This window comes from Panthera onca, chromosome A1, assembly GCF_046562875.1.
Source record: "Panthera onca isolate mPanOnc1 chromosome A1, mPanOnc1 haplotype 2, whole genome shotgun sequence".
NCBI classification, from domain to species: domain Eukaryota; kingdom Metazoa; phylum Chordata; class Mammalia; order Carnivora; family Felidae; genus Panthera; species Panthera onca.
In genome coordinates, this window is record NC_138339.1 from 142,284,337 (window position 1) to 142,356,425 (window position 72,089).

General features: G+C 39.9%; 2 long non-coding RNA genes across 4 annotated transcripts; both read left to right on the forward strand.

Moving 5' to 3' along the window:
• The first annotated feature begins 11,379 nt into the window (after positions 1-11,379).
• On the forward strand, positions 11,380-30,615 carry LOC144617222 (uncharacterized). The gene is made up of 4 exons (XR_013557488.2): positions 11,380-11,576; positions 13,860-13,908; positions 17,399-17,483; positions 29,844-30,615. It is a non-coding gene; the product is annotated as an uncharacterized LOC144617222 (long non-coding RNA).
• A 4,325-nt stretch (positions 30,616-34,940) lies between these two features.
• LOC132681648 (uncharacterized) lies at positions 34,941-47,365 on the forward strand. 3 transcript variants are annotated; one of them, XR_009611166.3, is made up of 4 exons: positions 34,941-35,757; positions 35,982-36,071; positions 38,232-38,398; positions 46,454-47,365. It is a non-coding gene; the product is annotated as an uncharacterized LOC132681648 (long non-coding RNA). The 3 variants fall into 3 exon arrangements; XR_009611164.3 differs by having other exon boundaries at positions 34,944-36,071; XR_009611165.3 differs by having other exon boundaries at positions 34,947-36,071; positions 38,264-38,398.
• The last annotated feature ends 24,724 nt before the right edge of the window (positions 47,366-72,089 follow it).

Below are 72,089 nucleotides of genomic sequence, written 5' to 3' on the forward strand. Positions count from 1 at the left end.
TTTCAGGATATGTAGCCTCTTAACTCATGACCTACTGGTTCTTCTGTATCAACCATTCTGTCATGACAGTTCAGTTCATAGCGCTGACAATCAGATAGTAACAAATTTGTGATTGAGAATCTGTGGGTTCAGTCAGAATAGTAAAGCTTTCTGTACAGTGGACTTAGTAAATATTTGTTTTGAGCACACATACGTGTGATCATTCGTGTGCGTCATGGGTTTTTCATTAATCTCTACCTCTGCTTGGAGCACACTTTGTTCACTGTACACCTAAAAGTGAAAAAGCATTAGATTCTCTAAGTAGATTGGATTTACCATGTATACGTTTTATTTTTTTCTCTCAGATGTTCATAGACATAGCAGTAGAGATGGCTTATCTATAATATCAGGCAAGTGCAGATCCTGACTAAATATTATACAGTAGAGTATTCCTTGTTGAACATAAAAGATGGTGTGAAGTGTATTTATGTAATGGTGATTAAGATTCTTATTTTTTCCAAATCCTACTGGGCAATCAATTTTTCTAGAATAAATACCATCACCCCTCACCCCCACTGTTTTTGGATCAGTGTATTTGCATAACGGGATTTCAAGTTAACAAAGAAAATATACTGACTCGGTTTAATCACATGGGAATATGGTCTTCTGGATTTAATGAAGATGCTTTCAGAAGTTAAAAATAATCTGAAAATAAAGATGGGAGTCATGATATATTTCAGAACTAAGGAGATCTCTTCATGAAGGCTGGCCAGTGACAGTTCAATTTCTGTCAAGTCTAACCACATGCTATCATGCTATTAAATCAAAAACAATAAACACAGTTCAGTGACACAGATAATGGAGAGAAAATGGCAGGGTCCAGATGCACTTTTGCTTATGTGTTGTGTTATCTGTATAATTTCCAAATTTTTCCAGACATCAGGAGAGTTAAAGAGTCTGCGGCTTTAAGTATCCTGTTGAGTAGCTCTAAGGGCAGTTGGAAGACATGGAATCTTTGAGTTCCTGGTGGGCATTTTCCACCACAGACTTCACAATTTCATTACAGGCTGAATGATATGAATGAGTAGTAGCTCAACCAGCCGCAGAAATAAAAGCATACATACCCTGAATCCTCCCTTTCTCCCCTGTCATCAGAAATAGTCATTCGAAGTGACATGATGTTGTTTTTGAGCATCTCGTGGTGTCGAGGAATTGCGTGGAAACCAAGCATATCAGCTTCTTCCAGTTTGAGTGAAATTAATTTTAGTAGGCTCCGGAGTTTGGCAAATTTAATTCTAACCCCTGTAAGGCTTTAACTTCTATCCTATAGTGGTATACACAGTAGTCATCCTGTATTAAGATAACAACTACCCAGAAGAGATCATTCATCTGATCTACATTTCTGTTTCCTTATCTGGAAAACAGGGATGATAGTATCACTTAGTTTACAGGGTTGTTGAGAGGATTTTAAAAGCTAAATTTAATCAAGTGCTCAGCAGAATTTAATTTGGTTGGTCTCATTTCTGTGGCCTCCGCCATCTCTTTGGTAAAGCTCTTTCTATTATTTTCAGGCACTTAGGTGACTGTTTTATTGACCTCCTACTGAAGAGTGCATTAGAAGAGATCTCAGAGCAGTTTAGATATGTTATCTTATTTAGTCCCAGATCCTGTTACTGAGATCACAGGCAATATTTACACTGGGTCATGAATTTATTTGGTTGGGGTAAAGTATCAAAGAAACATGGTTAAAAATTTCATTTTTCTTTGGAATGATCACCCATGAGGGCACATTTCAAACTTACCAATCAATCATCTATTATGTGCCAGTCATTGCCTAAGGTGTTTTAATTTTGTACTTGATCTCAGGTGAGACTCATGACTTTTTTTGCAAGATAAGGAGCTGAAGTTCAAAAGGTGAAGCTCTGTTAAGTGAAACAGTTAATAAGCAATAAAGCCTAAATTCAAACCCGGATCTTACTCATTTCAGAAGCCCTTATTCTGGGCAGTATACTCCCCAAAGTATACCCTAACAAACTGGAATTAGCAGTCTCATATGCTGGGTGCCTGGGTGGTTCTGTTGGTTGAGCGTCTGACTCTTGGTTTGGCTCAGGTTATGATCTCGTGGTTCCTTGGTTCGAGCCCCACGTGGGGATCTGTGCTGTCTGTACAGGGCCTGCTGGGGACTCTCTCTCTCTCTCTCTCTCTGCCTCTCCCCCACTCACTCTCTCTCTAAAAATAAATAAAAAAAATCTTGTATGCTCTCTTACAATTGCAAGTTATTTAGCACAAAGGAAACTATGTAACAATGTGGAAGGGCCTGGATGGATGTTTAGATGTTTGAATCTAAAATAGAGCCTATTGCAAATCCTATACAAGAAAGTTCCATCAATTCATTTTCTGATGCTCTTCCCTTCTCTGTCAGAGAATTCATTGATCTGTTTGCTGGTAAGAGTCCATATTACAAGTCTCAGAAGAAATCTGAAATAACTTTAAAATGAATCATTAAACAATCCATTTAAATTTTGAAATTATTAAGTTTGAAACATTTTGTTCAAAGTGAGGATAATTCTTCCTATATTACAAGTGTACAAATTAGATATAAAAGAATTACCTTTAGTGAAAATGATATAAAAAATCTAAAGAATTGGGGCGCCTGGGTGGCTCAGTCGTTAAGCGTCTGACTTCGGCTCAGGTCATGATCTCATGGTTCGTGGGTTCAAATCCCACTTTGGGCTCTGTGCTGATTGTGCAGAGCCTGCTTGGGATTATCTCTGTCATCCTTTCTCTCTGCCCCTCCTGGACTCATGCATTCTCTCTCTCAAAATAAATAAATAAACTTTAAAAAATCTAAAGAACTATACTATGTATATATGTATACATATATATGTATGTATGTTACATGTGTCTACATACATATATATGTATGTTACAAACTTAATTTTTTTCCTTACTTTTGTTTCTCGTTTGAAAGTTAAAGAGCATGTGTACTAATCAGTGAGCTCCCAAATTTTATAGCCTGAATTGCCCTCTGTCTTTAGAGTCTCTGTCTCCTACTAGGGGTCATAAGCCATAGGCAAGGGTCTCCACCCATCATTGTGCAGTTTAAAAAGGATTCAACCCAGATTCAGGGCTTTGTGGCAGTACTGGTTCCTCATGATTTGCCTTTACTGCGGTTGTATTCTGAAATGCTGTCTAATTGCACCTGACAAATACATGCAGCCTCTCTTAGCTTGGTGGATTCCACGTGAAGTGTGTGAAATACTTGTCTTGTGCTTATACTGTTCTTTTTGTCCTGTGGTCCCCCATCTGACTTTCTTACTCAGCCTTATTTCTTATGTAGAAATCTCTCTAAGTTTTATGAGAGCCTTGCATCGTTGATGGCATATGTAGGTGGGGGTAAGTATGTGAGCAACCACTCAAAAGCCAAGTGATGCAGCAGTAGGGGGCCTATTCCTAGGCTAAGCTTGAAATCTTGAAAGAAATAAAAAATGAAAATTGTATTCAAATGAGGTTTCCCAGTTTCTTCTTTGATATTAAACTGATGAGGTAAATTGCTTTCAGAAGTTAAAATAGAGATCTAAAGGTTATAATAATATCAATGCAAAAATAGCCCAGAGAAATGAAGAGACGGAGAGTTCATTTAAATATGTGAATGACTTGTGGAGATGTAATGGCCCTATTAATATTAATTAAGCCATTATCATTCACTGCTCTCCAAATGGAAAATTGCCAGTCCATGTATCACTGGCAGAGACCTGAAATGTAAATACAAGTTGACAACTTTGCTTCTGTGCATACAGGTCACCCATGTTCCTAGTTGAAAACATCATAACTAATCTAATCTCGAAGCAGTCTAAGTTGGGCAGAAAAACTCAGGAAGTGAAGGTTTTGCAACTTCTAAATGTTGATTGTCATGGTACCTTGGGCTTGGTCTTCCACCAGTTGAAGTCCTGACGTCTGGCCAGTACCAAAGTGCTGGTTTCAGGTTCTGGTTTATCTCTCCTGGGTCTGCATACCCCCCTTAGGAAGGTGGTGGGGAAGAACCCCTATGGAGGTGTTCTTCATAGTGAGGAGATGGCCAAGGGATGGTCTGTTTTTGATGACCTGGGATACAGGGGATGGCTTGTTTCAAAAACCATTATTTACACCCAAAGTTTTTCTTTATTTGGGGATGAATAAGGGTGAAGATGTTATGCCTGAAAAACTATCTCATCAGAGAGAGAGAGAGAGGTTAGCCTTTTAACTCTGCACACTGGTGCTTTTTTATTGAAGCAATTGGCATTTAATGAGGAAGATAACACCATTTTGAAGGTTGTATTTATTTATTTTTAAACACTGTGACTGTCCTAGTGTTTAGAAGATAATGTTTTTATGTGTGGTTGAAAATGGTTGGTATCAAGTTGAGTCCTGCACAGATACATTTCATTAAATTCCCAAGACTTCGGTTTTCACCCCATTAAGCTCCATTATCAAAATTGCCAGGCAATCCCTTAAAAGCTTAAAAGTTACATTTCTAATAATTGCCCAGGCCTCTTCCCTCTTGTTCAAGTGTAACATGCTATTTTAAATGAGTCAGAGTATGTGTTTAGCTGCCAGTTTGAATCCCCACATCTGGGAATCGTCCCAGGATCACACACTTCCTGTCTGGAGGAAGGAGCATCCTCAGTATGAACAATCACCAGCAGTGATTTGAGGCAGCCGTAAAAGGAGACATCCCGGGTGAGTCCATGTGATAAAATATGGAAAAGGGAGCTGTGGATGTCTTGGGTCCTTGACATGTGAAGGTAATTAAACCTCTAGATTCGAATTCTTCCTCTCCTCTTTATAACCATGCCTGGCCTAAGGAAAAAAAAAAAAAAAGATTTGAAATATGGGCAGAGGGGTGTGGTGCCATATGGCAGCCTGAAACAAAATTACCCAAACACTTCAAAAACAAGCAGGGTGCGTTTCTCCCTCTGTTCAGTCACCATATGTGAGCTCAACACGTGAGAAGCTCCCTTCAAGTCGATTCAAACAGACTCTTTGTATTTTGGCCTCCAAGTGTGTTTCCTTGAAACAAAAACCAGAGGAGCTTGGAGAGACGTTCCAGTGAGGTCCCCGCAGGGTCTGAATCCAACACTGCAAAGCTTGTAGAACTATTTTTGAAGTGAAAAAATTTTAGGAAGAAGGAAGATGATGGGGGGAAAAAAGAATCCTTGCCTTCAAGAGGCAAGCTCGCTTTTGACATTAGACTCCTCTGGGAGTTGTTGATAGAAAATGAGAGGGATATGTTCCTGCCCTGATCATCGGAGAAGGGCTTTTGGTTGTTACAAACAATGAGCACAGAGATATCTTTACAAAATCACGAGAATGAATTGATTGAATGAAGAAGCAGTGAACTAAACTGGAAATATTAGTAAAATGTGATTTAGGTTGTTGGTGAGTCCTTGACTGCCTACTTCTTGAATCCAACCTTTCCTTTTCTTGTACAGCCACTAACTGTACATGTTTGCTTGTTAACTTTTATCACAACACCTCTTTCCACCTTCTACTTTGAAGTTACCACTTGGCTTATTTAAAACATGCATACTGCCTTGGGACTAGGAAACCTCGTGATGTCTTTGGGATTGAGTATATTGTACGATATATAAACAAAGTGCTCAAAATGTAATTGCGAATACAATGAAATCATAGGAAAGAAAATCCTGAGCAGAATTTACCAGAAGAAATCAGCATCAGACAAATCTAAAGGTCTAGAAATGCATCTGATGAGTCTGAGAGGGAGACATTTAGACATTTCAAAGGATCTTATGTTAGATCTAGATTCCAATTCAAGTACTTAATACAGCACCACTGATGTTTTTTTATGTGTATTTTGAGAGAGAGTGTGAATGGGGGAGGGGCAGAGAGAGAGAGAGAGAGAGAGAGATTGAGAGAGAATCCCAAGCAGGTTCTGGCCTGTCAGCACAGAGCCCGATGCGGGGCTCGAGCTCACGAACTGTGAGATCATGACCTGAGCCAAAATCAGGAGTCAGAAGCATCAGTCACCCGACTGAGCCATACAGACGGACGCTCCCACCACTGATTTTCAGTTAAAGTCACTGTGTTGAATTGAGTAGTTGGTAAAAGCTTTTGGTGAAGGCCAAATTGATGAATGGCTGGGTGATTCAGTAAACATTTTTGAATACCTGGTACGTATTACCAACCAGTCTGGTCAACATTTTTACTGGCCTGGCTATAGGGCACTTTGAACACAATAAGAGTGCTATTACCTTTATTTTTGTTATCTGCACAGTATGCCAGGTATTTAATCCTTTTTGGAGTTTTCATTATACACATTTTAATGTTCCGAAGTTTTTGAGCTTTTGACACCACTAATTAATCTCCAGTTCTTTATTTAGTGTGTAACATTATACTAGTTATCAAAATAATAATTGGGTTGCTGGAACACATTATTATCAAAAGGTCAGACTCTTGGAGATCTCAGTTCTATTTAGATTTATAATAGTGTTTAGATTTGGGTTTCAAAGTATATCCACACACTCGCACAGTGTCACACATATCCGTTCACATGTTCAAATCTTGTCTTATTAACTGCATGGAGAGGACATTATCTAAACATCAAGAGCAAAAGGAACTTTGGAATGCCTGCTGGTCCATAATATAAATCACTAAATGCCTATTTCCTTTTCCACATTTCTTGCATCATCCCTGAGAAGGTAGCGAATGTTCTGGCATCTGTCGCATACCATAACCGTAAGCTTGCTGGAACACAGTGTTAGGTCCTTGTGGTGTCAAAGAAGCACGTGTGACTTTTGGACGCCGCAGGGTAGCTGGATCCCAGAAACACACCTTTCTTCCCTTGCCTGGTTGTTTTTTAAAAATTTCTTTGTAGAAATCAAAATTTGCCACTGCCCAAGTGGTTCAGTAGCTCGCTAATCTATAGTTCATTTCAATTGATCTTAAAGCTCAGGAGATAACATTTTTCTCAGTGGCTGGCCCCCATTTATATGTCGACACAGATCAGTGTTGATCACACAAGTGACCCAGAGCTCTGAAGGGAAGAGTCGTGCTGGTCATCTAAAAAGTTATTGGAACAGACTTGCCCTTTGGTAGAAATGCATTGGGATGGAATAATGTCTCTTTTGCCAGAAGACAAGCACTCAAGTGATGTCAGTCGTGCTTGAAGAGGGCATTTAAGCATCTTCTATTTAAACAAATGGAGACACAGATTCTAATAGCAAAACAAAGTTACTTTCTAGGGCTCCAGTACACTTTCTTGACGGATGTTCTGTAGTTTGCTTCACTTAAGATTATTTACTGATAGGACTTTCAGTATGACTTGAAAATGTTCTATATGTGTTAATTGATTTTTTAAATTAGGCATTTTTGATATTAATTTCACTTTGGGAAAAGCAAGATAGAACATTATACAACTCATTACATTGTCCAACTATGAAAGGCCTGCAGCAATGAATTAATTTGCTAAATACTGTTTCTAAGTCATAGACTTAATGGACAAGACCCTGGGGAATTAAAATGATGATGGGTTCTAGGGATTGCCTGAATTGATAAAATAGTGCAATCCAGGTCACTTGCAGCTCTTTTTTTTTTTTTTTAAGTTTATTTATTTATTTTGAGAAAGAGAGCATGAGCAGGGAAGGAGCAGGGAGGGAGAGAGAGAATCATAAGCAGGCTCTATGCTGTCAGCGCAGAGCCCCACATGGAGCTCATACTCATGAATCTGAGCTCATGACCTGAGCCAAAATCAAGAGTTGGACACTTAACCGACTGAGCCACCCAAGCATCCCCAGGTCATTTGCAGCTTTAACTACAACTTCAGGGTATGACAACTTCATCTGTATCACTTGATCTCAAAATAGCTTATTTGAAAATAAGTTGTATTTACTAAGGTAGTCGAAAGAAGTTTCTCTGGTTTGGGGGCGTTAGAAGGGTGCTGAGGACTTTGATGGTAGACCACTAATTAAATAGCAGAGGCCTCTCCTTTTAAAGTTAAGCTTCATTTTGCTAACCTTACTATAGGCTGTTGCCCTCTTGGTTAGAATTTAAGGAAAATACATTTTACTGTGCTTTGATTACTCCACAAATGCATAAAAGTTAAAAAGGTTCATAAAAAAAAAAAAAGGATAAAAAGAAAGGCGTTAGAAATGAGAGAGGGCTTAAAACGTCGTCGAGGCCCCTTAATTTATTATCTGCCGTTGTTCCTTTATGACTTACTGTTCTTTGAAACAGCTTCCTTGAAAGCAGTTTATTATGTACTTAATTGGCCTGACCCTCAGAGTTGTGCTTGTGTGTTTATACAGATGGCAGACTGCAATCCATAAGTCTCTCTACATCAAGAATCTCTGACTTCTTGGGGCGCCTGGGTGGCGCAGTCGGTTAAGCGTCCGACTTCAGCCAGGTCACGATCTCGCGGTCCGTGAGTTCGAGCCCCGCGTCAGGCTCTGGGCTGATGGCTCGGAGCCTGGAGCCTGTTTCCGATTCTGTGTCTCCCTCTCTCTCTGCCCCTCCCCCGTTCATGCTCTGTCTCTCTCTGTCCCAAAAATAAATACAAAACGTTGAAAAAAAAAAAAAATTAAAAAAAAAAAAAAAAAAGAATCTCTGACTTCTTGTGAATTTACATTGAATTTCTAAAATAAATGAGTTTTCTGCTTTCATTTTTGTTTCCCCAAATCGTCCACCTTTCTCAGGGGCAAGGAGGCTAGTTTTCCCCTATGGCCATAGTTATACAATATCATTCTTTTTTTTTTTTTTTTTTTTTTTTTTTTTTAAAGAGAGAGAGAGTGAGTTAGGACAGAGACTGAGCAGGGGAGAGGGGCAGAGGGACAGAGAGAAAATAGAAAATCTTAAGCAGGCTCCAGCTGAGCATGGAGCTTCATCCCACAACCCTGGGATCGTGACCTGAGCCCAAATCAAGAGTCGGACACTCAACCAACTGAGCCACCCAGGTGCCCCTTCATCTTGCTCTTAATTCCTTCAAAATCGTTTGCTATGAAGCCGCCAGAATAATTTTTTTTTTTTTTGGAAACAATAAAAAAGCTTAAAATGCTCCCAATGATTTTCCATTGTATACGAGATAAACAGATACAGTAAAAATAAAATAAACAGATACAGATAAAGTAGAATATTCCTTTATGTTTAAATGCGTAATTATTTTTAGAGTGAGAGACAGAGGGCATGAGCAGGAAGGCACAGAGAGAGAGAGAGGGAGACAGAGAATCCCAAGCAGCCTCTGCACTGTCAACACAGAGCCTGATGCAGGGCTTGAGCTCATGAACTGTGAGATCATGACCTGAGCTGAAATCAAGAGTCTGATGCCTAACTGACTGAGCCACCCAGGCACCCCTAAGGTAGAATATTCTTAACCCAGCTTTTTAGGCTCTGTGCGGTCTGATCCCTTTCTACTTTTCTGTGTTTACCTTTAGCCATTTTCCCCTTTGACTAATTGCCTTCTTTTAAATATACTGGTTTTAATTTAGTTCCCCCAAAGAGACAAAGCTCATTCCCATCTAAGAACCTTTCTAGCTGGTGCCCCCTCTGGTAGAAACACATTTTCCCCTACTTTTTTCGTCCCTAGCCTTCACTCTCAGATTAAGTGCTATTTTCACCTTAAGGGGATCTTGGAAGGAAGTTTCAAATAGAGGATTTTGGTGTGACTAATGGGAACTACATGAGAAGCAAAACAATGCACACAGAATTGTTTAGGTTGGCTTAAGAAACCAAAATGACAGTGTTGTGTATTAGATATCCAGAATTTATTCACCTTGCATAATGGAAACTTTATACCCTTTGACCAATATCTCCTTATTTCATTCTCCCCCCAACACCTCCCTCCTGCCTCTGGAAACCACTATTATCCTTTCCGCTTCTATAGGTCTGACTATTTTAGATTCCATATGTAAGTGAGATCATGCAGGATTCATCTTTCTCTGCCTGGCTTATTTCACTTAGCCTAATATTGTCCTTGTTTATCTATGTGGTTGCCTTAGTAGGGCTTCTTTTTTAAGGCTGAATACTATTTCATTCTATATCTCTTTTTCTATCTATATATATGTCTGCCATCTTTCTATCTCATGTTTTCTTGTCCATTTACCCATCCCTGAAATTTAGTTATTTCCTTACCGTGGCTATTGTGAGTAGGGCTGCAGTGACCATGGAGTCTTATCTCTTTGAAATCCTGATTTCAATACTTTTAGATAAATTCCTAGAAGTGGGATTGCTAGATGATATGGTTATATATTTTTTAATTTGGGGGGAGAATCTTCATACTATTTCCCATAGTTCTATATCAGCTAAATACCCATCAACAGTGTTCAAGGGTTCCCTTTTCTCCACATCCTCACCAACACTTGTTATCCTTTGTCCTTTTGGTAAAAGCCGTTCTAAGAGACATGAGGTGATAGCTCATTGTGGTTTTGCTTTGAATTTCCCTGGTGATTAGTTATGTTAAACTTATCTTTTCGGATACTGATTGGACATTTGCAGATCTTCTTTTGAGATATGTTTATTTAGGTCCCTTGCCTATTTTTCACTATTTTTTTGGAAATTAATCACTTGTCAGGTAAATGGTTTGCAAATATTTTCTCCCATTCTTTAGGGTTGCCTTTTCATGCTGATGATTGTTTCCTTTGCTGTGCAAAAGCTTTTTAGTTTGGTGGCATCCCACTTTCCTATTTTTGCTTTTGTTTCCTGTGCTTTGGTGTCATATCCAAATAAATCATTTGCCTACACCGACATCAAGAAACTTTTCCCCTATGTTTTCTACTTGTAGTTTTACAGATTCAGCTGTTATGTTTAAGTGTTTAACCCATTTTGAGTTGACTTTTTACAGACGACATATGCTTAATTTCATTCTTCTAAATAAGGATATTCAGTTTTCCTAGCACCATTTACTGAAGAGACTGTCCTGTCTCCATTGTGTGTTATTGGCATATTTGTCAAAGATCATTTGAGTGTAGATATGTGGATTATTTATGGGTTATTGATTCTGTTCTATTGGTCTCTATGTCTGTTTTTATGCCCATGCCATACTCTTTTGATTATTATAACTTTGTAATATATTTTGAAATCAGGTGGTGTGATACTTCCAGCTTTGTTCTTGTTGCTGAAGATTTGTTTAAGTATTTGGGGTCTTTTATAGTTGCATATGAATTTAAAAAATTGTTTTCCTATTTTTCTAAAACACACCATTGGAATTTTGACAGAGATTGCATTGAAGATGAATACATTCTGGGGATATACTCTACAGCATTGTGACTCTAGTTAATAATGCTATATTGCATACTTGAAATTTGCTTAAGAGGGTAGTTATCAAGTGTTGTCACCTTAACAATGTTTTTTTTTTTTTAAATTTTTTTTTTTATTTTTGGGACAGAGAGAGACAGAGCATGAACGGGGGGAGGGGCAGAGAGAGAGGGAGACACAGAATCGGAAACAGGCTCCAGGCCCGAGCCATCAGCCCAGAGCCTGACGCGGGGCTCGAACTCACGGACCGCGAGATCGTGACCTGGCTGAAGTCGGACGCTTAACCCACTGCGCCACCCAGGCGCCCCAATTGTTGTCACCTTAACAAACAAAGAAGACGACAACTATGTGAGGTGATGGATATGTTAATTGGCTTGATTGTGGTGATTATTTTGTAATGTATAGGTATGTTAAATCATTGAGTTGTACACCTTCAATAAATGCAATTTAATTGTCAATTATATCTCAGTAAAGCTGGGGGAAAAATAAAATGAGGCAGTAAGTGATGAGCTGTCACTGCAAGGAGAATTTGAAAGCTGTGAAGAGCATAATTAATTAAAGGACTTTGCAACTTGCTCTTGACCCACATTTTAAATTGCAGAGAGTTAGTAAACCAGGACTAGAAATCTCCAAGGAATCAAGAGGACTAGACAAAACCTTGACTTATAAATAGAAAGAACAGCAGTAATGAAAAATTGGTTTAAGAGTTTAAGAGGTACCTTTGTAGTGACTGATCAGAAGTAGTCCACTATCCTACATGTCCTTACATTATCTCTGTGTTCTTCCCTTGTTTTGTAACACTTCTGTCATGGCTGGAAGGTGATGTGGGAGGAAGTAGATGATAGGAATCAGGGGCCTCTCAGAAACCAGTCATGATATGAATCTGATAACTGAAAGTGAGTACTCATTGCATAGATTCTATGCATGACTGCTTGGGATGCGTCCTGTAATGTTAATATCATTCATTTTCCTAAACCTGACACAGTTTGTTGCATGAGTTGCAATGTTAATTTTCTGTCTGTGAAGCACAGGGGATTGAAGTGGCCCTGTGTGCTTTTTGTCTGCCTGGTACACACCCTCTTCTCATAAAGCAACCTGGTTTCTGATTGAGCATCTATCCTCCCCTGGCCATGGCCTGGGCGTGTGACATTTGCTGGTCCAATCTGACTGACACCTGGAAATTTAAATCTGGAGTAGAAATAACAGCCAGGAGCTGGTTTTCCCAGCTGCTAAACCATAAGACACTCATGACATTTTCCTATCTGTATTCTCAGAAATGCCCTAATTCTTCGACTTGTCTGAGGGAAAATAATTTCTTTGAATCACTGAGATACCAAGTACAGATGGAGCTAGAGCCTCAAGGTTGCAGAATGTTAATCTCTTACTGCTAGGAAGATCCACCTAATGAATGAAGTGAGGCCTGGCTTGGGAAATGGTCGTGGGCTGATAGAAATGTGTTCATGCAGATTTATTATCATGGCCTTGTAATGTCCCTTATGGCAATAGTGCTTTTACTCTAATTAATACATGATCTATCACTGAAGCAAATGCTTCCCAGTATAATTTTCACTAAAAAATGGAATCTGGTTGCTCTTCTTCCACAGCAGAGTGAATTCAGTGAAATGAACTTCTGGGTTTTGGCTACTAAACCATGCTTTCCTTCCATTCATTCATTGTCATTCAATAAGCATTTTCAGATACTATAAACATTTCTATACTACATCGAGTACACTGAGCTGTGGGCTAATAGGGTTTCTTTCCAGAACATTTTTATGTGACCAAGGTGATCAGTTTTGCTAGAGAAAAATTTAAGAGACTTCAGGAACAAAGTGTCATTTCAGACAGACAGAGATCCATGAAGTTTGTAAAGACTTTGAAGAGATTGTGGGTCTATAAAACAACTATCCTTGTCAATGGCTACAGGATATAGTCTAGTATTTAACCTCAGAAGATTTCAAAAAATTCTCTTATGAACTAACTAGAATTCTTCTCCTAAGATCCATTTATGCCTTCCACCCCATCTTTGCATCTATGGAATAGCCCATTCCTTATGATAACCCTTCACTTCATTAATAGAGTTCATGAAATCCTTTCTGTAGTTAAGACAGTTACTAAGTCACTTTTTAGCCTTTTTTCTTCTTCGGGCTGTCATCTAATTATGTCAACCTTTATACCATAATTAAACTAAAGAGTGCTGCAGAAGAATTGAATTTAATACTTCCTAATCAAACCAGGGGCCTGGAGAAGAGAACTGTGGTTAGTGGCCTAGTAAAGCTAAAGATGTTTCATGGTCTGTGCTGTTCTGTGCTTTAAGCCTCCATCTGGCAGAGGCTTAGAGGAAGCAAACAAAAAAGTCATTACAACCATTGTCTTTCAGTGGGCCTTGACCCATGCGTGAACTTGAAGTACCTGAAACAGGTATGAATCATGCCACCTTGATTAAAAAAAAAAAAATCCCAAATACAGGAATACTCAGTGTGTTTACAGTAACATCCTAGAAGATCAGCCTCCGGATCTAGCAAGTTTGAATCTTAGATCTCCCAGTGGAAAGTACAGAACAACCTTAGAATTACCAGCTGTAAGTGATCTCATATGTACCTCACTATCACGTGTCTTCTGTCCTCTCCTGCGTTTAGGGGAGAGTGATGGCCCAGTGGTTCTATTGAGTCCACATATGTGCTTGCCGTGAGTATCTCTTTAGCCATAAATGTTCCTTTATTACCTTTAAAATGGCTGATAGATTTTAATATATTCTCTACATATTTTAGATAAAATATATGTTCCAAATAACTTCATGTCCATATGCCCTCTTTGACTTTTTTTTTTTTTTTTTTTTTTACTTTCTCTTCTGACTGCTATCTATACCTTAACATGAGGAGCAAGGAAGTTGGGAAATTACTCTGGTGGTCCCCCACTTTCCTTCCTCCTAACCTGAACATAAAGCTGACCTGCAATTTGAATCAGAAGCTATGTGATTTCTCAGTCTTAGCTCCTTCCAGGGCTGCTGTCTCTAACTGGATGTCCTCGGGCCAAAACTAGAGTGCACCAAGGGAGATGCCCAGGGTGCAACATTCAGAGAAGCACTTACTCTGAGTTCTCCAAGTGCTGGCTCTGAGTGCCTCCTGGCCTGGCCCTCCTAAGTCATTCCCAGTGAGATATGCAGTAGGTGTATAGACATAGTAGGATGTGGTTGGAGGACAGTTGCACTCTTTAGGTGTAATCCTAGAATAGTTTGACCCACATAGACATGGAATAAGAATTCTGTGGTGGGGGGGTGGATCTTGAGTATTAACTTTCTGTGGCTAAATCAAGATCTCTATTCTGGTCCCTCTGAAACTTTTCTTCACCTCTCTTGACTTTGTGCTGATGTTATAGGCTGAATTGCATTCCCCCAAAATTGATAAGTTGAAGTACTAATCCAAGTACATCAGAATGTAACTGTATTTGGATGTAGGGACTTTAAAGTGTTAATTAAGAGTAAATGAGGTCATCTGGTGGGCCCTAATGCAATAAATTGGGTGTGCTTATCAGAAGGGGTAGAGGGGCACCTGGGTGGCTCAGTCAGTTAAGTGTCCGACTTCAGCTCAGGTCATGATCCCGTGGTTTGTGGTTTCAAGCCCTGCGTCTGGCTCTGTGCTGACAGAGCCTGGAGCCTGCTTCAGATTCTGTGTCCCCCTCTCTGTCTGCCCCTCCCCCTTTATGTTCTGTCTCTCTCTCAAAAATAAATAAATATTAAAAATTAAAAAAAAAAAGAAGAGGTAGAGACCCAGGGAGGTATGTGGGGTAACAAGAAGCTGGCCATCTTGCAAGCCAAGGAGAATGGCCTCAGGAGACACCAAACCTTTCAACACCTGAATCTCAGACTTCCAGCTTCCAGCAGTATAAGAAAATAAATTTCTGTTGTTTAAGCTACCCAGTCTGTGGTATTTTGCTATGGTAGCCCAAGTAAGCAAATACAGCTGATCATATGGCCAGTGCAATGCCAGGAAAGTCCTAGTGTAGGAAAACTTTCCCTTTTTAGCTCTGAATATGACCTTCTGTGGCCCTCATATGGACGATTAGTTTTTACCATTTTATTCTTTACTCTAATGTTAAAGAAGCTATTCTTGGATTAAGAAATCCCTTTGTGAGTTATAATTAGGATTGGAGGCCAAGCCAAGAAAGACCTCTAGAGGCTTCTCTTTGCTCTAGGAATAGGATTGTAAATTTTAATGGATCGTCTCAATGTTCTCTGAGTTCGAGGCCATGCCCAGTCCATGCTGTTATTACCTTCAGTGGAAAAAAAATCGACTAGATGTCATTCTTGAATGATGGACTCTGCCTTCCTTCCAAACAAAACCTGGCTAATTTCCATAATGCGCATTTAATGATCAGGACCATTTATTTGTCTCCCTAGTTCTTTTTCATTTAATTTAAGGTTAAGTCACATCTATTCTCTTCATTCTTAAACACACATGAGTGTGTACACACCCACAATATGTAGAAACTCCAATAAAAATAAATTAAAATACATAAGAAAAGAGGTGCCTGGGTGGCTCAGTTGGTTAAGCATCCAACTTTAGCTCAGGTCATGATCTCACAGTTCATGAGTTTGAGCCCTCTGTCGCGCTCTGTGCCGACAGCTCGGAGCCTGAAGCCTGCTTTGGATTCTGTGTCTTCCTCTCTCTCTGACCTTCCCCTGCTCATGCTTTGACTCTCTCTCACATGCACACAAATAAACATTAATAAAATAAAATAAAATAAAATAAAATAAAATAAAATAAAATAAAATAAAATACTTAAGAATGGACCAAAAGAACACTCCCCCAGGGGACAAATATCTGTCATGAATTTGGTGGTGTCAACAGCCAGTCCTAGGATTAATTCCACCGCCAGTGGGCTCGAGTATTCGTGTCTACAAAGGGAAGATATAGTACCAGACCACCTCTAATTCTGTTATGTAAAGATTCTATAACAAGAAATAAAAGAAAAATAATTGGAAAACGAAGGTGATATGTTCAAATCTTAACAGGCTGGACACATTATCTGAACCTCCACTCTTTCCTAGCCAAGTCAAAACATTCAAAGTATACCTCCCTTGGATCTAGTAACCATATCCCAGCCATACATTTAGGCAAGTTATATTCATTCAGCATTTGAAATTTATTCCTGAGGCCAACATTTTCAAACCTGATGCCTATAGGCCACGATGGGGGCAGGGCAGAGGCAGTGGTGAGCTAAAGAGCAGAGCACGTAGACTGTCTAAAGGGTTCACCCAGGATTCTGCCCTGTATATTACCGACATGTAAGGTGAGGGGATCCACAGTTGGTAGATCTTCAGATTTTCTATCAGAAGCCAGACATACAAATTTTAATATCACATTTCATAAACTTAAAGATTTTTAAGTTTATGTGTTTATTTTGAGAAAGGGAGCAAACGTGGTAGGAGCAGAGAGAATCCTAAGCAGGCTCTGCACTGTCAGCATAGAGCCAGACACAGGGCTCGAACCCACGACCACGAGATCATGACCTGAGCTGAAACCAAGAGTCAGACATCCAGCCGACCAAGCCACCCAGGCACCCGTTTCATAACCTTAGAATGTTGGCAACTATAATTTTTTCTGGAAACTTTGTAAGGTAAATAAACATGTCTGCCATAATTTTTTAATATCCCTATAGTTCTCAATGTAGGAGCTATGCAAACATTTCCTGACATGGGATTCACATTGTCTACTTCTGTGGGAAATCTGTTCCCCCAGGGTGCAGCAGATTCTCATGGCTAATTACGTGTTTTGTCTTACTGCTTTCGACTAGGCCTACAATTTCATTTGAGCAGAGGGTTGTTTCCATAAATATATGTGAAGTGTTTAAAACAGTACTGGGCACATAACAAGCACTATTTAAGTGTTAGCTACTGTTACTAGTGAAGAGTTGGTCAGATGTATTCTGTAGGAATCATGAGTTACTGCCCTAATTATTCTACCATGTTGTTCTGGAGAAAGACCATACTTCAATTTCATGAAATTCAAAAGCATTTTAAAACATCTTTAAAGTTTTTGTGATATTCAGAAATAGCTACACTTCATGCAAGGCTTTAATGTGCAAAAAACCGAACAGTCTTAGCTAGTTTGCAACTTCTATTTTGCTATTTTTGCTTTTAGATTACAAAAAATTTGCAATTTCATTTTTTATCTAGGTTACTCACAGCTGGGCTGACTTGGGGGATTTTACCTTTGGATTGGAGCATACAAATACTTCCATCAATATTCTATTTCCCAAAGGTATGCTAATTCTCATGAATAATCACAATAATCATGGCAAGTTTTTAGAGATTATAACTGAATCATTCCTCTGCAATTGCTGTAAAGAAAGCCTTGTAGTAGAAGCTACTTAACTTGAAGATTCTCTCACATTCTAGCCCCTGACCTACATTTCTAGGAGTGAGGAGTCTTTTGCTTTGTTCCTTTGCTTACATCACAACCTGTGCCCAGGACGCCTCTCATCTCCCTTTGATTGTCAAAATCATTTCCATCTTTAAATCATGGTTTGCAATTCTGCCTCCTCCAGGTAATATTTCTTGCTCTTTCCATATTGTAATCCTATGCCAGCCCTGACATTTTCTTCCTTTGAGACCTCTAAGCTGTTTTTTCTTGTGTCATTGAAGGTACTCACCCAGTTTTTATTATGCATGTCTATGTGCCTTGTATAGCTCCCTATACTAGATTTTCTGCTTTGTGGGAGTAAGATTATTGACATTTGGTCATGCAATAGTACACATCTAATTAAATCAGGAATGTCCCTCTACTTTGGCTTAGAGGTATTGATACTTGGTTCTTTTCCTCATCTCAGATGTTAAGTCCTTCTATGGCCAGTGGTTTTAATAGCAACTCCTAAATTTTCCTTAAATCAGTTGAGCTGAACACCCAAGTGGTATTGGGGTGGGCCCAATTTGTTCTTATAGATAGTACCATTTGTTGGCTCTATAACATTGTATAATCTCAGTGATATATTGAGTTATTGGTTATCTTAGCATGGTTCATTGATTCCTTTGGGGATTGGTGTAAATTTAGAATATGAAGCCTTTCATCGTTTAACAGTGTCATAATTTCCCACAGAAAGCTGTGTAAACCTTGATATTCACTTTGCTTATACATTTGGGAGAAACTTTATAGAGAGATGTGATCACAAAGTGGCTTTCAAAGGCTGACTCTCCTGGTGTCCGCTGAGGGCTCACAGATGACATGTGAGGACAAACATCTCCAAAGCCAGCATGAATGTCAAGGTAGCTGGGTCTTGTCTTTCCCACAGCTAAGGTGCTCAGACATTTTGTTTGTCTGGAATAGAACCCAATATTGCCTCTTGTCCTTATGTGACTATTAATAGTGACCCCTTGTACCCCCCCCAAAGTGTGTCAGCTGATATAATACATTATATGGTCCACCTATTCATAATAGCCCTCTTATTGTCTTTGAAATGCCAGTTAGTACAGTATTGAATACCTGTGAGTTGAGAGACAGTCAAAAACTAAACTGGAAAAAAGAGAAGATTTCCTCCTTAGAGCTGGGACCTCTTTCTTCCTGAGTTCAGTACATTCAATAAGATCCTGCAAGCAGAGTAAGTTCTTATCTCCAGAAGGTGTCCCTGATGTGTCTCCATGGCATTATGGCAGTGTGTGTATGTGTGTGTGTGTGTGTGTGTGTGTGTGTGTGTGTGTGTGTGTGATGGGTGGGTGATGGATGCAGAGGTGGATGCTATTACTGGTAATATTAATGCTCTTTCATAATGGCGTTGGCACAGTTAATGAGCATGGGAGCCAAGGAATCCAAATCTTTGGTAGCTAGCGTTGGTGACAGACATCTTCAGAAATTTTTGCCTCCTGGCAGATCCCTGAACTCAGCTAGGGGGACTTTTAGGTAAATCTTCTAGTTAGCTTTGTTCAGATTACTTTATAAACCTCAGGATTCACATACCCACTTTTTTCTCCCCTGGACTCTGTATCATAATATTTTAAGCTCACTTGTTTTTCCAATGCCCTTGTGAGCTAGAACCTCATCTCCGAAATTCAGAGGTTATGTTCTTTCTCTTGGCCGTGCAATGACAGTACTTTTTCAGTTAGATTTGGAGAAAAAATTCAAGATACATCTGAAAAGAGACAGAGAAGTTGTGATAAAAGAAAAACTATATGTCAGAAGACTTACTTTGGAGTTTGACTGTAAAAGTTCCTAAGTCAAGATCCTTGTCTCACATTTCTTAGTCTTTTATTCCTTACTTCCATCTCTGCGTCCGTTCACCCAGCAGATTCTAAACCATGTTACCTGAACACAAATTGAACTAATTCATCAGCTTAGGAACACCATAACCTGGATATGATTGGGGGCTAATGGAAACATTATGGAAAAGTTAAAGTCATCAATGACATTTCTTGAATTCTCTAAAGACACTCTGCAGTGCAGTGACTAAAAGCATGAGCCCCGGGGGTGCCTGGGTGGCTCCGTTGGATAAGCATCTGACTCTAGGTTTTGGCTCAGGTCATGATCTCACAATTTGTGAGATTGAGCCGACATCAGGCTCTGTGCTGACAATGAGGAGCCTACTTGAGATTCTCTCTCTCTCTCTCTCTCTCTCTCTCTCTCTCTTTCTCTCTCTCTGTTCTCCCATCTCCCACTCACGCATGTGCTCTCTCTCCCTCAAAATAAATAAATAAAATTAAAAAAAACACATGAACCCTGTAGCTGGGCTGCAGGGGGTGAAGTTCCTATCCCCACACTTATTAGCTGTGTGTTCCATACCTATGGTCTCTAAATCTCAGGTCCCCATCTATAAAACAGAGATGGTGATGTCAGTATTTAGTTTACAGGGTTGTTAGGGATTGCATGTAAAAGTGCATGCTGAGATCTTAGTATTGTGTGTGGCACCTATGAATAACCAGGTATTTGTATGAATCCTGCGTTTCTGGTGCTTTGACATCTGGAGCCTTATGGATCCTGGAGAGATTACTCCTCCCAGGACTAGCCAATTCCTAAAGATAATACATGACTCACCTGAGAGGGTGCCTTTTCTACATGGCAACTAACTAATTCAGAACCCAAGCCCTCACCTCTCCTCTGTTGGGTTCTTACACTCAGGACTACTATTCCTCTACCTTAATTATCCCAGGGATGGGGATCAGACAATTGAGGACAACTTTTAAGCCCCAGAGCTCACTGAAATTATTCAAACCGGTCAGCCCTAACCCTGATTTCCCTGGCTCACCCATTCCTTCCTATGAAAACTGCAAGAAAGGCTCTTGCCCATTATTCCCTCTGCTTCCCAGCTGACCCTGGTGCTTCCCCTTGTGACATCTATCAGAGTGGTGTGGCTGCTCCTCTTGGGAACTGTGAGCAACAAACCATCTTTTCTTTTCTTTCTTTTTTTTTTTAAATATGAAATATATTGTCAAATTGGTTTCCATACAACACCCAGTGCTCATCCCAACAGGTGCCCCCCTCAGTGCCCATCTTTTCAATAGAAATCATCTCCTTGCCTGTTGGCTGTCCTATACCTGAATAATAATAAAATTGACATTTTAGGACCATACTTAAACATTATTGTTGTTGTTGTTATTATTATTATTATATGCTAATAGGGAGGACTTAACACCAATTTGTTACCCTATAGATAAATGTCTTCATATAGGTAATTTGTCAAGGGAGGAAAAAAAAAACAAATGTTGGATTTTTGCTTAGAAAATCAGAGGACTTTGAAACAAGGAGATTTTAATTCTAGATTTAAGTCTGTTACCCAATTTTACTTGAGAAAGTATCACAGATTTTGTGTCACAGATTGTTTGCTTTTAAAATAAAAGACAATAGGTATGCCTGGGTGGCTCAGTTGGTTAAGTGTCTGACTCTTGTTGATTTTGGCTCAGGTCATGATCTTACAGTTGTGGGTTTGAGCCCTGTGTTGGGCTCCATGCTGAGTATTGAGCCTGCTTGTGATTCTCTCTCTCTCTGCCCCTCCTCTTCTCACATGTGCTCACACATGCACTCACTGTCTCAAAATAAACATTTAATAAAATAAAGTAGACAAAATAATACAATCAGATTGATAAAAGCATCGTTATAAAAGGATACAATGAGAATGGCTAGGGAAAGGTTTTGAAAACACAAGATGGGAAATATTATGTTACATAGGGAAATCAGTGACCCAATTTGACAAAGAATAAAAAGCCATCCCATTTCCATTGATAAAGTAATGTTGTATATCATCTCAATCATTTATGCAAGAAAAATAATGAGGAAAAGCTATTATGGAGGCAACATCTAGGGAAATACATGCTAAACTATAAATGAACAATGCCTGTGATGAATTATGCATGATTTTAAATTAGTTAATGAAATAGATTCATATTAAATGATAATGAAGGATTTCTGGTTCTGGTTTTGAATTCCATACTGAAGTAAATCCCTGTGCTAGAATTTCTCCTGACAGCCATGGCTGTGTAAGTCTCTCCATGTGGCCTGTTCAGTGTGTCCTCCATAATGAGGAAGAAGGACATTGGACGTGCTGACACGCTGGAATATGGGAGTGAGGCTATGGGTGGGTAACGGATTGAAATGTGGAGAAAGAGCCTAGCATGTAGGCCCTTGCTTAGAATGGGTATTTTCTGCCAAGTAATTTACAGCTCAGTCTCCACATGGCCTTAGAGTGGGGCTCTGTTTTCTCCTTAAAGGATCTGACCTCTTCTAGCCAATTACCCCTGTGGTCTATCTTTTTTGATGGTTCTTTAGCTTCTAGCATTTTGTTTTGGATGGTTCCTCTTTTCTTTGCTTTGTGGCCAGTTAGCTCAGCTGGTGGCAATGAGGCCATCACTCAGTCCTGGAGGCAGCAGGGAGGGTCTTTGGTCATTTGGCAATTTGTTTTCCATGGCTGGAGCCACCTTTCAAGCTTAGTTGCAAGAATAGTGGACTTTTTTTCTTTTTTTGAATACCTACTAAATATCACGAGCTTCATATGCATTCTCTGAATGAATCCCTATAATTCTCCTTTGAGCTGAGTGTTTTATAGTCACATTTTTCTAGTCAAGAGATCTGGACTCATGGAGGACAAGTGGTTTGGCCAAGGTGTCATACCTAGTAAATGACACAGCTAGAAAATGAGATCAGAGCTATCTCACTTCAACCCCTGTGCTCTTATCCGGTGATTACTTCTCAAATGTTCACCTGGTCACAGGAGAACATGGGCAGGAATAGAATTCTACGCATTAGAAACACTGAGCACCACTAGAAAAACTCCAAGTATCTTGTCTACTTATTGCTTTGTCTTTATGTGTGAAACATGGCACATTCATGTTTGGCTCTGTGTATTTGTGCCCTAATCTCTTTCCTGATCTTGCTAGAGGTTAAAAACAACCAATTGACCAATCAAACAACTGCTCATTCTGGTAAATTAAAAGCATCCTCTGTGAGGGGAATGATTACCTCACACACCCCAGACTTTTTCTTGCTACTGTTGAGGTAACATTTACCTCTTCAAGGATGTATACCTTTCTCATGTCCAGATTTGGACACAGTACAGCTCATAGACAGGAATTTCTGGTTGTCTCTTTGGATCCTCTGGTCCTGTTCCAAGATTAAGTTAAATTTCTTTACCTAATTGTATGACCTGGTGACCTACAACCAGGAATTGCTATGCACCAATTTTCTAAACCACCCTTGTTTGGCAGTTAACATTTAAGGCAAGGTATTACTGGCTCACCATTTCTGTTTGTACACTGTGTCCTGTGAACCTTCTGAGGTCATGTTCCTTTTTGGTTTCTCCAACACCTTACATAATGAATGGTCCATACGAGATGCTCCTGTGAATCTGCTGAGGTCATGTTCCTTTTTGGTTTCTCCAACACCTTACATAATGAATGGTCTATACTAGATGCTCAGTAAATACTGTTACTTTAGTCCCCCTGACATCCACTGGGGAGATTTGGGAAGCTTCACAAGTTCATCACCTGAGGTGTGTCTAAGTACTAACTTAACATAGATAACAAATTTCAGGTTATAGTAAATTTAAAACTTTTCCATAGCAACATTGCTTGCATAACTCAAGCTGCTGAAGCTGTCTATATTTGTTGCTCAGTGGACAATACCTTATTCTAGTCAAGGGAGATGATCTCAGTTGAATTGAAGAATAAATAATTCTGACTTTGATGATCATGGGATCTCAGACTGCTTACCCCCTTCTTTGTCCCACTATATGTTCTTGCCCACGTGTGTCCTGCATGTTAAGCTTCTTAGGGATTAAACAAAATGCCTTCGTTTGCATGTACTTGGCTGTATGACTGTCTCAAAATCCATGTTCAATGTGTATCTAATGCTCTTAGTTCTTTACTGTTTATATATACATGGGCAGAAGTAAAAGCATCACTTATCTAAGGAGTAAATGATTTGGTTTTCCCACTTTGCTCCTTTCAGAATGAAGAAATCAAGCAAAGGCTTTTTGAAGATTATCCTGGAAGCCAAATCAAAGTCAAGTGGCTCTCATTAGCAATTATAATAATCCAAATTATAATAATCAAGTAATTTTCCATTAGGTCCGTGAATTCAGGAAAGGGTCTATCTTTAATTGATACCATGTGGTTGTTAAATTTTCCCTTGAATTGAGCATATAAAAGTAGATTTGGTTTCCCCAGGGTTTCTGAAGGAGATTGGGTGGGATAGAAGCTAGCTTTTTCTTTCTGGTTTATTATTTATGTGGTCTGTGTGCATTTTCCCTCTCAATCTTTCATAGACACCTACTAACTGATTCCCTGTTGTACTATGGCTAAAGCCTGTGATTAATGTAATTTTAAAATAATTAATAGAACAGACACACTGATGACACCCCAGTTTTTTGTTACCTTTTCATACCCTGCAGTTGATAAATCTACTCCCCATGCACTCTTGCTAGAATCATACACTGGGAAACTTTATGACCTCATTTTAGGATGATTTCTTTAAGATATTCTATTTGAAACTCCTAAAAAAAATGCCTCTGAACATAATGTTTTCACACAGCATGTGTATTATTAATTTTTGAAAATGCGACCTCCAAAACCTATTACATTTGTCTCACTGTGATGGAAACATTTACTCCTGGAGATGGTGTTTAGGCCATAAAGGCAAGCAGCCTCCAAAGCGGTGCTATTATCATTGTCTTATCTATGTGTACCTCTTCTCCTGCCAGCCACCAGCTTCCATCAAGTTAGAAAGTACACAACAAGGGGATGACAACACTAAGTTTTGCAGGGGTTCATTTTGGGAGTTGGCATTTTGTTTGAGCCCTTGCCCACTGCACAAGTCAGTTCAGGCAGCCATAACAAAATGCCATAGACCAGGTGGCTTGACCAACAGGAGTTGACTTTTCATAGTTCTGGAGGCTGGGAAGTCCAAGATCACAGTGCCAGCTGATTTGGGTCCCTGGTGAGGGCTCTCTTCCTGGATTGTAGATGGCCACCTTCTCACTGTGTGCTCACACGAAGTGGGGAGAGAATGAGAGAGAGAGAGAGAAAGAGAGAGAGAGAGAGCTAGCAAATTCTTTGGTGTCTTTTTTTTCATTAGGGTATTAAATCCTATTATGAGGCCTCATCTTTTTAAAAAAATTGTTTTAAGTTTATTTATTTATTTTAAGAGAGAAAGAGAGTTAGCAGGCAAGGGACAGAGAGAGAGAGAGAGAGAGGGAGAGAGAGAATACCAAGCAGTTTCCATGCTGTCATCGCAGAGCCCAACATGAGGCTCCAACTCATGAACTGTGAGATCATAACCTGAGCTGAAATCAAGAGTCAGACACTTAACCAACTGAGACACCCAGGCGCCCCTCAAAAAGATGTTCTAGGCTCATCTTGTATTTCCTCCTAAGAGCCCTATCTCCAGATACCATCACATTAGGGATTAGGGCTTCAATATAAGGATTTTGAGGGAATACAATTCAGTTAATAGCACCTACTCTAACTGTTACAGCCATCACAAAGGGCTAATCTTTCAGGGAAACATGAATGTGAACTCAGCTCCAACCTTTCCCCCAGGCTTTGCCTCCTCTGCTCTCTTCATGTAATCAGGCTTCCAAACTGCTGTCATTCTCTTTGTCTCTACCTGTGCTCAGGCTACTCCCTGTGCTGGACTTTCTCCCTGTCCCATCGTGCAGCATACATCCACATGTCCACATTCTCCCTATCATCCAAAATATATCTCAAATACCACCCCTTCTGCAAAACATTTTCTGCTTCTCATAACCAGAAATCATGAATTCACACTTTGGTGTCCCTGGCCTCTTTGATGTGCACTCTCAAGGCATCTGCACCCCAGGGAGGGGAAGTCCCTCATGTAACAGCAAGGCCTTGGAGGTCAGAGAATCAAAAATACAGAAAATAAGAAAATAAAGTTAATGACACCTTCCTTTGCTGGAAGCTTGCCTCAAATAACCCCACTGGCAAGGATGCCCATTGGAGAGATCAGGAATGAGCATTTGAGATTGTTTGTAAAATTGGGGCACCTGGTTGGCTCAGTCAATTAAGTGTCCAACTCTTGATTTTGGCTCAGGTCATGATCTCAAGGTTGGTGAGTTCGAGCCTCACATCAGGCTCTGTGCTGACAACCTGGAACCTGTTTGGGATTCTCTCTCTCCCTCTCTCTGCCCTTACCCCGTTTGTGCTTGCACAGTCTCTCTCTCAAAATAAATAAGTAAATTTAAGGAAAAAAAAGGAGGCGCACCTGGGTGGTTCAGTCAGTTAAGCTTCCAACTTCAGCTTAGTTCATGATCTCACAGCTTGTGAGTTTGAACCCTGTGTCTGGCTCTGTTCTCTCTCTCAAAAATCAATAAACATTAAAAAATTAAAAAAAAAAAAAAAGAAAAAGGAACCATAAGTGAAATCAAAATGTCAGGCCTTGGTAAGAGTAAGGTGGGCAGGCTGCGATGGGAAGGTCATTAAGAGACATTCTTCAGTCCTTGTAATTGCTCTCTGTGCCCTCTTCTCCCTCTGCTACTTCTCTCCCCACTTCTCATGGACTGCTTTGCCTGCCACTCTAGATTTCTCTTCCTCGTAGGCTTTCCCTACTTGTGTTATATCTTCCATGTATATGCCCCCTCTGATGCCTCATGGCCCCATTGTAACTGTGTCCTTTCCTGATAAAATCTCTCAGCTGCTAAGGATCCCCTGATTCTCTCCTTATACCACAGTTTGCATTCCTAGGAGGGGACTGTGTTTGGCTCCATACAAACCTGGTAGAGCCAAGATTGTGGTACCTGGGTGTACTGGCAGTTCTTCCAGAAGGTGTGGTGGGTATGGCAGGGCCTAGAATTAATGTGTGTCATCGATATTGAGTTTAAGAGGAGGGAAGACAAGGGGCACCTGGGTGGCTCAGGCATTTTAGTGTTCAACTCTTGATTCTGGCTCAGGTCATGATCCCCACAGTGTGCTCCATGCTGAGCATGGAGCCTGTTTAAGATTCTCTCTCTCTCTCTCTCTCTCTCTCTCTCTCTCTCTCCCTCTGCCCCTCCCCTGCTCATGCTCTCTCTCTCTCTCGATCTGTCTGAAAAGAAAAAAAAGGTACCCTCAAGGAGCATCCACCAGAAGAGAGGATATAGTCCATCTGAACAATGTGATTCATGTGAAAAAGTTCTGTCCAAAATAGCAAAGTGACATATAGATAACGTTCCTTTACTTGTGACGACATTAGTAATAATAGTGACAATAACATCTATCATGTACATAGTACTTATTAAATGCTAGAAAATTGTTCTAAGTGCCTTATGTATATTTTCTCATTTACTACTCAAAGCAACCTTTTCAGGAAGGTTTTGTTAATATAATTATTTTATAGATGATAAAACTGAGGCAAAGACGGGTTAAGTAACTGGCCCAAGGACACATGGATAATGACAGAACTAAGATTCAAACCTAGGAATTCTGGCTTGACTGTCCGTGCTAATAACCACTATACTTTGCTTCTATTTTAAGTGGACAATGTGTTCCATATTCTTCCAGTGTGACATATCAGACTTTCAGAATACCGAAAACTTGGACATTAAGCGATTCAGTAGTGCATGCAAATCATTTTACTTGATATGTAACTTGTCTGAAAGTTATTAATATTATTACTGCCAGCAAGTGGCTTTAGTCTAGGGTAAGAATACACGCTTATAAGATTGCAAATGTGATGCGATTCATATGCATGGTTGACATGTTTAGAGCCCATCATAGCTTTGTGGGAATGGACTTTTGGGAAGGTACGTGGTTTTCCTCGTGACTCAGGCTACCCCTACCCCAGAAAATCTGAGAGCTGCCATATACACAGGATTCACTTCCTTCTTGATGGAGAGCAACACAGTCTTCCGTGGGGAAACTATTAGATTAACATGCCATAGAAAATGTACTTTTGTGAAATTTCACTGAACCAGAAACAGTTTCAACCCTACCTAGTTCAAACAAAAAAAGCTCTCCAGTTTCAGCCCAAACAACCAGATGGTGAACTAGTACATTTTATGCATGTTGCTGATCAAGTATGTTTTCCACAATCTTGGCAGCGAGGGGATACCACTGATAGGGTAAATATGTCACTGATAATTTGTCAGTTTGCCCTACTAATGACAGAAACTATAACTATCAAAGTGATTAAAAAATTATCTAAGCAATAGCTGTCAACCCCGAAATTTTGAAGACCATCTTTGCCATAGAACATGCATGGGGTCAGCAACTACAGTATGAATTCTTCTAGATCTTAGTGGGTACCTACCCCTTGGCTACATGTAATTTCTACTGATGGCTTATAAGAAGAACCCTGTGGGTTTAATACCTTTCTTACAAGGGTATATATGGAAAACAAAGATAAGGCTTCCATTGACATTTTTTAAATTGTGTTTGAGATATATTTATTTTCATTACTGTATTCTTATTATTTGTAAGAATGTTCCAAATCTAATATGCAGGGCAAAATTATTATTCAAAAAGAATTGTCTCCATTTTATTGAACCAAGATGTAATGTGACCTTTTAGAAGAGAACAGACCCCCATCCCGTGTTTTGTTTGTTTGCTTCATGCACAAAATGAATGTGGTTGTGTCCCTTGAACAAAGCAAGAGATGCACAGAGCCACCTCAGGAAATAGACTGAGTTGAAAGATTTACAAACATAGTGCAGCCCAAGGAAAGATAAATTGTTGATGATACGGCTTCAGAAGCTGAGTCAACAAAGTTGGGAGTCAAAGAAAAAAGATACACATTTATAGCAGAAAACAAAGAGAGAAAAATCCCCATCTTGAAAGTCACCCCCTTAATATTGAGTAATTGTTAACAGTCTACTTGCTGAAACCCACAATTCTTTGGCAATATTTTAGTATATTCCAGAGAAATCACCGAGATCTGCTGTGCATACTCTTCTACTTCGGCTCCTTCCCAACTGGCCAGATTTCTCCCTCTTATTTATGAGTTTGATTAAAATGTTAACAAAAACTATAGCTAAACTCAAATAATGCACTGGTCTGGGAATAAGGCGTACAAACTGCAAATAAATGTATTTAGTAAGATATTAGGATCTTGCATCAGAAGTATGTGTTAAAATATGACTGTGCTGGCCCTGTGAAAAGGAAGTGGTTTTGTTACTTTATTTACCGATTAGGTTTTATTGCAGGCTGTATTATATTCTGACAGTTCTGTAGTGAAAGTGTATTCTGATGCCACTTAGGACGGCAGAGTGGTGCTAAATTTCTCAGAGAACAGAATAAAACTGCTTGGAAAACATATGTTTAAGTCATGTGTGGTTTGTCCAGTTTGATTCAGAAGTGACTTTGCCTCAAAAGGAAAAAGTGCAATTCCATGAAAGAGGAATGATAAATATTTTTTACCTCTTTCAAAATTTCATTTATTTATTTATTTTGAGAGAGAGAGGGAGAGAGCACAGACATGTGAATGGGGGAGGGGCAGAGAGAGAGGGAGAGAGAGAATCCCAAGCAGGCTCTGCACTGCCAGTGCAGAGCCCAACACAGGACTTGAACTCACGAACCATAACATCGTGACCAGAGCAGAAATCAAGAGTCAGATGCTTAGTTGACTGAGCCACCCAGGTACCCCAGGAATAATATTTTTTTTAAAAAAAAAGGGAAGAGGAGTTAAAAAACATGGCTTTCAGTATTACATGTCAATTATATCTCAATAAAACTGGAAAATGAAGAATAGAAAGAATAAATCCATGACTTTGACTTTTTAGAGAGAAAAGTGTGGCAGACAATGGGAGAAATCAAAAGTTGGGCAGCAAGCAGTCTTTGTCCTGCAGGAAGCTCCCACTGGTGTGTGGGGTGTGGGGTGCAGGATCGTGGCTTCTCATTTGCCTTAGGGGTCCTCTGGGGGCACTTGGAAGGGACTCCAGTACCACCAACATGTATAAAACCTTGGATTGAGTAACTTGTTCAGTGAGTGTTCCAGAGGATGAGCAAACGTTTCTAATAAATTTTAACTGGATAAATGAGTGATGTCTTGCAATACGAGTCTTACATGACGCTGAATGTCACATGATCACAACTGAGCCAACAGTTCATGCAATTCACTTTGATATACGAGTGGTTTGGATTACAGGCATGTTTCCAGAATGAATTATGCTCACAAAACAAGGTTTTACTGTACTTCATTTCTTCCTTTCAGCTGCCAGACTGAGGTGAGATGCAGTGTGAACGTGGAGCGGTACGGGTAGGGGGTTTTTGGTGAACTCGAATATGATAGTAGGTTTTTGAAGGGATAGACAATAGGGCCCCGGGGACTTGTATCACCACCTTCCTTATCCACTCCATCCCCTTGTTATTTATCCTGTTGTGTCCTCATGAGCTTTCTATCTGGATTCTTAGTCCCGGCCTTTGAAATCCTGCAGGAATGATGCCATTGCCCTTGGGCCGTGAGTCTGACCTCATTTCTCCAACCTGATGTACAAAGTGTGACTAGAGAGTCCTGGCCTGAGCCCTATTGTGAAATGAAAGGTCATTTTTAGCATATGGAATCCTTGTCCCTCATCGAAAAAAAATTTCTCTCCCAGTATTAAGCTCTCGCTCTAAAATTCAACAACACTGAAATCTTTATGAATGTGTGAAAGCCGTATATATTACCACTTACTGACAAGCAGTGATGACTATATCAGAATAAGTCAAAATTAGTTTAAAAATAAATTTATTTGGCCATAAATATATCAATGTGACAAGAGTGACTGAGTTTGCTAATCGTTATTCTTGGTTTTACAGACATGAAATTTCTCTTCAAAGGTGAGTGAGAAGGGGGTGATATAGAGATCGGGAGATGAATGAACTCCTGAAGTTTACTTTGGAAAAATTCTGGTTTTTAAACCACATCCAGATTATCAGTGCGGTGCTTTGGAAAGTATCACGTGAGTTACAGTAAACTGCCCTGGTTAAAACAGAAAAGAAAAGAGGGCATCAATAATTAAAATGTTGAATGAGGGGCACCTGGGTGGCTCAGTTGGTTGAGCATCTGACTTCAGCTCAGGTCATGATCTCGCAGTTGACAAGTTCGAGCCCCACGTCAGGCTCTGTGCTGACAGCTTAGAGCCTGGAGCCTGCTTTGGATTCTGTGTTTCCCTCTCTCTCTGCCCCTAACCTACTTCCATTCTGTCTCCATCTCTCTCAAAAATAAATAAACATTAAAAAAAATTTTTTTTAATGTTGAATGAGATTTAAATATATGACCCCTAGTTTTTGTTCCAGATTTGTTGGAGATCACTGTTGTCCACTGTCTTGGCCATTAGGGGACTGATGTAGGAAGGGTGGATACAAGTATTTTCAGCTTGAAAAACATTTATGGTAAGGCTGTGTTATAATTGTACAGACAAAAGCCCGTTTTTAGATATACAGTTCACCTGAATGAAGAACTGTATTAGATATACAGTTCACCTGAATGTGGCATGGAGGGAGCTATCTCAGGCTGGGATAAAGTATGTAAATATGGTTCATACCATAGTAATTTGTTACTGGGCAAAGAAAGTCACTGGTACGCGACTCTACAGTACTTATTCTGGGTCTTACTTGGATGTCTTGTGCACAGCGTAGACCTTAATAGCAGCCATCTCCCATGGAGGGTTCATGGCAGCGTGGCAGGTTAGGAAAAGTGGGGGAGACATAACTTATAATCCCTTAGACAGTTTGTGGAGATTAGTTGTTCTCTCAGCTTCTCAAGAGGAGAAGAGACTGATGGGCAAAGCAAAAGAGAAATCTGGAAGATGATATACAGAACACAAAGTGGTTATGCTACACTGTTTCCACTAAGCCTCCCAGAGTGAGTCACAGCAGGAGGCACAGATTGAAGCATATCAAGGTGTTCTTCAAGAAGTTATCCAAATGCATAATGTCACACACTGGGAGAACTTGACCACCTCCAGTTGTGAAATAGAAGAATGGCTACTCTTTCCTTTACCAAAATTGGATAGCTTGTTGTTGGTGAGACCAACCTGTGTGGTGTCTTCTTTCTCCCCAGCTGAATGGTGGGCATAACTTTTGCCTCTACATTCCTCTGTAGACCAGGAAGGGAAGTTGAATCCAGTGGTGATGTGAGAAAATGGTCCTGGAATTTTCAGAGTACACAGGTTCCTCTGGTCTATGGACGTGAACTCTAGGATGGTTGGAACAAAGCCACTTATACCTAGTCTCCTCTTGAGTTCTCTTTCTGAGGACCTGGCTGTGAGGCAGTGTATGTTGCCTGGACCCTGTGAGGTCTGTTCCAGCGCCTGGTCTCCCCTGCTCTGCAGAACATGAGCTGAGAAAATGTGCTGTAGTCAGAGACAACCCCACCAAGAAGAGTGGAGTCAGCCTGGAGAAGATAGGAAGCTGCTATACCTGGAGATGCTGGACATGCAGACAGCAGGACTGACAAGCCAATGATCAAGGAAGTCACTAGAAATGAGAGACAGGGAGGAAGGTAGGCCTCATACTTCATAGTGAAGAGGCAGAGGCATATCCTTGGACTCACATTACTTCAGAGAAGAAAGTACATACATCTGTCAGACAGTTAAGGAAAGATAGCCAAGCTGAAGCATGTTACGGTAAAATAGGATAGAAAAAGGATTTTTCGATACAATGAATTGCCTCAGACCTGACAGGGAGATGTGACTGGCATTATACTTTTAATAGCATTTAAGACTAATAAGACAACTGACATAGGCTTGGCCGATTTTAAAAAAAAAATACTGGAAAAAAACCCCCCAAATCTCTCATAGTGAAGGGAATGCTGTATTCCTTTATATTTTTTCCCTCTGGGCGGGCATGGAGGACATGTGTTACTTCTCTGTGGAGAATGTCAGATTTTCAGGTAGCCATGATGTGAGTGTGAATCATCTTCTGTAGATCATGAAAAGGCAATTTTAAAGTAGTGAAACCAAGGTGATTTTGAAGGAAATGTTATAAGGAATTATAACGAACAATGATTGAAAATGGAGGTTTGGGCCGTGGAACCTGTATCTTTGAACTTACCCAGCGTGGCCTGTGGGAAAAATAAAAGAGAAGCCCTGATGAGGCATGGTCTGACTTGATCTGATACACAATTATAGAAAGGATGCATTCATATTACAATATTGCAAACAGGGAAAGAACTGTATATGATAGCCCATCAAAAAAGTGTGTTTGAGATCCAACACCTTGATACTAAAAGAGATATAGTCACAGGGCACCTGGGTGGCTCAGTCAGTTAAGCGTCCGACTTCAGCTCAGGTCATGATCTTGCAGTTCATGAGTTCAAGTCCAGCACTGGGCTCTGTGCTGACAGCTCAGAGCCTGGAGCCTGCTTTGGATTCTGTGTCTGCCTCGCTCTCTGCCCCTCCCCCGCTCATGCTCGGTCTCTGTCTCTCAAAAATAAATACACGTAAAAAAAAAAAGAAATATAATCAGTGCATGAAAACCACTAGTTAGAAACTTATACTTTTCTGTACATGATTTTAAAATATCAAGATAGGGGCACTTGGGTGGCTCAGTCACTTGAGTGGCCAACTCTCGATTTTGACTCAGGTCATGATCTCATGGTTTGTGAGTGTGAGCCCTGCGTTGGGCTCTGTGCTGACAGCACACGGAGCCTGCTTCAGATCCTCAGTCTCCCTCTCTCTGTCCTTCCACTCGTGAGCTCTCTCAAAAGTAAATAAATGTAAAAAAAAAATTAAAACCATCAGAATAAATATTTTTAAATGTTCTCATGCACATTGGAAAGCCTGAAAGTCCATGCATTGCTTTGATGTCTCTGAGCCTCCCCCCCTCCCCCCCCCAGAGCCTCACTGGGAGTTCCCTGCTTTCCTCAGGTCTGTCCCCAACCAGTGAGAAATCTCACACTGGGTAGTTCCCTATCATCTGGCCTCACTGCCCCCCACCTGGACCTCAACCTAATAGGTTCACTTTTCTGCAGGCCAGCAAAATTACCAAGAAAATTCCATCCTTCTGTAGGGACCAGGGGTCACCTCCCGCTCTTGCCACTATAGAGCCTGAGTCTCATGGCCCCTGCTGGTTCATCTTGCCATGTGGGCCTTGCATGCAACTCCCATGTGGGCCTTGCATGCCGTGTAGTGCCCTCCTCCCCCAGGCTGGGAGTATTGTAAGTGACCCACTGCCATTACTGGGGACTGTGCATTTGACCATCTCATACCTTTTAGGGCCTGGGATCCCTACTTCACCAACAGGGTGAATGGGAGGTGGTCAGGATAGCATGTAGGCATAAGCTTTGGTGTTTCTCCTTCCTTTCCCAAATGCATCCTGGCAGCCCTTTTAGCTCCAACCAAGGTCAAATCAGGACTTGGTCTCTTAGGAAGTTTTTGCCGTGTTATCAATGTTTGCAAGTGAGTTATAGGTTCTCCCCGTGCACTGCAAGGTCCTATGCTTTCTTTGTAAAAGATAGCTCATTAAGCTCTAATCCAATAGCCCAATAAAAAAGGAACAATAGAGACAAAACAGTTGAAGAAATCATAATGCATTTTATAATTCTTCCCGAAATCTGGTCCAAGCTGGCCTGGTTAGAAATCCATTTCTAAGAAGAAAGAACTACTTTTAAAAAGAAAAGAACTTTTATGAACCCTTGCTATTATGCATGGTGCAGAGTTATATGAAGAAAATAAATCATTCTAATATGTTTACCAAAGCTTATAGTTACTCGTGACAATAAGAATGGGTGTTAAGTCCATAGATTAGGGGTTGCAAACTCAATTCATGACAAGAACCAGGCAGGTAATTAAATGGCTGAAGCAGGGTGGAGGATGATCTAATTTTAAATGTTGGCAACTAATTAAAATGTATTAAAAGTCCTGCATAAGCCAAACAAAACACATCTGGGGACCACATGTCCAAGGGCAAGCCTAGAGCAACTTTTGAAATCCTGTTCATTCTTCAAGGCCTGAATTGTGGGCATGCCCTTCCAAGAATCCTGTGACTGCAGGGGTGGGTCAGGCTGAGCCTGCCCTTCCTGGAGCTTTTATTGAACTGGTCATGAGAAGTACAAACGATGGGCCTTTTGTTCCCTCACTGTTGCCTCAGTGGGGCTTTTATTCCTCATAGGATTGAAGGTCCTTGGGAACAGAGACCATGTTTTATGTTTCTCTCATTGTTTTCACACCGTTTATGTCCTGACTCAATAATAATAATAATAATAAATATAATAATGGGAGCAGCTACCATTTATAAAGCTCTTTCCGTGAGTCTGACCCATTTCTGTTTTTTAAATTTTTTTATATTTATTTATTTTTTGAGAGACATAGAGAGACAGAGCACAAGTTAGGGAGGGGCAGAGAGAGAAGGAGACACAGAATCTGAAGCAGGCTCCAAGCTCCCAGCTGTCAGCACAGAGCCCGACATGAGGCTCAAACTCACAAACTGTGAGATCATGTCCTGAGCCAAAGTCGGACGCTTAACCAACTGAGCCACCCAGGCGCCCCGAGTCTGACCCATTTCTAATGGGTTTTACTTATAGGATTTAATTTTCACAATCCTTGTGAGGGAGGTACTACTGTCATCCCGTTTTACTGATTGGCCAGCTGAGGCGCAGAGAAGTGAAGTGACTGGTCAAGGTCGCCCAGCTGGTGAGATGTGGAGCCAGTTAATTTGGCCAGTCGGATTCCATAGCATGTGTGCTCAGGCACTACAGTACAACTATTAACTAGTTCAACATAGTTGTTTTCTAGCTAAGAATTTTAAACTTTTTTGCGCCACAATGTTTCGCACATAGTGCTAGTGACTCTTAAGATGGTGAGCTGAGAAAGCTTTCTGTTTTATTTCCACCTCTCTTCCCTTTCTGTCTTGTGTCCGCTTTTGATTCCTAATAAGGAATGAAATAATGGAATTAACATAGAGCAACGATATCCGTAAGATGCCAAAATAGCCACATAATTTGTTCGTATTCTTTGCTCAAAATTAAGCAGATGTCAGTGCAGGCTCACCAGTCTGGAAGTTTTGTGTGGGCTCTCCGCAGTGGAATCGCCAAATAAGAGATACTGAATAGTTTTGCGAGAAGAACTTGAGAGGAAAGAGGGAAGGTCGCGGCGGTGAGGAGTTTGCTCTTTCTGCAGTTGACAGCGGTGAATAAATTACTGGTGAGATGAACTGGGAAAGGGTCTAGGGTTTTGTGACTGCAGGCATATCAATATTTGACCCCTGCTTCATTAGTGTTTCTTCTCTAGGTGGAAGAGAAACGATTCATGCATCAGACTTTTTCATTGTGTACTCAGGATCATAAAACATATTTGATAAACATTTCTGAGACCAAGTTGCTCTGAGATTGTGTTATCGTTACTAACTATTCTTTGTGTAATAGCAGAACTTGTTTTGTAAGACACAAATGACCCTATTCTCCTGGTCTGAATGGAAGATGGAGATTTGCTCGTCACATCCACCCGTGTATGTTCTGGTATGTTCTAAGTTTATTTTATTATTATTATCTTTTATTTAGAGAGAGAGAGATAGAGAGCAAGTGGGGAAGGGGCAGAGGGAGACAGGGAGAGAGAAAATCCCAAGCAGGCTTCGCACTGTCAGCACAGAGCCCGATGTGGGGCTCAAACTTACAAACCGTGAGATCATGACCTGAGTCAAAGTCAAGACTCAGAAGCTTTACCAACTGAGGGACCCAGGGGCCCCTGTTCTGATATGTTCTAACACCACTTGAGAGTTGCTTGGCTCTCTGGCTGTTGAGAAAAGCCTTAACGGTTTGCTTTCTAGAGCCAGGATACAGGCACTGTGGGAGGATGTAGAAAAGAATAAAAATGGACTCCTTCACCTTCTCGATCTCAAGTCCTCTCCTGGCCGGACTGCTGCAGACAGAGGTGGCACATGGCCTTTGGACATAGCCCTTCGATGCTGCTGTGAACATGAATCATGACGATATTTTGAGAAGTCCTTCTACTGATGCTCAGGCTGAAAGCTGTGGTCACTTGACCACATATCTGCACCTAACATGTCAACATCCTCGCCATACACCTCAGTCCTTCTGCTGCCAATCACAGCTTGTCTATCTTAAGTCCCATCCCCTCAGGACCCTGCATTCTTTGCAATGATAATGGGTGCTAATGGAATAATTTGAGAGACTAATCTCTGATAATGTTACTCTTCTCAAGTAAAAGTCTATTTTAGTCTAGTTAAAATGCAGAGCACCTTTAGAAGGTCTTTATGGAGTGACAGGAAAATTGGAAATTTCTGACAGACCAATCAAGAGGAGATATTTTGGTGAGTGAAGCCTTTTATAACTCCACAACTTATGCCAGCTAAGGAGACGGCAGCTGCCTAAAACTCATAGATATGCAATAACTCATGTAGCAGTGATCTGGCCGTGGTCACACACACACACACACACACACACACACTCTCTCACCTCTTCAGGATATATGAATATTAACTCACAGTGCTACGCTGAAAGCCTAGCAACCAAAAGGTAGAAGTTTGCATAGTCTAACAAAAAATGCATAGAAAATTTTATCCGATATAATTTGACATTTAAAAATGTATAGCACAATTTGATGATGCTCAAAATTTTTCAACACCTGAAATATTTCATTATTGAGGAACATTTAAGTATATTTTGTTATGCCCGTCAACGAATGTTGTACTGTGCAATTATTTAAATAGTCAGAAAACAAGGTGAGCGAAAAAATTCAAAAAGTACACACACACACGCAGAAATACACACCTATATATTTGTGAGACCATACATATTCCAGTGTAAGACAGGAAGTCTACAGAACAATATCTGAGCAATGTCTGTGTGTGTGTGTGTGTGTGTGTGTGTGTGTGTGTGTCTGAGGATGCCTCTAATGTTAAGCTTTATCTTTCTTTGCATTTTGGACAATTCATGTGTATTATTTGAAAAGTAATTAATAGACGAATGCAATGGTGATGAAAGAAATAAGTCTCTGTGTGTCACGACAGCACCAGCTCTTGATTTGTTACCAGATAAAGAGGCAGACAGCCTCCAGTCCTGTTTTTCCTCATCTACAAGATGTACTATAGCAACATGGTCCTGGCAAGCAAGGCCCAGTGTTTCTATATCCTGATGGGAGAAGGCAAAGGATAATTAGTGCCTCTCGAAGCAGGAAAGGCAGGTGGGTGCTGGGCTTCATGTCGGGCATGCAAAGCCTTTCTCAGCAGAAGTGAGGGTGCTGGAGGCTATCTTGGTGGCCGTCCTGGCCTGGAAGCCAGTGTGCTTTGCTCTGTCTGTTCCCCCAACACACTGCCTATCCTAACCCCACTTTTAGCAATTTCCTCTTGCTTGATTTCCTGTAAGTAGGTAAAACAGCACCAGTGAGTTAGCTGCACTAGCTGAGTGTTCTGCAGGTTGACTGAGTGAGTACTTTTTGATGAGAACCACTCCCAAGTGACTGCTTTTGGTCAGGATCTTTGGTGTTGGGACAACTGCAGACTCTGGCTTCTGGGACCACCCGAAGACCCTAAGGTCTTCTAAGCTCCTAAGACCCTAAGTTCCTCTAAGTCTGAGGAGCTGTTTTAGTGTCCTTCAGCCTCCCTGCCAAGCCTTGTTATGAGGGGCAAATAAATAGCAGAGATTGTTTTTACATTACAGTAAAAATGACAGAATTCTGCTTCTGTCCCCAGTGGAGCAATGCAGACTGCATTTGCCTATCCACGTTAAATAACCAAATCTAGAAAAATAATTCAAACAATGGGTTGCAGAAACAGGACACCAGGCAGCACAGGATACTGATCCACAATAGAGGAGAAACAAACAAGGTAAATATCTATGATTGTCCTACCTTCCTTCCTAGAGAGAGTTTCCATGCCATAGCACAGGAAGGGGGAAGATAGATAGAGTCCAGAAGTCTCCCTGAGTTAGGAGAGATAGACTTCAAAATTTTGTTAAGCCCAGGTGGCTGAAATTTGCAGGGAAGAATATTGGAGAAGAGAGCTGCTCCCCACATGAGAGGTGCACAGAGAGCGAGCTCTGGAGATCTCAAGGCTCCCAGCTCACCCTGGGTCCTCAGCTGATAGTGATCAGTGCATGCATCTGAGGAGACTATTTGAGGACAGGGAAAGAACTACTGGAAAGGGAAGATTGAACAACTCACAAAGCTTGCACAGGGTGAGGAAGGCCTCGTGTTTTTCTAGGTAGCTCAGAGAAACCCTATATTGTGTGGACATCAGAGTTGGTTCTGGACTAAAAGCTGTTGTGGTTTCACCCAACAAAGCTTGAAGTAGAAGCTTGAAAGGCTTAAACTGTTTATTAGTAACTTAGCTGCACCTTGGGATAAAACTCAAGAATATTTAAAGGTATAGAAAAATACCCAACACTCAATAAGATGAAATTTGCAAAGTTTGGCCTCTCATCTAAAATTACTTGTCAGGCAAAGAAGCAAGGAAAGGCAACCTGTAATGAGGAGAAAAATTAACAGAAAGAGAGAAAGATGACACAGGCAGTATAAACATAGGCACAGAGATTAAGATTTATTATAAATAGACTCCATATATTCAGGAAGGTAAAGGAAAGAATGACCATATGAAAGAAATATATGGAAGATATGAAAAAGGTGCTACTCAAACTTTTAGATAAATACAAAGTCTGAGATGAAAAATACACTAGAGGAAACTAATAGTAGATTAACTGCAGATCACACATTGTGGAGGAAAAGATAAGTGAATATGAGGAAATGAAAGAAGAAAAGAAACCATCTAAACTTAAAAGTAAACAAAAGATGGGGCACCTGGGTGGCTCAGTCGGTTAAGTGTCTGACTTTGGTTCAGGTCATGATCTCACAGTTTGTGAGTTCGAGCCCTGCATCCGGCTCTGTGCTGACAGCTCAGAGCCTGGAGCCTGCTTCAGATTCTGTGTCTCCCTCTCTTTCTGCCCCTTCCCTGCTCATGCTCTGTCTCTCTCAAAAATAAAATAAGCATTAAAAAAAAACTTAAAAAATAAAAGGTGAACCATATCAGCTCTGGGATGACTTCAGGTGTTTTAAGGTAAATGTAACAGAGAATTCCCCAAACAGAGGGGGTTAGTACAGGAAAACTACTTGAAAAATAATGGCTCTAAAGAATGAGAAGACAAGCCACAGACTAGGAGAAAACATCTGTAAAAGACACAACTGATAAAGTACTGTTATTCAAAATACACAAAGAACTCATAGAACTCAACTCTAAGAAACTGAGCAACCAGATTTAAAAATGGGCAAAGGAGATGAACAGACACCTCCCCCGAGAAGATATACAGATGGGAAGTAAGCATATGAAAAGACATTCAACATGCACACCAACCAATCGCTAGAACCCCCCAAAATGGCAACAACAAATGCTGATGAGGATGTGGAATAATGCAAACTCTCATTCACTTCTGGTGGGAATGAAAAAAATGGTACAACCACTTTAGAAGACAGTTTGGCAGTTTCTTACAAAACTGAACATATTCTTACCATACAATCCAGCAACTGCACTCCCTGATGTTTATCCAGATGAACGAAAACTTATTTCCACACAAAACCCTGCACAGAGATGTTTATAGAAGCTTTATTTACAATTTCCCCAAACTGGAAAATAGATGAGTAGATAAATAAACTGTGGTACCTCCAGGCAATGGAATATTATTCAGCTAAAAAGAAATGACCTATCAAGCCAGACATGGGAAAAAAAACTAAATGTGTATTTCTAAGTGAAAGAAGTCACTCTGAAAGGCTACATACTGTATGATTCCAGTTATATGGTATTCTGGAAAAGGCAAAACTGTGGAGACAGTAAAAAGATGAGTGGTCACCAGTGGTTCCATCCTAGGAAGGAATAAACTAGCATAACAAAGGGGATTTTTAGGGCAGTGAAACTATTTTGAGTGATACTACAGTGAAGATTAAACTCTGACAGTAAGCTTTGAATGATAACCATGTGTCAATGTGGATTCACTGATTGCAACAAATGTAGCAATCTGGTGTGTCAAGTCCATGGTGGGGGAATGAATAGGAGGCTATGTGGGATGTTTCTTCATTTGCTTCTCAATTTTGCCGTGAACCTAAAACTTCTCCCCAAAATAAAATTTATTAGTTAAAAAACAGTGGCCAGAATTTTTCTAAAGTTTAGATAAAGATAATAAACTAAGAGGTCCAAAAATTTCAGCAAGTTGTTACTACGGATAAAACCAAAAATGAAACTGTACCATAAAATTTCTATTCAAATTGTTTATAACCAGTCGCAAGGAGAAAATCTTAAAAACACTTAAGAAAAGATACATTGTGTCCAGAGCACAAGGGTAAGAACAAGAGCCAATTTTTTCATAACAGAAGCCAGAAAAAAATACAGCAACCTTTTTGAGATATTTAAACAAACAAAAACATGTCAACCTAGAATTCTATGTCCAGTGAAAGTATCTTTCAAAAGGAAGAAGAAACAAAGCCTCCTTCAGACATACAAAAGCTGAACGTGTTAATTACTGTTAGACTTTTACTCTAAAAATGGTAAAGGTAATCCTTTGGACAGAAGAAAAATGTTACCAGATACAAATCCCAGTTTACATAAAGGAAGGACTAGCACTGGAAATGATACAATGATATAAAAGCTTTGTTTTTGTTTCATTTTACAAATCTCTTTAAAATATAGTGCAGTGTTTAAAATTAACAAGGCTGAGGGGTGCCTGGATGGTTCAGTGGGTTGGGCGTCTGACTTCTGCTCAGGTCGTGATCTTGTGGTCATGATCTTATGGTTCACGGGTTCGAGCCCCTCATCAGGCTGACAGCTGGGAGCCTGGAGCCTGCTTTGGATTCTGTGTCTCCCTCTCTCTCTGTCCCTCCCCTGCTCACACTCAGTTTCTGTCTCTCTCCCAGAAATAAACATTAAAAAAATAAAATTAACAGGGCTCAATTTTGGAATTTATAATGTATGCAGAAGTACATAGAAGCGTGTTTGTTCTCTTGACTATAAGAGAGCAGAGGCTGGGAGACGAGTCATTCCTCAAGAGGAATGTAAGTGTATCATGGTAAGGTCCTTTTATTGGAAGTAGACTACGGTAAGTTAAAGAGATACAGTAAAATCTCCAAGGCATCCACTAAAAAACCAAAACAAACCAATAAACAAAAACAAGTCCACAAGGTATAGCTGTTAGATCAATAAAGGAGATAAAATGGGATAATAAAAATATTTTATCCAAAGAAGACTGAACAGGAGAGAAAATGGAACAAAAAGTAAGTGGGGCACATAAAAAATAATAAGCAAGATAGTCACGTTAACCACAATCCTATCAATAGCTATGTAATATGCATATGGCTGGACAGTCCAATTAAAGGGCATAGAGCCATATATTAAATTTAAAAAACAAGTCTTTAAAATTAAAATTAGAAGTTAAATTCCAGTCTGCCTACAAGACACACATTTTAAGTGTAAAGGCACAAATAGGTTAAAAGTAAAAGGATAAGATAATATGTGACATACTAACATTAAGCAACAGAAAGCCAGATTGGCTTAGATTTGGCCAGGATATGTTACACTGAACACCAAATGCATGAACTGTAGAAAAAACTGATTAAATAGAACTTCACTGAAACTAAAACATTTGTTCTTTATAGGACACTTTTACAGAAATAAAAAGACAAGTCATTGGGAAAAATGTTTTTAAAATAGGTATTTGACCAAGGGCTTACATTTAGGCTATGTAGAGAACACTTACAATTCAAAATTAATATGACAAAAACCTAATTTAAAAATCGCTAAAAGATTTGACTACTTTACTGAAGAAGATATATGGATATCATATTAATACTTTATAGGTTGCTCAATATTCAGAGTTCTTTATGGAAATGTAAATTAAAACCCCAAAGAGTTGTTCATATAAAGCTTCTAGAATCCCTAATATTAAAACACTATTTTAAGAGTGGGTAATGACCTGAAAGAACTGAAATTCTCATACACCCAGATGGGGATGTAAATGGTGAACCATTTTGGAAAAAAGTTTGCCAATTTCTTGAAAAGCAAAAAGCATACCTACTAGATGACACAGATATTCTACTCCTAAGCATTTATCCAAGAGAAATGAAAACATTTGACTGCATGAAGATTTGCATAAATGTTCATAGGAAGTGTAATTTTTTTAAAATTTAAGTTTATTTATTTATTTTTGGGAGAGGGACAGAGAGAGAGAGAGAGAGAGCGGGGAAGGGGCAGAGAGACAGGGAGAGAGAGAATCCCACGCAGGCTCTGTACCAACAGCATGTTGCCTGATGCAAGGCTCAAACCCATTAACCATGAGTTTGTGACCTGAGCTGAAACCAAGAGTTGGACGCTTAACTGACTGAGTCACCCAGGCGCCCTGCAGCTTTAATTTTTAATAGCTAAAAACTGGAAACAACCCATATACCCATCAGGAGGTAAATGGATAAATGCCTTGTGGTATATCCATATGATGGAAAAATAATCAATGATTTAAAAAGAGTGAAGTTTTATTTTTTTCAACAGTTAAAAAATGCTTATTAATTTTGAGAGAGAGAGAGCATACGACTGAGTAGGGGTGGGGGGTAGCTCAGAGAGAGAGGAAGAGAGAATCTTGAGCACGCTCCACTCTGTCAGGGCAGAGCCTGACTCTGGGCTCAGTCTCACGAATGCAGAGATCATGCCTTGAGCTGAAATCAAGAGTCAGTTGCTTAAATGACTGAGCCACCCAGGCACCCCCAAAACAGTGAACTTTTAAAATAAACAACATTATAAATGAGTCTCTAAATAATTATGCTGTGTGAAAGAAGCTAAGTGCCTACCTACAAAAATGATTACGTATCATATGATTCCACTTATATATAATTTTAGAGAATGAAAATTAGTCCATGTGATGTAAAGCAGATCATTGGTTGCCTGGGGTGGGGTTGGGGGGAGTCGTGGAAGGGCAGTAAAGATTGATAGAAAAGGGGCTCAAAGAAACTGTGGGTATGATAGACAATGTTCATCATAAGGGTGGTGATGATCTCACGAGTGTATACGTATGTCAAAACTAATCAAATTATGGTCTTTAAATATATGCAGTGTTTTATGTGTCCATTATACCTCAATAAAGCTGTAAAGTTTTGAAGATGCCAGATGAGACATTGGTAGAGCAGGGATGGCCTCCCAAAATATGGCTACCTGAATCCAAAGTATAACTAATCAGTGTCTGCACCGGAGGTTGGGACTTCCAAGTTTAATAGCAAAGGGAATGTTCAGGGAGAGAACTTCCTTATAAGGAGAACTCAGCGTTTGGCTTTGTGGAGCAGTCTGTTGTACCATGGAGTTCAATACACTCTATGCTGCATTGCCTTACAGTACAGACCCGTAGAAAGGAGAAAGGTGGGTTATTTGTAGATGAACTATCAAGGAAGCACAATATAGCAACCAGGCACTGGCTCTGATAGTCATGACCTTAGATCTTAAACATAGGTAATAAAAACATGTGGAAGGTGATCTGGTACTGAAAGTTATGAAGAAATGGTTTTCTAAAGCCACGTATGAAAATTAGCCTCACCTTTAAATATCCGAGTATGTCCAAATGCCGTTACAATACACTGGTTGCCATTAGAATGGAGTAAAGCACAAATACTCTTCTGTCTGGAATAGATGGATTTCATCTAAAAGTATCAGCAAAAATTTATTTTTACATGTCAATAGAATTATATTTGTATTGCGTTGTAAGAAATATTATTTTTTAATTTTATTTTATTAGAAATGCTTATTTATTTTTGAAAGAGCATGCACACAAGCAGGGGAGGGGCAGAGTGAGAGAGAGAGACACACACAGAATCTGAAGCAGGCTCCAGGCTCTGAGCTGGCAGCTCCATGCGGGGCTGGAACCCATGAACTGTGAGATCATGACCTGAGCTGAAGTTGGATGCTTAACCAACTGAGCCACCTAGGCACCCCTGTAAGAAATATTATTATGTTCCTGTTACATACCATGAAGAAAATGTTGAGGAAAGGTGAATCTTTATGACTTATTTGACTTTATTAGTAGAACCAGACTCAAGAAGAGACCACCTGAACCCAGTATTTTAGCTTTTCATATTCTTTTTATTGTAATATCATCCATGTTGTTTCCTTAGAGTCCTACATTAACCCCTCCCCAAGGGGATGGGTTAAAGGAACTCCAAGAATTTGGTAGAAAAAAAATAGAAGTGACGAATACGTATCACTACAAAAATTATTGTAGTTATTTGTTGCTCTTAAATAAGATTAGAAGTTAGTGAAGTAAAACATTAGCAAATGTGGAATAGTCTCCCTGTCAGAAATCCTTAGAACCCCTAAACATGCTATGTAAATATGGAATATATTATGGCTTAATGTGCTCTCTGACTGTATAACAATTGTAGTATTTTAGTCATCAGAAAAAAAAAAACCCTACCTATACAAACCTTAAATATTGTGGACATATTTTACCCTTGTATCATATGTACCATCATGCCAAGGGCTGTGACTTTATGGTAGCTGAAAACAGATACTTCTCTACAAAATGTATTTTTATGTTGATTTTATTAATTTTGATATATAATGAAATATTTTTTTTTAATGGATAAAAAACAGGTTGGAGTTGTGTGAGTCAGACTCCCATTAAGTGTAATTCCTTTTTTTATTCTGGGAAATTCTCTTTTACATTTTACAGCATAGACCCCAAATCCAGAAATTACTAATTAGTGATCTTTATCTTTTATGCACATCTATCTCTACAGTGATGAGATCCATACGGTGGGTGCACAAAAAATGCAGTCACTCATTATTGTACAGATTTTGCCCAACATAAAAGTAAATTATATTGAACTCACTAAAATTTTATCAAGGGATTTGTAAGAAGATCTGCTAATTTGGTTATAGAAGATCCTTAACATGGGGGAGACTGGCTGGCTCAGTCAGGAGAGCATGAGACTCTTGATGTTGGGTTGTGAGTGCAGGCCCCATGTTGGGCCTAGAGCTTACTTGGAAAAAAAATGCTTAAAATTCTTTAGTAATTGTGAAAATATGTAAAAAAGAAGAATGATGATTTCATGGGAAGGAAAGCCAAAACCATAACAAAATTCCATTTTAAGGTACAAAATGTAATGTGTTCCATGGGATAACAAACTCTACCTGACCATCATGATCTGAGTCCAATGTGGTCTAATAATGAATATACTGGATACAGTAAAAATAGGCTTGCTTTGACACCACAAATTGTATTTGGCGTCCTAATCATTTATCACCTCTCTGTATATCTTCAGAAATAATGGCTAATTGAACAATCTATTCACACAGACTATTGCAGAAGATTTTAATGAGGCAGAAAATGTCAACATTTCAATGGGTGATAGGTTTTGTTCAGAGCAGCTGGAAGTTATGAATTGCCAATTAGGAAAACTTTGGTAATCTGGGTAATCTTTGTTGCCTGTCCAGGATTTATCTGGGTTTGGGAGCCATAAATTTGGGAATAAAATAATGACCTGGGGGATTATTCTCTTATGTTGTGAAATATATTCGTATAAAATTTCCAATTTCATGTCATGCAGATTGAACCGCATAAAACAGCATTTAAAAGGTGAATCTTTATAAAATTAATTAGTAAAACGTAACTATTTTGGTTTATTGACTTTTTCTGTTCTCTGCAGAACATAAAGGGAAGAAGAGAATTAAAATGAACGTTTTCCAGTTGATTTGATCAGTGTAGACAGCTTAAGTAGTTAATCCGGGTATCAAAACAGATCATTTTCCACAAAAGAATTGTATGATTTGTATGACAAGCAGACTGTGCAATTGTGAAATAATTCCTTACGTTTGTGTTGTCTGAACTTAATTTTACCAATTAACGTACTTTCACAACTGATTTTGCAGAACCTACATGGGAAGAAAGTACTCCTTGACAAACTCACCTGCAAAAGAACATATATGTAAAGAATTTCTCTATGTGAATAAACAATTTTGATAAAACACATCATTAAATGAAGAATGAGGGCATCAGGAATCTTTCATGTACCTTTTGCTTCTGTGATGGATCTTTAGGGGAACATTTCTCAACGTTGCAGTTAGAACTTCACATCTTTGATTCTTTTGGATTTAGGTGTCTTCTTTGATTTCTATAGAATGGTCTGGTTTCCATTTACCAGAAGGTACAGATAGAAGAAAGAGAAGACTATTTGGTGAAAAACTACATGATTCGTAATATTTAGAAGACAATTTATTCTGATCAGCTGAATAACCCTAATCAAAATGTGTGAACTCTGACATTATTTTGTTCTCCACTTGGAAATGATTTCTGTCCTTGGACCTTGATCCACATGTTGCAAAAGAATATTTTAAAAAGAGAATAATTACCCACCATGCTTTGTCACAGTGTCCATTTTTCCCACCAAGGGAATGGCCACTGCCACCTGAGAACAAAAAAGCTCTCTTATTTACTAACGACGTCCTTAGTTTTCCTTTGTGTCATTTTCCCCCTTATGTATGTGGCGCCTCGTGTTTTTTACGCTTCTTTGCCATCCTGCTGTGAGGAAGAATAGTAATCACATCTAATTAGAAAAAATTAAAATGCTATGACTCACAGAAATAATGAAAGTTGATTATTTTTTATACAAGGCATAAATCCCAGACCCACATTTTACCCTTGAAATTAGCTTACAAGCTGATCAACAGCGTGGTAACGATATTGTGAATGTTTATCGTGGTGCTCTTTTTTCTACATGCACCATGCTTCACGCTGTCAACTGTGTCATGAAAGACTCATCTTCTCTTATGCAGAAAAAGAGAGGCCAGTTTGATTTTATTTTTATTTTTAATTTTTTTAAAAAAAATTCTTTTGGTTACGTTTATTTATTTATTTTTGAGAGACAGAAAGAGTGCAAGCAGGGGAGAGGCAGAGAGAGAGGGAGACAGAGAATTCCAAGCAGGCTCCACACTGTCAGCACAGAGCCCAAAGTGGGGTTGAACTCACCAACCATGAGATTATTACCGGAGCCACAGTCAGGATCCAGACAACCAACTGAGCCACCCAGGCACCCCAAAATTTTTTGAAACCTTATTTTATAATGTTTTGGATTTCTTTCTTTTAGTATGTTAAGTCACAGCAACAAATGATAACGGGGTAATATCTGTGATTAAAAAAGAACTAACTGGGGCCCCTGGGTGGCTCGGTTGGTTGAGCGTCCGACTTGGGCTCAGGTCATGATCTCACAGCTTGTGAGTTTGAGCCTCACGTCGGGCTCTGTGCTGACAGCTCAGAGCCTGGAGCCTGCTTCAGATTCTGTGTCTCCCTCTCTCTCTGCCTCACCCTCACTCGCATTCTGTCTCTGTCTCTCTCAAAAATAAATAAACATTAAAAAAAAAGAACTAACAAATGTCTTTGGTTTTCCCTTTTAACAAGCTCCAGAAGTCTGTAGAACATTGTTTCCAATTTAGTTCAGATTTTTCCAGGTAAAGAGAAATAAAATGCAGTGTAGAGATCATTGCTTCCTTTTAAATGATGACTATTTTTTTCCCCTTCCTCTTGGACTCAGCGTGAATGTTCTTTCTAGTTGTAGTCCAGTTCACAAAGATCCCTCCTGCACACAGGCATTGTCGTCTAACATATGCGGGGTGACAGTGGAGCAGAGGGAGACATTATACACAAATAGATTTGTGCCATAAACACATATGGGCATAAGGGATTGTCTAGATGGAAAGAGAAAAAGAAGCCAACATAAAAACTTCAAAAGGATTGAACTGCAATTCTAGAATGCAAGAAATTCTCATTTGTCTATCTACCTATCTGACATAAGATTGTAGCTTTCTGAAATATAATGTGTTAAAATGTTTTTTTAAGTCCAATGATAAGATGATTCTGATAACACATCGGCATTGTGTGAACATGGGCCTATTCATCTGAGTCCGATACCCTCTTGGGGGGATAAGCTGCTTTTTTACTCCACAGGTGGGTGTATGTGAGCTGCAGCCATATTATATGTAGCTAAGTCAGCGGTGACTGTAAGAATTGGACAGCATTAGACACTGTGAGGTGTATTTATGTGGTGGAACAATTTTCCTGTGATGTCTTCTCAGTGTGCAGTGAAGAAAAAATAAGTTCCTGGAACTTCTATTAACAACTTTGCTGATGAAAATAAGATTGGAATCATGGCGGCGGGGGTGGGGGTGGGTGGAGAATATACAAATGTACAAAGTTACCTTTAGAGAAAGAACATCAGTGAATATTATTCCATGCTGAATGAAGAGAAGGAAAATATAGTGCCTTGTAGAAATTGAGACTGGCTGTTTTTAAAAAGAGCAATTCTTTCATTGTGATATTTGTATGCTTATCTCTTCATTGTCTGCTTCTTTTGCATGAAGGGGTGTTGTTGGAAATAAATGCGTATCATAAACCTAAAGTGGCATTTCAAAATGGGTTCTGTGAAGGTTGTTGTATAGGAATAATATATTATTCTATGTTGGAAAGAAAATGAATACATTTTTGTTCTCAAATGCTATCTCATATAAAAGTGGAGTCAGAGTTCAGGTTGTTCCTACAGCATGTGTTTATCTTCTTGGAACTGTCTCAGTGTCCTTCTTTTTAAGTATACGTCGTGGTCAGCCTTTCTCATCATATCCTTTTGCAAACATCCCCGATGCCCTCGAACCCCTCTTGCTTTATCAGACTCATTTGGCAAAACTACAATGCAGGCACAATCCAGCCCCCAGATCCACTCTGCACCTGTGTAAAGGAATGTGGCTAGAGAAAACACAGAACAAAACACAAAAACAGAACTCTGCCACCCTCTCAGTGTGTGCAAACCTCATATGCCCCTGCCCACCAGGATCCAGCACTTTGCTCACTCTCCTTCCTCATCTTGCACTTTCTTCTAGCTCCTTACCCTCTAAGTTCAACCCCCTTCCCAGATGTCCTTGCTTCCCATTTTCCTGAGAAAGTTGAAATGGGAAGAGAGATCCCACAGCCCCCCAGCACCACATGCTGTCTTCTCACATTTCATAACATGAACTCTCTGAGTTGCTTCATCAAGCCTGGACCCTCACATTTGTGCACAAAAGCTGTCCCATCTCATGTACTCTAGAATACTGTACCAATAATTCATCTCCTACATCATAAATGCCCCACCCCCTGTGGGATTATCCCTTGAAGAACACACTAATCCTATAACTTTTCCAATCTTAAAAAAAATCTATTCCTTTCTCCCCCACGCATTACCCCATTACACCCATTACACCCCATTTCTTTGCTCCCCTTTACAGCAAAATTCCTTGAACAAGGCTGTGTATACATATCGTCTCCAATTCTGTTCCTCCTCTTCTCCTTGCAGTCCGTCTCTTCAGATTCTTTCATACCACTCTGTCAAAACTGCTTTGGGAAGGGACCACCAGGGACCAGCTCACTGAAGAGCCCAGTAATGAATTCTCAATCCACTTGATTTGACCTATCAGCGGCATTTGATATAATTCATCATTCTTCTTTGATACACTTTTTTTACTTCCACAGTAACACACAGTGTCAATTTTGCTCCTACAATTCTCTTCTTGGTAGTCTCCTTTGCTGCTTGTAATATGGATTTCCTTTGCTATTTTAGAAAACTAAAGAAACAACAAACAAAAATAACCTCTGCAAGCTTATGGCAAGTTACAGTCAGGGGCCAAGAGTAAGAGCCCCCTAAACCTTTCCGACAGCAAGCATGTGTTTGCTACAACACTTTCCATCTGCTGGGTACCCTTGCCTACTTTGAGTTCTAATCCTTAATTCACACTGTCTGCAGGAAGGCTGATATGGCCCAGAGAAAGAAGTGTTACATATACACCACATAGTATAAGATTTGGGTACTGTGGTGATTTCAGCACACTTGCGTCCTCTCCTAAGTGTTAGTAGAGCCCATGTTTTTCTCCTTGCTTTTCATTATATATATATGTGTGCGTGTGTGTGTGTGTGTGTATATATATATACATATATACACAATTATATATAATGAAATAATATATATATAACTTGTATTAATATATTATTACAATATTATAGAAATTGCATTATTTAAATATTATTAATTAGTATTAATTGATATATTAATTATTTTAATACAAATTATATTTGTATTTACATATATATGTTATGTATTATATATTTATATGTATATGTATATTATATGTATATGTTATATATATACAAATTATGTTTGTATTTAAATATATATATTTATATTATATATACACGTATATATATGTGTATATATACATATATATATATATTAAGGTTTATTTATTTACTTTGAGAGTTAGAGACAGAGAGAGTGTGCTGGGAATGGCAGAGAGAGAGAGAGAATTCCAAGCAGGATCCACACTGCCAGCAGGGAGCCCAACATGGGGCTCAATCTCAAGGTACTGAGAGATCATGACCTGAACCGAAGTCAGACTCTTGACTGACTGAGCCACCCAAGCTCCCCTCCTTACAGGCTTTTGTAAAAATCTCAGTTGATGACAGCTCAGCCTAAATTTTTAGTTGCTCATGCTCAAAACTTAGAGTCACTGTTCTCTCTCGGCTTTTTCTTATAACTCACATCCCATCAGCACCACCGTGTTACCATCTAGATCTAGGCCACCAGCATTTCCCACCTGAATTACTCCAATAGTCCACGGCCTGGCATCCTTGAGTTGACACCACCCTGCCCCTGCTCCCAGTAGTCTATTTTCAAAATAGTTACTAGAGTTATTTTTAAGAAAGGTTATGCCACACCTCTGCTCTTAGACCTGCAGTGGTGACCTGTTTTATTGAGAGGAAAGCCACTCCTTGCAATTAGTTGTAAGCTTTAATATGGTTTGGCCTCTGGACCATGATCTTCCTGATCCTATTGCTGGTAGTCTTTTCTATTCTCAGTCTCCACTTTATGATTTCCTTTCTGAATCCTCAAACACACAGCACCCTCTGCACTGGTTGTTCGTCTGTCTGGAATGTTTTTCTTTCAGGTACTTCTGTGGCCAAATTCCTCATCTTCATCAAGCCATCGGCTCTTTTCATTTATTTTATTTTTTTATTTTTAAATATGAAATTTATTGTCAAATTGGTTTCCATACAAACCCAGTGCTCATCCCAACAGGTGCTGTCCTCAACACCCATTGCCCACCCTCCCCTCCCTCCCACCCCCCATCAACCCTCAGTTTATTCTCTGTTTTTAAGAGTCTCTTATGGTTTGCCTCCCTCCCTCTCTAACTTTTTTTTTCCCTTCCCCTCCCCCATGGTCTTCTGTTAAGTTTCTCAGGATCCACATAAGAGCTGAGCCCCTCTTTTTAAATGGTAGGTTGGTCCTTGCCTGACACTCCCGATCTCTTCCTCCTATGCTTTTTCCATTACTCTGGTCAAAATACATCATTCACTTGTTTTGTTACTTATTTATTGTCTGTCCTGCCTCACTCCCCTAAAATAAAGTTCCTCAAGGAAAAGGATATTTGTCTGTTTTGTTCACCTAAATCAGAGGGTCTCACACCTAAGTGTGCAGCTGACTCAATCACGTGGAAGGCTTACCAAATCAATCATTGCTGGACCCCACTACTAGAGTTTCTGATTGGAAAGTGTATCCTAGGATCCAAGAATTTGCATTTCAATCAAGTTCCCAAATGATGCTAATGCTCCTGGTCCAGGGACCACACTGTGAGGACTAGTTATCTACAGAGTTCCTGGCACATGGTCAGTACCTTATAAGTAGCTGTTAAATGAATGAATGAAGTTGTATCTCATCCTAATTTATAGTTCAGAGTGCTATTGTGATTGAATATGGTAATTTGCTATTCGTTTTTCTTCTTTGGTAAGTTTCTTATTCATGTACATTATCGATCGCTTTGTTATTAGGATGTTTGCTGTATTTATTTATTGAGAGTATTAACTTTTGTCTGTCACGTATTGGAAGATGTATGTCTTGTTATGGCTTTTGCCATTTAATATTGCTCAGACTCCTTTTTTGATGGCAAATTTAAATTTATGCCATCAAAATTATTAATAACCATGTGTAAATTTTGACTTTACATGTCAATTTAAAAAGTCTTTCCCCATCTTAAAATCAGATACATAGTCATTGATTTTTGAAATATTTTTTTTACGCCTGCTCATTTTCTATTTAACTCTTTAATTCATGTGCTATTTCACACATGGCATTTGAAAAGGCCTATTAACCTAGGTTGATATATATAAGCTGATAACTGGAGCTTTAAATTATTGTATTTTTATGGTAGCTTTTAGTATCTAATAAGGCAATTTCTTATTTATTTCTTTTTTAAAGAGTTTGATAATTCATTTTATTTTCTGCAGGAGAAGCTCCATCAAATTAAAATAAAGTACTATTGGAAGTTTTACTGGGGGGGCACCTGGGTGGCTCAGTCAGTTGAGCGTCCGACTTCAGCTCAGGTCATGATTTCACACTCTGTGAGTTCGAGCCCCACATCAGGATCTGTGCTGACAGCTCAGAGCCTAGAGTCTGCTTCAGATTCTGTGTCTCCCCCTCTCTCTGCCCCTCCCCTGCTCATGCTCTGTCCCTCTCTGTCTCAAAAATAAATAAAAACATTAAAAACAATTTAAAAAAAAGTTTTACTGGAATTGCACTTAGAGTTACAGATTAACTTTTGGAGAATTTAAATTTCTATAAAATATAGGAATTAGTTTTCCTATTTAATATCACAGAATAGTACTAAATTAAGTCACTTGTTTTACATTTGTCAGTATGTTTTTGTAGTATTCTTCATCTTTGCTAGATTTTATAATTATTACTTTGTTGAATCTTAAACCTATGTACATGTTTTTGTTAATGATAGTTTTCATTATATGTCTTTATTATATGCACATTGTGATGTGGTTGATTTTTACATATATAATTTCAACAGGCTGCTTTATTGAACTATCCCATTTATTTGATTTCTTTTCTGTAATTTCTGTGTCCAAGAAGAGCCTCATTAGTAGGTATAAATAATGACATTTTATCCTTCTTTCTGATTTCTTTATGCTTTGTTTTCGTATTTTCTTGTTCTATCGCATTAGCCAGAAATGTCAACATTCGTTAACATATTCCTGGTGTTAGTGGCCATCTTTTTTGAAGTTCATTCATTTGCTTAAGGATATGATTCAACTTTATGTGGTTCAGCTATATATGTATTAGTTTATAGAGACATTTTAAGATCAGAAATAAAATAGAAATTTCGTTAATTCACTGTAAATTCGTAAGACTGTAGAGTTGGGACACATGAGGGAATTGCTACATCTTACTGTGTGTATTCCCTTTCCCCACATTGATATGTTGAAGTCTTAGCTCCCCAAGCTGATGGTTTTAATACGTGGGGGTCTCTGGGGGCGATGAGATCACGAGGGTGGAGCCCTGGTGAATGGAAGTAATGCCCTTCCACAGTACCCCTTCCACCACGTGAGGGTACGATGGTAAGTCTACAACCCCAAAGCAAGTCCGTACCCGACCATACTGACACCTTGATCTCAGACTTCCGGCCCCCAGAACTGTGAGAAGTAAGCTACTAGCCAGTGATGTTTTGTTACACCAGCTTGGACAGAGTAAGACAGGATGTATGTATTAAAGAATGTGGGGTCAGTGATAGTATAGGAGATTATTTTCTGTTTTGTTCAAAGGTGAAGATAAAAACAAATGATGGAATTATAACTTTGTAATGGAGACTAAGTTCATGTATTTAAAAAATATGTGCCCCCCCCCCCCCCCCCCCCCGCCATGCACCTACAGTTTAAAGTCTACTACAGATAGAAAAGAGTGCAGACTTCACACTCAGGCATACCCACAGCATGGGATAATTCATTTTGTAAATGTATTCCTACCTTTTGTCTTAACAAAGAAAATGGTCTAAGGCATTTAGGGTTGTGCAAGCTTAGTTTTGGGGCAGCTAGCCTACTTTAAAAGTATGGGTGTGTAGAAGCTTGGTTAGCATAAGGTACCAAGCTGAGCCAGGGGAAGTCAGAATCTTGGACAGCTCGGTGGGCTCTCTGGGTCTTTGGCTGGGGGCATGACATCCTCACCCGATAGTGTGTATTCCTTCTTGTACCCAGTAGACGAGGCTGAGCCACTTGTGTTTGTTCGAAACTCTCGTCTGGGTTAATGGAGTCTTCTGTGGAGCATGGGAATGGGGAGTTGGTGGGAGGGTGGGATCTTGCCTTTTCTTCTTCAGATTGGTCATTTCTTAATCCAGCATACAATTGGCATGCTATTCCATGGATGGGTTTTAGAGATTTTGAGATCACTCTGAAAGAAATTATAGATTTTGCACGTGTACGTGCATGTGCGTGGATATGCTAAGGACAGCTGCCAAAGACAGAAAGATCCTTGATGGGGAATTTTTCATCTCATTCCTTTGCCTTAACCCAGGCCTACATGAGTTAATGGGACAAGGACTGCATGAACAAATAGCTCACGAGAGAGATTGTTACCTCCCCGTATTACAACTGCTTCAAATTATATACACTGATCTTTCACCGTATCTTGAAGAATTTTATAATTTGTATTATTTTTAAAACTTATGAATTAATTTATTTCGAGAGAGTGAGCACGAGAGGGGGCGGGGCAGAGAGAGAGGGACAGAGAATCCCAAGCAGGCTCTCCACATTCAGCACAGAGCCTGATGTGGGGCTCAGTCTCACAACTGCAAGATCAAGACTGGAGCCCGTATCAGGAGCTGGACACTGCATCTACTGAACCACCCAGCTACCCTACAATTTGTATTCTTAACTTGGGAATATTTTTAAACTTATGAGCAGCCTCTTTGTAAATATGTTTCTGGGATCCCCTGCTCCTAGTTGATTCTTCTCCCTCTATTCTGTGATATATAAATATTCCCTACATTCTGTGGTAAATAATAAACAATATAATCATTTATAACCCATGCCTAACCAGTTCTGCTGATGTACGCTGTTGGACCTTTTACTGTTTAAAAGAAAAAGGAATGATCGAATAAACGTAGAAGAACAAAATTTTGAATATTCACATGGCATTCTGAAGTTCTTTCAATATTAATTTTTTGGCAAAGACCGTTCTACTTCCTGTTGGGAATTCTGAAATAATTTATTCTCCGTTGTAGACAATTATCTTTTTTACGTAAAATATTTTTTACTTTCAGGCATAAATGAGTCTCTTAGCAGGTAAACAAATCATCTAAAACTCCTGTGTTAATATTCTCAGGCAACTTTTTCCGCCTTAGTCTCTCTTTGCTGTGCCGTTTAGTTTCTTTCACAAACATGTAACTTGCTTTCATTTGAATTAAACAGGCAGCATATTTTTTGGTACAGATTTCAGTTTGGATTTATACATCATTTCTTTATCATCTGCTCTGGAACTCTCTGCGTGTCAGCATGACAACATTGCAGATTTCACAGGTGACTCTTACTGTAGCCAGATCTTTGAATCATGTCCCGTTCTGGAATCTTGTGGATTAAGAAGAATGTTCATTGTATCCTTTCTCTGGCCAGTAAGTAGCAGTTGGTAGTACGTAATAGCAAGAAGGCAAAAGAGAACTCTACACTTTACATATTATCACTTTCATCCGTCACATTATTAATCCCCATTACTTAGTAAAGGAGGTTCATATGTTGGTATGTTACCCTAGCTCAAGGCATTAATATTACTTAGAGGTTTGCACTCCCATTTAGCTAAAATGTTGTTAAGTTGATGATAGTTCAGGAATAAGTCATTGCTGCCAGAAGAGGTTTCCCCCCCCGCAAAGAAATTTGAGAAACAACATTTCCTACTCAAACCTAGTGTTAAACTGGCACAGATGCCAGACCTAAGCACCCAAAGGGCTCTGCCCCATTATTGTATTTCTCAGATGTCACTCCCAGAGCGCGGGGCACAGAGAATACACTGGCTCCTTCCTGTAACAGTCACTCTAAGTAAACACTGACACAGGTGTAAGGGAAGGCAGTGTGTGTGTGGGGGGGGGGGATGGCAATGAGATGAAAAAATACAAGGAGGGTCCCAAGCTCAAGGGTGGGCAGTCAGTGCCACTTTGGAGCGCAAAGTGGTCGAGCTTATAAATCCAATTGTTGTTTCTTCTTGAAAAGATGCTGCAGGGGTGCCTGGGGGGGGGGGGGGCTCAGGTTAAGCCTCTGACTTCGGCTCAGGTCATGATCAGGCGGCTTGTGTGGAGCCCTGCATGTGGCGCTCTCTGCTGTCAGCGTGGAGTCCACTCCAGATCCTCTGTCGGGGCCGCATCCATTATAAGGCCGTGTTCCGTTTTCTGTACGGTTTCTTGTCACATTTGGCTCGGGATTCATGTTATGATGTTTCTCATAGATTCCCGCAGCTGCCCCCCTGGGTTTCCAGTCTCCTCTCCACGCTCTCTCTTCATTGCCCACATACACAGTAGACCTAATATTGTTTTTAAAAACTCAGTCTGATCACTGAGGACATGAAACTCCATACATTAAAAAAATTTTTTTTTCTTATTAAATTTCTTTTTTAAAAATTTTTTTTTAACGTTTATTTATTTTTGAGACAGAGAGAGACAGAGCATGACAGGAGAGGGGCAGAGACAGAGGGAGACACAGAATCTGAAACAGGCTCCAGGCTCTGAGCTGTCAGCACAGAGCCCGACGCGGGGCTCGAACTCACGGACCGTGAGATCGTGACCTGAGCCGAAGTCAGATGCTTAACCGACAAAGCCACCCAGGCGCCCCTCTTATTAAATTTCTTTATTTTTGAGAAGCAGAGAGAGACAGAGCACGAGTGGGGAAAGGCCAGAGAGAGAGAGGGAGACACCATCTGAAGCAGGCTCCAGGCTCTGAGCTGTCAGCATAGAGCCCACCCAACACAGGGCTCAAACCCATGAACTGCGAGATCATGACCTGAGCCAAAGTCGGACGCTTAATGACTGAGCCACCCAGGCGCCCCAAACCCGGCACATTTTGAAATTGTTACCCTGCCTACAAGGCCCCTGCTGAAGGTTCTGCCTCCACCTGACTCTTCCTACCCCACCTTGAGCACTCCAAACCTTGCTCATTAACGGGTAGCTCTCCTGGCCTCTGATCTTTCTCCCCGAGAATTTGAATTTGGTTCTGAGACTTGTTTTTGTCCTCCCAGAAACACCTCCTCCCTGCTGTGCAAAAATAAAATTCTTTGCTTTGGTGGTTCTTTATAATTTAAGCCTCAGCTCAAATACCACCTTCTTATATAGGCCCTCCTGTCTACTCATGTTAAACTAGTCCCTCGTATTCACTTTATTTTTTTTTCCATGTTTATTTATTTTGAGAGAGAGAGAGAGAGAGAGAGAGCGAGAGAGCACACACACAAGCAGGGGAGGGGCAGATAGAGAGAGGGAGAGAATCTCAAGCAGGCTCCATGCTGTCAGCGCAGAGCCCATTATAGGGCTCGATCTTAAAAACCTCACCATCGTGACCTGAGCCCAAATTGAGAGTCGGACCTTTAACCGACTGAACCACTCAGGTGCCCTTCTTCTATTCAATTTCTTTTGAAATATTTTGTTTTATTGACATTTCTTGCCAGTAACAGAAATTATATTTTTATTTACTTGTTTCTTTTTCATTTTGAGTTTCTCTCACTAGAATGTATGCCCTATGTGAGCAGAGTACATGTCTTTTGTTCAAGGTCATACCCTAGTGTCAAGAACAGTTCTCGACATACAGAAGGCACTCAATAGATGTTTGATGCATGTATGATTGACTCACCCAGTTATGAATAAACATACTGTCTTTAGCAGTCACTGTCTTTGAGTATCATAAAATTTGCCACGTGCTTAGTCACTGACTCTGGTGTGACCTAGGTTATCATTTGTTTTAAAAAGCCCAATTTAAAAGCCCATTTCTTGGTTTATATTGGGAAAATCTTGCATAAAACCAAAAGGAACTCTTCGTTTATTTTTTTCACTCATAACGAATTCATGATTGAACACCAAAAAATGGATATAGAGATCCTGGCCTTTGTCTCCATGGTCAATTGTTAAGGGCTCTTAGAAATGTTTCGAAGAATGGGAGTTAACCCTGCAGATCAAAGCAACACGGGGAGGCAAAGGAGACATCAGAGATACAGAATATTGTTAGAAAAAGGGTGCATTTTGAAGATTTCAGAACTCTGAAGGTGGTCGACCTGATTATGGCTGTAGTGGTGATGAGGGTTGAAAGACAGGAAGGACTTAGGAGACGGTGTTAGAACTAATTACCAACTTGGCATCCAATTTCATTACCAGTACCACGGCTAGAGATCTGGGGTCGCCAGGGCAGAGCCTGTGCAAAGCAGAGATGGAGGTAAGGATGAGGAGCCGTCCAGAACATGGGTGAAACTTGGTAGCATATTCTAGAGACGGCCTCCGAACGGCTGAGGGGAATGGTGCCCAACTGGGCAGAAGATGGCATATAGGTTTGTTGGTGGAGGTCAGTGAGGGGTCTTGACCCCTCGTTGACCCTTGGGCTGGACCCAGGCAATCTGAGACTCATCCCCCTCCCTCTCCTGGTTTAGGATTGGGCACAGCTGCCTACAATTATCTTGCCGGCAGCTGATTTAAGGAAGCAGCCTTGAGAGAGCTTGGGTAGTTGAGATCCTCTGGAGGTTGTATGCGACTGAACCCAGTGAAGGCTTCTATGTAAACTTTAAGATTTGGTGGGTGTGTAGACCTCGTCTCGCGGCCACCCAAGACCGGCCTCGTAAGTAAGTTTCCTTGTTCACTGAAATAGTCGCCTTCCCATCTGGCATAGTTTGCACCTTTCTCCCGTCTCTGCCTGCCCTCTGTGTGTGGTGTTGTTTCAGGTTTCACTGTGGAGCTCCTGAGGTTTTGAACCAAATGCTTGGGAGCCTCAGTGGTGCTGCTTACTGGCTGTGAGACCTTTGTCAAGTGGTTTACTCTTTTTAATGGTTATTTACTCTGAGAGGGTGAGCAAGAGGTGGCAGGGGCAGAGAGAGGGAGACAGACAGACAGACAGACAGAAAATCCTGAGGGGGGCTCGATCCCACGAACCATGAAATCATGACCTGAGCAAAAATCACAAGTTAGATGCTTAATGGACTGAGCCTTCCAGGCGCCCCTCCAGTGGTTTCACCAGTGCAGTCTCTAGCGTCCAGGGCAAGAGTAATACTGGTTCTCTTAGTACCACTCTTGGTATCTCTTACAAGAGTTGGGTTAGAGTAATGGGTGTGTCATGAATCATTGGCTATGTTGATATTTTGGATCACTGTGTGAAGAAAATAATGGCCTTGCATGCCTGAGCTGTGTTGGGAATGAGCTGTGGCAGGAACTGGGTGAGGTGTGAGGGTAGGCACCTCCAGAGAAGCCGAGATGAAGGTTTGAGGGGGATGGCACTCAAAAAATGTCTGGGGCCACCCACAGCAGCGGACGGTCATTTGTCCCTTTGTGTACAGCTAAGGTAATTAAAGCCCTGTTCCTGTCTGATAGCTCTTGAGTGTGTCTCTTGAGTCCCTGTGGGCATCTGTGGGAAGTGACCTTGCTCTAAAGGAGGGGCAGAGAGTTTTCAGTGGGACCTCGACTTTGGAAGCATCACACAGTTTTCTAGCTGTGCTTTGAAGTTTTGGATGAACAATCATTGGCATTTAGGATGGGCCGGATAATCTTTTCAGAACACAGCAGTTCATTGGTCCTGATGAGAATTTTGTGACATGAGTATTAATTACCTCCATTTTTCAGGTGAAAAAACTGATTCATAAAGAGATAACATAACTTGTGTGAAGTTGCACACCCCACACATACTGGAGGTGGAATTCAATTCTAATTACTCTGGTTGGAATAGGCTGATGGATCACCTGTTCTATATTGAGACCACCCTACTTTTCGACCTCAGATTTTAAGAGCTATCAGAAACACGTGGGGACTTGATTAAAATATACATGGGCCCATTCTCCGGGAACCATTTTTTTTTTTTTTTTTTTGCCGACGGATCTTCACCTTTTCCTGGCTTCTCAAGGGAATCTCTGAACATCCAAGTTCAAGGACCATTGTTTTTGTCAGTGAGTCAAATTATCTTGAAATGGAACCTAGTCTCTTCCTTGAATAGTGATGACAATTAAGTTTAGTCAGGACTAAATTGGGGAACTGATGGGAGAATGTTCTTGAAATCACTTAGCAAATCGGTGGCTCTGAGATTGGAAACACCTGGGTAGGTAATCACAGTCAAGTCCTTGGTCTTGCCCTACACCTGCCTGACAGTGTTGATTGTTACATGCAGCTGCGGTATTTGGTGGCATATAGTGTTAGAGCAAGAATGATCTTAGTTCAAACCTCGTGCGTCCTTTGAATATCACCAGCTTCTCTGGGTCACAGCTTCTCCTCAGAGAACAGGCGAATATTCCTTGACAGCCTTCCATGAAGAGCCAGTGAAGTGGTACCTCTGAGGTTCTTGAAGGTGTGTATCTCCCTTTAGCCAGTTTCCTTTAGAAGTGAGCGGAAATTCCACATGACTTAAGAGTCCGGAGCATTTGTTTTCAATGATAAAATATGCATTAGTTCTTATTCTCCTGCTGTTATAATATTCAGTCATTATAATCTTAGAAAGACATTTTCTTGTATAGACTTTAATGGTTATCTCTCAAACTGCCAGATGGTTCCATCAACAACGTAAGAAATTTATGAAATTAATCCCTTCTATACTTCACGTTTAATTCCGTTGCAGTGGCTTCAAACCATAGCTTTCATTTGAATTCTGACAAAATTAGAGAATGATTTTCCTCATAAACTCCAAAAGACTGTTTTGCCTGCCTCTTTTAAGCAGCGCCTGATTCTGCTACAAAGGAATAAACAAGTCGGGCACACAGTTTTGCATTAGGCTCCAAGAGATTTGACTTTGCTTCAAAATCCTAATGGAAGGGAAATAATCCTCACTGGAAGGTGGGAAGGATGGAATTCCACCCCCCCCCCACCTCCCCTTTGGGTATTGAGTTTTATTCCTTCTGTCTTCTACTCTTGGACCCGTTTTCATTAGCATTCATTAGCTGAGAACTAAGAAGGGGTTAGGACAGTTCTCATTTCGCTGGTGACATTCTACCAGGGCTCCAACACAAAAGTCACTTCAGTTTTACTCAATTAGATCAAGGATTTTTGGTCCGTGCTAGAGTGGCCCAAGAGGCATCCTCAGGTCTAAAGAGACCTGGCTCCTTGCCTTTCTGACTGACAGAGATCCTCAGCATGGAATGATTTTTAATCCTGAGTGATTATAAAAAAAAAAAATTCCAAAAGGCGATCATTTCCCCATTTATATTTTAAATAAATGGTTCATAGTCACCATTAGTTCTTGTGTTTAAGGAGAAATATTGCTTCTTATTCTGGACTTGGGGAGGAAAGTTTTGGCTTCATTTTTAGCTGCATGACTTATTACCTATGACACCTTTAAGTTGGGCAGCCTCCCTTTCCTTATCTAAAATACCACAGAATTTGGTATTTTCCTAAGCATGAAATTTTACCAAATAAGTTACAAACATAATTGTTGAGCAGATCTCTGGAATCCCACCATCCTTCTTGGAGACTGGCAAGTTAGGTAAGAAATGGTTTGGAGTTGTGAACAAATTCTGGATGATACTTCGTTTTATATTAAAACCAGATCAGTCACTGGGGCTGAATGGGTAGGGCACTGAGGAGATGAGCATTTTCTGCAGGGAATTATATCCTCACTATGAGGTGCAGTTCTAGAACCAGCTCTGAGTGGACTGACCCTGTGTTCATAGTGTCTTCTTCCCAGTACTGATAGGCTCCCCACTGCATTCCCTGAAACGGCTCTTGTAACCTTCTCTTTTAGTCCCACTCCCTCCTGCCTTTTGCTAAACAACCTGACTTCCTACTTTAATGAGAAGATGGGATCACGAGAGTAGACTTCCAACTTAGAAAAATCTACTAAAAAAAAAATAACCCAACAACAACAAAAAAACATTTTTTTTGTTATTGATTTAGATCTTGTGTTAGAGAGTTTATGTATCGTTTATAGGATCTGAGTATGAGTTATTATCATTTACTTATTTATTTTGGAGTATCCTATCTACGTTTAATGCTAGGTTTGTTGAAAGTCTTTTCCAAAAGGGACTTTACTAGTAGATACAGTAGATACTCCACGAGGGACCCTGTGTATCCCCAAAATTGAGGATATCCATCTTGAAATGAAGAAAAACTCTCACTCTAAAATACTTGTTTCTGTGCAATTGACTCTGATAATGCATAATGCAACCAGAAAGACACAAGAAGAAATACATGTGATACATTCGGTGAGCCTTGTTTATTCACCAAATCACAAGATCCTGTGTGATACTCAGGTGCTGATAGGGGTCAGCTAGGCCTTTCCTGCTTCTACCTTAGGTCTTATCCCGAACAAAGTTCTGGTTTCCCAAATGTTGACATTCTCTGGTCAACATTCTTCATGTGGAAGGAATGAAGAGAGCAGGGGAAGGAAGTCAAATTCAGCCCTGTGCTTGTTCACTGTCCTTGCTAGAAAGGGCTTGGTTATTTTCTCCTTCCCTATCCACTTTTCGTTAGTGCTTTGCTTTTCTGGTCTCAGTTAGTGTCCAAGAAAGTGTTAGGACATTTTGTCTTACATAGTGTATATCCATAAGCCGCATGCAGTAATAAGCATATTTTAGGCTCTGCTGAATGCTTTTGAAATGGAAGAAATACCAGGTTACAGTCAACCTTGAAAATCAACTCAAGTCCTTTGTGGAACGAAGTGGGACCAGAAGTCAAATAGAACCCTTCAGTCTATCATTGAACACACCAGTGCAGTGAGCTCCAAGCTGTGCCTTAATGAAAGCCCATATGTGGATCATATGTTGGTGTGTTTGAGTATTTTTGCAGGAAAAAAAAAAAAAAAGATTTGGACAAAAGAATCCAAATCAAGAGTGGCATGAGTAGAGATGCCTCAAAAAGAGTAAGGAGTAGACTGAGTATCAAAGACAGAATTCAGTAGATAGAACCCATTCTATCTTGAAAAATTGTTGAAGACCTTAATGCTGATCTCAAAGAAGGTGGGGGTGGGTATCTGAAAAGAAAAATAAGGGTTTTCTCCCCCCAACGATTTATAGCAATGTGCTAAGTCATTGAATGGAGAGTGTCCTACTTGTGTTACCTCTTCATCAGCAATCCACTGACCCTTTTATGAAAAATAACTTCCTTCTGTTGTTAGAGTTTCTCCAATTTGTGAAGAAAATCCTTAGGTATCCCTGATGGAACAGTAATGAAGCTACATGATAACTTCTCCAACTTTGGTTCTCTTTGGGGGAGAAGTTGGGAATGGCTCATTCAAGGAGCTGATTAGTTAATCTGGATAATTGTTACCATAGCAATATTGGGTGATGGTATCGGGTGTTTTGAGGGGGGTTATTGAGTAGCAGGTTACAGCCCTTTTGTCTTTCACCTCTAATTCCCTTTGTTTCTTACCTTAAAGTTGGTAGTAATTTAGACAGTACAAAGCCTGTTTCTGACATGCAGATAGGTTGGAATTTTTTAAAATCTGTCCAGAGTGGTGGGGTGCCTGGTTAAGCATCTGACTTCGGCTCAGGTCATGTTCTCATGGTTCTAGGGTAGAGCTCTGTGTAAGGTTCTGTGCTGACCGCTCAGAGCCTGGAGTCTGCTTTGGATTCTGTGTCTACCTCTCATTCTCTGCCCCACTTTAAGTCTCTTTCTCTCTCAAAAATAAATAAACATGAAAAAAAAAAAAAAAAAGCAAAACGTGTCCAGAGTGGTTTAGATGTAAGAGAAAGGAGAAATTTATGTTTGGTTTTTTCCTGAAATAAGTTCTTTAACCATCATAAGTCACAAAATAAGTGGTTCCCTATTCAGCAGAATCTTGTATATACACACATTAATTTCATTGTAAGATTACCATAGTTCACAATAACAAAATTGGGTTAGCAAGTTTCTATGTTTTTCTTGTCATCTTTTTTTGTTAGCTTGATTTCTGAACAGTTGGCCATCGTTAAAGTCTCTTTTTTGATGAAGGAGCAAGTATATATAATATCTCCTTCCCCTTTGAAGTTAAAAAGAATAAATCCTAGCATGTTGGCATGAGCACTGGGTGTTACGTGTAAGTGATGAATCATTACTTCTGTTCCTGAAATCATTGTTAAACTCTACGTTAACTCACTTGGATTTAAAATTTTTTTTTAATGTTTATTTATTTATTTTTTGAGAGAGAGAGAGAGAGAGAGAGAGAGAGAGAGAGAGAGAGAGAGAGAGAGCGCACAAGCAAAGAAGGGGCAGAGAGGGAGACGCAGAATCTGAAGCAGGCTCCAGGCTCCAAGCTGTCAGCATGGAGCCGGACATGGGGCTCGAACTCACAAGCTGTGAGGTCATGACCTGAGCTGAAGTCAGACACTCTACTGACTGAGCCACCCAGGCACCCCTAACTTGGATCTAAATAAAACTGAAAAATTTTCCAGCTTCTGGGATATGGGGAGATACAGCTCAAGGGCACAAATTTTCAGTTACACAGGATAAGTTCTGGAGATCTAATGTACAACCATGTGAGTATAGTTAACAACATTGTATTGTATACTTGAAATTTGCTAAGAGGGCAGATCTTAAATTTCCCACCACATACACACAACGGTAACTATGTGAGGTGATGGATTATGTTAATTGCCTTGGTGGGGGGTGAGTATTTCACAATGTATATCTGTATCAAATTTTCAAGTTGTATACCTTAAACATACACATTTTCAAATTGTCAACTATACCTCCATAAAATTGAGGGAAAAGGATATGCAGCTAAAAAATATTCGAAAAATAGTATTATGGGAAGGTGTGTCAGGGAATTTATTAACATGTTTTCTTGGAGTTTTCTCAAAAACAAGGCATATTATGTAAAATAATTTCAGGTGTTAATTCTAATCAAAAGAATATAAAAAGAGACTATAATATTGTAATAAAGAAATTGTGTTTTCAAAAAAAATTGATAGAAAAAAGTACTGATCTAACTGAATGATGGATTTACCAGCCAAAAAATGGAAGGCTCAGAAAAGGTACCTGTTTGCTCATATGCTTATTTCCAGAAAGACATACCTGACCTCTCCCTATGCTATTATGGATTGGCAAAAGTGATTTATGTGTACTCCCAAAAGAAGCTGTCAGAAATTGCTGCCATGGAATGTGTTTGTTTTGAATAGTTGAAATTGATAGCATCGTAAGATTTGCAGTTGGACACATTGTTTTTAAGTCAAAAGAAAGGATTTAAGTACAAGAATCTGCTGCTGCTGATTTGCAATGAACAAAAAGGATGATTAAAAAAACGTGTCTTCCGTGTGTGTGTGTGTGTGTGTGTGTGTGTGTGTGTGTGTGTGTGTTTCAGCTTTCAGTGAGGGAGTGGGGAGAGAGATTGCTTGTTAGTACGTTCTGCATGGAAAGTCAATTTTTCTTTTGCAGGCAAATGGGAAGTAAATCAGTTTGTGGCATTTAGGAATGAGAACTATTAAAACAACATTGTCAATACTATATAATGGTTTTCAATTCGGTCAATTCTTGATGTCTCTTTGGATAATAGATTGCTGTAGGGGGGCTGGAAATGGAGTGATAGGTCTACCTCATTTCTTTACTTTTGCCTATGGAAGACTTGGAAATACTGGCTTGGTGAGTTAGGATAACCTTGATTTCTAAGTGTCCACATTGCTGAATAGGAGAAGAATATTTTGTCCTCTTCTAGGCTGTTGGTCTAGAGCTGTATGAACAAAATGGGTTTGCTTTTATGATTAAAATTATAGTTGACATGTACTATTGAATTGGGGGTCATAGTTGTACTAACTATTGACAATTTCCAATAAAGAAGCGAACATACGGGGAAGCCTGGGTGGCTCAGTCGGTTAGGCAACGACTCTTGATCTTGGCTCTGGTTATGATCTCACGATTTGTGTGTTTGAGCCCCATATTGGGCTCTGTGCTGATAGCGTGGAACCTGCTTGGCATTCTGTCTCTCCTTGTCTCTATCCCTCTCCTGCTTGTGTTCTCTCTCAAAATAAATAAACTTAGAAAAGCCAACATAGGGACGTTTTTAAAAAACCTTAGACATTGTCCTTCCCCTACCTGTCCCTGATTGGGCATTGATCCCCTGTCCCTAAGCTCCACCATTATCCATCCTGTGACTTTTCAGGAATAATGGTCTTTTTCAATCATATTCAAATAAACCTTTTTGGTACTCAGTACAATCTGATTCTGATTATGTAGCATGCAAAATTCGAGGGATCAAATCACCAGCAATTTGCTTCCCCAAGTTGCTTTGTTAAATCAGCTTTTAAATAGATTTATGTTGCCTGTGGATATAAAGCAGTAGAGTAAAACTAAACCTTCCTGATTTCCAAATCAGCATTTAAAGAGCTATAATTCATATTTAATGAAGAAAAACAGCTAAATAAGCATCCACAAGCATTTAACTAGAGACTTTATGCTCATAAAGTTTTTATCCTCTGCTAAAAGCCCCTTTACCATATCTTTTTATTATACTTTGATTCAAAATGCTAAAAGGAAGTTGGATATTGTTAGGCTGCTATTAAATTATAAGAGAACAAATATTAGGAATAAATTTTAGCTCTGTTAACTAGGACAAGACTGCCAATTTTCCTAATTTGTGCTCAACATTTAAGTTTTCAAAGAGAGAAAATGTTTTATTGGCAGAAGAACATGAAACAATATTGAGGCCAGATGTCTCTGACCTTTTGTGTAGGAATAAAAGCACTTTCTGTTTCAAGACTGGGCATCCTGTTTATAAATAGCTATGTTGTGGTGAAAATGGACTTTATTTTACCTGTGAAATTGGGTTTGGCCATTTCCCCTGAAATAAAGATGAGTTTTTGAGAGCTGCTTGCCAGAAGGGAGAGTCTAAAATTAATAACATAATGTATTTGTATCTGGGGCTTTATTGATGTCAAGCATACATGCCTGGAATCTCCCATCATTGAATAACATCTCGTCTCAATTTCTAAGTCAAGCCCAGGACTAGATGAAAGAAAGAAAATACTGTTGGAGAACTAGCTGATCACTGAGACATTTTGTAATGGGTTAAAATTGTTCATTTTGCTCTGTTTGGTTTTATTTCTAAAGCAGACTAATACTGAAGAGGAGTTACCAGGCCTGCTTAGAGAGAGAAAATAACCAAGAGTGTTACTTTAAGGGCACCTGGGTGGCTCAGTCAGTTAAGTGTATGACTCTTGGTTTCAGCTCGGGCATTATCTCATGGTTGGTGAGTTTGAGCCCCACTCGGACTGTGCCCAAAAGGTGAAGAATCTAGTTGGGATTCTCTCGTGCATGCTCCTTGTCTCTCTGAAAGTGAATAAATAAACTTAAAAAAAAAAAGTGTTACTTTAAATAGACACTGACATTTCAGCATGTATATTCAGGTCAATATTCACAATACTTAGGGAGGTACAATCACTCCTTAGGGAGGTACAGTGGCATGGCCATTGTCTTGCATATTTCATTATGTTAGGCAAATAAAATGATACCATTGGCCTCAAACAAATGGACTCTGTCACCTAATCAACTTTACGCTCAAAACAAGTCCTATTAATAATAAAGACATTCACTGAGCCTTAACTTAGATTTCCAACTCTTTATTAAAGTTATCCCATGGAGAAATTTGTAAGTCTAATCACTGGGAAGAATAGGATGTAAATGGCTGAAGCATTTATTTGTATTTCAGTCTTCTGAAAAGCACTTTATTTTCCAGAAAACACTGTAGGACCCACGGCAACCCTATGCCTTCTGTCTGTGGCTCATTTTTGATCTGTGCTCAAAGACTGTGTGTAGTCCTAAAGAAGTAGCTGTACACTTAAGGGTGAACTTAAACTGACTGAGGACTCAAACTGTAGTGCAAAAGGATGACTGAAAATTTCTTCTGCATTGAGTGGAGTGTTCCATTGATCTCTGGACTGAAATATAAGTGGTACCCAGTAGACTGCTATTTTAATGCAGCAGAGTAAATTCAATGAATTGCCCAATTCTCTAGGGCCCTTTAGAAAACTACCCAGAGCATGGTTTTAATGGAGAAATGGCACAAGGACATTGAGTGCAGGGTCTCCCAGTTCTCATCCATTAAGACCATGACATCTGAATCATTGCCTCAGGATTACTTACGGCCCTAAAGAGAAGACTGGAAGACCGGAGGGGGTCTGGTATTCAGGCGATGGATTGTTGACGGAGAATGACTGATTCTGCATCTGGAGGACATGTACCTCTGGTCACCTTTGGATGTGCTTATGAAGACCAAAGATGATGAAAAGTTACCTGTTTACTACAGAAATTTGGAGGTTGCCGGAAAAAATACAAAGTGAAAACTCTTAGAGCTTCAATATTTGTTACATTAAATAGGTAGTAGGTATATGTTATATTATGTGGCTCCCCTTCCATTTTTACATGCTCTGTATGCTAGTAAGTATCAGTTTGCACTATTTTTAAGGGCTTATCACATTATCTGTAACATAATTTAACCGTTTCATTAATTATAGACCTTTAGGTTGTTTGCAAATTTACAGCGTGATAAATAATGCTATAATAGGAGGAACACTTGGTAGAAATTTTTGTTTAACCTTTGCTGCTTCCTCAGGATAATTTTTAAGAGTGCAAGTATTCTACAATGGTGTTCCTCATTATGATGCTTCTTAAATACATTGCAAGTTGCCTTCCATAAAGGTCACGCCAATTTTCATTCCTGCAAACATTATGAGAATTTGTTTCCTCTTACCATAGCCAACACTAAGATTTCTTGGTGTTTTTTTTTTTAATTGGCCAATTAATAGGAAATATTACTTTATTTGATTACTGAATTTTGAATGGTTTACACATGCCTATCTGCAATTTACACATCTAATTTGGCATACTATTTGCTTCTCTTACCTGCCAAAGGCTTGCCTACAGGGTGTTTGCTTTATTCTCATTAATTTTTTAAAATGTTTGTTTATTTTGAGAGAAAGCACAAGCAAGGGAGGATCAGGGAGAGAGAGAATCCCATGTAGACTCTGAGCTGTCAGCACAGAGTCCATTGTGGGGCTTGAACCTGGGAACCCTGATACCATGACCTGAACCGAATTCACGAGTTGGATACTTAAGTGACTGAGCCACCCCGGCACCCCTTTCCTCATTAAATTTTAAAGACCTCTTGCCACATTAATGATAAAAATTTTTACTAATAAAAAAGATGTATTCTTAAAACCCCTATCAATTGGTGGTTTGGAAAGGGGCCGTTGGCAGTAGGAATTGCTTTTTAGGTTTCATTTAGGTTTCACTTATGATAATTGGAAAATGAGTAGGCACAGTGACTCTACCTTGGAGGATGCTGACAGAAGTGAAGGAATGTGCTGTACCTGGAGTAATAGTGGAGTAAAAAGAGGTGGTGGGAGACCATAGTTCAAGTCTGTGTGTTGTAAACTCAAACGGAGGCCAAGAATGTATTGTATGTTCTCAAGTAACCATTTGAGAGCCATTGAAAATGATTGCCACCAACAGTCATTTGTGGTGGGACAGATTAACAGGCAAGTGCTAGGTCAGGTCAGGTCAAAGTGAACAAGCTTTTCTGTGTGATGAAGGTGACCATTAGGGATGTACATTAACTCTTAAGGTCACTATGGTTCCATATGGTATGCTGTGGTGGTAATTGGCTAGTGACCTTTAAACATTGGTGAACTTTAAAATGCAGTGTTCTTTAATGTTTGTTTATTTTTGAGAGAGACCAGTGCCAGTGGGGGAGGGGCAGAGAGAGGGAGACAAAGTACCCGAAGCAGGCTCCAGGCTCTGGGCTGTCAGCACAGAGCCCAAAGCGGGGCTCAAACTCATTGACAGTGAGATCATGACCTGAGTCCAAGTGGGATGCTCAACCTGCTGAGCCACACAGGTGTCCCTGCAGTTTGTTTTTCTAAAAGAGATTTACTCAAAGGAGCCCATGCAGTGGGGCCTGGGGTCAGTGTGAGGCCTTACACACTGGCTTATTAGATCCCATATCTTGGGCTGACAACATTAAAAATGATTGGATTAGCAAAGATGGTACCTTCGGTCCGTCAGTCTGTCTGTCTGTCGGAATGTGTTAAGGAGTTGGTTTTCTCCAGAGGTATTGCGACTCCAGCTGGAAAAATTTTGTCCCCTCCTGGGAGTCTGGTTTGTTTACTTTCACTGCCTTAGCCATTATTCCAAGGACTTGAGAACCATTAGGGAGATAAATGTTGCATGTTGTTCCACAGAAAAGAAATGAATTCTAATCAAGAGGATGTCACTCTTTATTCATTTCATTGAAGTCTGGAGTGTTGAACTGACTTTACTGACAGCTTTCATGAGCCCATCGTTTAATATAATGGGTAAAATGGAACACTTTATTGAGGTAGGGTTCATTTGTTAGCATGGCTTAAATACACTTATATCACTGAGGTTAGCCGTGCAAACATGTGGTCAAGGGGGAAATCTATCAGCAGACATGTTGCGGTGTTTTTATGGTAACTTTCTACTAATTTTTTTATCTTTGCTCTCTTCCTCCTTAGTAGTACAAATATGCCAGATTGCTTTTTGATCACAGCATGCCATCCAGAAAGAGACATCCTGGGTAGCTTAAGTTGGTACCCTATAGGAGTATTGAGCCGGTTAAAAGTGATAAAACTTGGAAAAGTGCCTTTAAGGCACTTTAACTACTGTTAAAGTAGTGTGGTATTAAAAGTATTGTGTGGGTTAAAAGAAAGCTTGAGAAAGGGCCTTAAAAAGAGTATAAAGCACTCCAGAATGCTAGGTACAGAGACGATTGTTTGTAGGCAGAGTACAACCTGTTGACCTTTGCTCCAACTTGTGAAGAGGTGGCCATCACCAACAGAGATGGAAACATGAAGCTGGGAGAGGTGTATGTGCTAAAATCATTAAGCACGAAGGAGGAAAGGTGTGGGGGTGTGGGTGTGTGAGGGTGTGGGTGTGGCTGGGGGAGGAACGGTGGGGTTGGTTTGTTGCTGCTTAGACACCTGTGTAGGTACTTAATCACCACCTGGAGCCAAGGAGTGCACTTGTCCTATTCATCATGCCCTTCTTTCGTGTGGTTGAGTCAACATGATATAAAAGAAGCAGCTGGCACTGTGAGTCAAGAGGATTGAGTGTGAATCCCAGCCCTCCTGCAAATTATGTTTGTAGCCCTGGGAAATCAACCTAATCCATCAGTTTCTCCATCTAAAAAGATGAATTTGAGGAGATGAGTATTTACAAAGGTGAGATAGGTGTATAGTGAGGACAACTGAGGTGTTTTCCAGTGGTATGTGCAATGTAGTATTCATTTATTCATTGTGTATTAGAATAAATACAACTAAAACACAATTTTCTGGATATTAATGTCAAGTAAAAAAAAATAAGTGAGAAATAAAAAAGAAGTGAGCAAAACAAACAGACTCACAGAGACCAAACTGGTGATGGCCAGAGGGTAGGGAAACTGGGGAATGGGTGTAATCGGTGAAGGGGACCAAGAGGTACAGACGTGCAGTTACAAGATAATTAAGTCACGGGGACAAAAAGTACAGCCTAGGGGTTAGAGTGAATTAGACTGTAATAATGTTGTGTGGTGACAGATGGT